Below are 72,089 nucleotides of genomic sequence, written 5' to 3'. Positions count from 1 at the left end.
TTAATTTGGGCTTGAGTATATTACTTAACTTCTGCATATATTGAATTAAACACTGACAGGAATGTTAGGATTTTGATTAATTTTCAGCTTACAGCACATAAAAAGAAGAAACCTTTTTAATAGAAATGCACAAGAAGAATGATTATTATTTTCAAATACATGAGTAACACAGAGGTGACTGCTATGTAGCTATGTCAACAATCAGTCCTGAGTTGTAGGTTTGCAAAGTTTTGGAGTTGTTGTTGAGATGCAGCCAACATTTTGCTCTCTCTGATTCATTGTTTTATTTGAACATTTCAGTTTAAACTTACCTGTATTTGTAAAATAATGACTTCTTAATAATACTGAGATATTAATTTATTACTAAATTAGCTGAACTATATGAAATGCACAATATGTGCTGCTGCCAAAATCAGTCTAAAGACGTCAGTGCAGCCGAAGTCTTGAAGAAATCATTGACGCACATGCCAGACAAATGAAAGCGTTTTCATCCGGAAGTTACAGAATTCGATCCAGACAACTGAGATCCAACAAAGTGAGTTATCTCTGTGATCTCTTTCTTGTCATTGTCCTCAGGCAACCAGGTGAGCCAGCAGTTGAAAATGGTTTGATCCCCTACTTAGGTTGTGCTCTCCAGTTCGGGGCCAACCCACTTAAATTCCTCCGCAGCCGCCAGAAGAAGTACGGCCACATTTTCACCTGCAAAATTGCAGGCAGGTACATCCACTTCCTGTGCGACCCCTTCTCTTACCATTCAGTCATCAGGCAGGGAAGACACCTTGATTGGAGGAAGTTCCATTTTGCTACATCTGTCAAGGTAATTTTATGACGTGATTTGATCTTTTATTATAAAAGATATATTATATGAATACATCATATAGTCTGTTAGGACACTTTTCTTGATCCACTTTCTCATTGTATTGGTCGATCTTTCGATAGTCCTGAAGCTCTTCTTTCTTTACAAGGCGTTTGGTCATGACAGCTTTGATCCTCGCCATGGCCACACCACAGAGAACCTCCATCAGACGTTTCTGAAAACACTACAGGGGGAGGCTCTTCCCTCCCTCATTGAGACAATGATGGGGCACCTTCAGGATGTCATGCTGAAATCAGATACACTCAGCCCAAGCAAGGACCACTGGCAGGTGGACGGCATATTTGCCTTTTGCTATAAGGTCAGTAACTTGAATTTAGAGTGAAAGCATTGGCCCATGGAAGATACATTTCTCTTGAATAGTCATGATGTAGTAACTGCAAAGGTTCTACACCTATATTCTCTACTCAGGGTGGGACACAATTCATGCCACATATGTGAGTAAAAAACCCTTGAAATAGTCATTTATAAGTTTGTGCTCTGCTGTTCTTCAGGTGATGTTTGAATCTGGTTACCTAACTCTGTTTGGTAAAGAGCTTGGTGAAGACAAGTGTCAGGCTCGGCAGGCAGCCCAGAAAGCTTTGGTGCTCAATGCTTTGGAGAACTTCAAAGAATTTGACAAAATCTTCCCGGCACTTGTGGCCGGGCTGCCTATTCACGTGTTCAAAAGTGCCTACAGTGCCCGAGAGGTTAGTAGGCTGTCAGAGTCAAAGGCCTCTGAGCCATTTGTAAGATTTTCATCCTCTAATATGTATGAATGTTCTTTTTTTTACACTCTTATGTAGAACCTAGCTAAGACCATGCATGCTGAACACCTGTCCAAGAGAGAGAATGTGTCCGATTTAATCTCCATGAGGATGATCTTGAATGACTCCTTATCTACCTTCAATGACATCAGCAAAGCCAGGACCCATGTTGCTCTGCTCTGGGCCTCACAGGCTAACACCTTGCCTGCTACCTTCTGGAGTCTCTTTTATATGATCAGGTAAGCTGGTAATGGGCTGTCTCATGAAAAGCCATAAGGAATAGTAAATCAAATTGTGTGTCTAATCAGTCTCGTGAGTTTTACTCTGTGTACGAACATCACACGATCCATCCATCTTCATCCGCTTTATCCGAGGCCGGGTCGCGGGGGCAGCAGCCTAAGCAAAGCATCACACGATAACAAAAATAATTAGAAAAATACAGCAATAAATGGTACAGTAGTAGGACATTACCAGAAAGTTGATGCTGTTCATCTGGACATTGTTTTGCTGTGAAATTTCAATCAGTAATGGGGGCATTCAAAAGGTTATGTGTACGAAAAACCAGTGCATACAAATCAGTATCATAAATACACTATAACATAGAGGGACTCCATCTCTACAGACACAGCAGCCAGGGAAGCAGAAAAACATCATATCAAAAAAGCCCTGACATGTATCAGTGGTCCCCTACATGTCACTGCTTCAATAATGAGGATGTATGCTGGTCTGAGCGTCAGTCAAGGACGTCATTCATGTGAAAAGAAAATGAGGAGGGGGCCTAATGGCACATCATTCCCCATCCTGCAACGCTCTGATTGTAGCCACTCCTCAGCTCTCTGTTAATAGTGCTCACCATGACTATCTGCACAGTATAGATTATGGATGGTTCTTGTAGAGAACCAGTTCCCAGTAGTCCAGTTCCTTGGAACTGTTCTACCTGCCCGTAGATCCTGCTTATTGGTTCTTGCAATCACGCTACAATTAGCTGATTTCAATTCATGTGTCAGAGGAGGAAAATAGCAGCACAGTCTGTCCTGATTCTCATCCCAACCGGTCGCAGCAGATGGCCCCGCCCCTCCCTGAGCCTGGTTCTGCTGGAGGTTTCTTCCTGTTAAAAGGGAGTTTTTCCTTCCCACTGTCGCCAAAGTGCTTGCTCAGAGAGGGTCATGACTGTTGGTTTTTTCTCTGGATGTATTATTGTAGGGTCGACCTTACAATATAAAGCACCTTATTGTTGTGATTTAACACAGTACAAATAAAATTTATTTGAACTGAAATTAGGATGGGGATTTAACTTGGTTTGTAGGACCAACAGGTTCACATTGTTAAATGGTAATTATGAGACAGAGTAACATGAAAGTACTTTCTCCTGTGAGTAATTAAGTAAAATACTGCATTACTTTTAAGAAATGCATTCAGTGTAAGATGTGTAATTATTACATTTATTACTTTTTTATTACTTTTATTTTTTTTTTCAACACCCGAACATTTGACCACACAGCATGTAATTAATTTGTACAAATGCAATGTTCTTGATATGCTTCTTAGCGATGGTGGTGACTCTCAAAGGGGAGCCAATGAAAACCCAATAAGGATGATAAGAGAATCGATAAGGAACTGAATTGATAAGTGTTATTGACATTGAATCACTAAGTTCTTATCATGAAATTGACCTTTGACATTGTTAGTCAATGGGGAAACCTGCAGTCAGCTGAGACTGAAGACTTTTGAATGGCGAGATGAAATGTTTCCCACCAGATTTAGCTTTAACAGAATTAGCTTTCCTTACATTGATGACTGAGCATGCATCAAGACTTCGCAGTATTCTTGATACCTTATCACAAAGTCTTGTTGACCAATCACTGTGCAGTTTATATCCGAGAGCACAGCTCTTTTTTTTTTACAGATCCTAAGTAGGGTACCTATGGTTAAGTTATGTCATATGTCACATTACATGCAATAAAAAACTAATTGTCCAGCACTGCATGGAGGTAAGTTGTTTCCGGCTATCTAAGGAAATACTTATTATAAAAAGTAATGCTGATGTACATTGTAGTGTTACATTGATCGCTAACATGAACATGAATTTTTACCCTCTACACTCACAGGTACTATCATGGGCCATGCCTTTGCACAGGCTACATATTTTTGTTTGTTTTGGGCCAAAGACTCGATTAGATTGGAAATCTACATGTGCTGGACAATATGTGATGTGATACATCCCACATGACTAAATATTAAAAATTGAGCAGCTTTTCAAATATTTTTTTTCCATAAACACCTTTCTCAAACACAACAAATGTATTAATTTAAAATGCAGTACGCAGCCCAATACCAATAACTTCTGCTGAAGAAAACTAATTGTTATTACAATAAAAATAATATAGGACATAAGATAACAACAATAAGATAACTCTTTATTGTCATTGCACAGTCATACATAGTACAGTAGTACAATGAAATTGGAAAAACTGTCCTACGTCTTTCACTAAGCACAGAATAGTGAAAGAAATACACACAGTAAGAGGTTGTACCTCTGCGCAGGAGTCCAGATGCTATGAAAGCCGCTCACAAGGAAGTGCAGAAACTCCTGGGAGACTCTGGTAAGACAGTTGACCCCAGCGACCCCTCACTGAACCTCACCAGGGACCAGCTGGACAACATGCCTGTTTTGGGTGAGATTACTTATTTTACCCAGTCATTAGATCACTAGAAGAAAAAGTGACATACCTAATATTGCTAAATTAAAAGACTAGCGTTCAGAATTTTAGCATGAACATATTCGCTTTATGTCTGTCTCCTTGATGTCTACAGACAGCATCATTAAAGAAGCCATGCGTCTTTCCAGTGCTTCTATGAATGTGCGTGTTGCCAAGGAAGACTTCCTCCTTCACCTTGATAACCAAGAAGCTTACCACATAAGGAAAGATGATGTCATAGCCTTGTATCCGCCTTTGCTGCACTATGATCCTGAAATCTATGAGGATCCCTATGTAAGAGCCGGATGGGTTATAAATAAGAAAAGTCTCTTCACCAAGAAATTACTGCATTTTTTATTGTTCTTCATTTCTTTCTCCTCTTCACTCTGCAGGAGTATAAGTTTGACCGTTTTCTGGACAACAAGGGTCAGGAGAAAACCACTTTCTACCGCAGTGGGCGGCGGCTGCGTTACTTCTACATGCCCTTCGGCTCTGGGGTCACTAAATGCCCGGGCAGATTTTTCGCTGTGTATGAGATCAAACAGTTCTTGACTCTTGTTCTGTCTTACTTTGACATGGAACTTTTAGACCCTGGTATCAAAGCCCCGCCTCTTGACCAGTCCCGTGCTGGCCTGGGTATCCTTCAGCCTACGTATGATATAGACTTCAGGTACAAACTAAAATCCAGTCAATAGGTTCTGTTGTGTTTAGACAGAGAGATTAAAGCTCATATTGTAAATAGTGTATATATTATACAGTTTTAATGAAGATCCATAACTACATATGAATGTTTTTTCTGCTTTGCGTTGCTTCTGAAGAACATATGTTGCACACATGGGTGGAGCCCTTACAAAAAGGCTTCAGAGAATCTAGTTTATAGTTTGTTAAAAATGATAAGTAGTTCCAGTGGACAGACTGGAGACATATTTGAGAGACAAATACATTTGTAGTACTGACCATGGGCGGTTCATGTTTGATCCAGGTATGCATTTGATCCTGTTAACTGTTTGCCAAAGCAAATTTCTGAGCTTTTCTAAAATCCAAGCAGTCAGTTATAAAAGGAATTCACTATGCCATGACACTGACTTGTGATTATATACATGTCTAAAGTATAGGGAGCATTAACATCATACACAGGACCTCAGTGTCTGTCAATAAGACAGTTCAGAAACCTTGTGCACACTGCTCAGATTCATTCTTTCTTTTCTTCTCAGATAAACGTAAACTCCTTCCAGGTAACCATTGTTATGACATATATATCATTTTTTTGTTAATATAAAAATGAAAGTTAGGTTATCAGTTTAAAAATTAGAGGCTTTTGGAAAGACAAAACAAAAAAACCAAAACAAATGAAACTTTGATTAAATAAAATTCTTTACTTATCACTGCAGTGTGTTACCATTAGCATTCATCAATGAAATCTTTTCCCTGCTGTATTTATATTCTAGTATATGTAAATTGTACATTGTGAGTTGAAGTTGCTGCGGGCAGCCTTTTTATCAGTGAACAAATTGCTGCAATCAGACTCATTTACTGTCCATCAGCCTTGGAATTTGCTCTCGCTGGCACTCTCATGCTGTCAGCCAGCGCTGACCTTTATGCTAGCATGCATCTACCTTTTTAGTATCATTATTACAAGCCATGCGGTTTAATAATGATAATTTTAATTGGTGCAGTGAACATCGGTAGACCTAGAATGTAGGGATGTGGTGTAAAGACCCATTGATACTTTGGTTAGTTAACTCAGAAAGATCAGTTTGCAGCTGCTTCTAAATATCAAATTTAGAAGCAGCTGCAAATACTTTTACGTGACATGAATTATAAGCTCCGTAGTTCATAACTGAGGATATATTCAGGATGTGAAGGAATGCTCATTTGCACAATGAAGGTGTCTGTGATTGCTCATTCAAAAACCATGTTTGGTTTGTAAACAGCACGCTTGGCTGTTTTATATTGTGAATAAAACACACTGTGAGCCACAGTCTAAGTGCTCGGGGAAAGAGGGTGAATCAGTATTTATGTCCATGCTGTATTTAAATGCATTTACCTCCAAACATGGGAGTAAATTGGAACAGATTACATTCCCTTTAAATTCTGAAGGTTTTTCATTGAACTGAGGGACAGTCCACATGTGTCTTTGTTAACTGACCTTCTGTGCAAACAGATAATAAATCAATAACATTGCACTCATCTGTGTGTGTTTGTTTTGATGTACCTTCTAGTTAAAGTCAATACAAATAAAAAAGAAAGACTTTTTCTTCCAATAAATTATATAAACAGGGTTATTTAACAGCTTTCCCACAGACACAAGATGTTGACACAAACCATATATCAGTAAATATTTATGTATATGGGTGAAAATCAGACTTTGCAGTTGTTAAATACAAAACAGTCAAAAAGCATCACAAAATGAAAGGAGGAAACAATGGAGATAATGGGATGTTATAAAGTGTTGAGTTTGAAGTCAGGCACACACCACTTTACTGTGTATTTGTGTTGTGATGAAGACTAACATTAAGCATTAGTGATCATAGTGCCATGAGGTGAAATTCCTTTCACTGTCATGTTGCTCAGGGACCACAACTGTTTCATGGCATCAACACACTGACAAGTGTTTGTATGTGAAATACAAAACTACATCATGAGGCTTTCCTGACCTCACTGCTGTCGTCTTTTTATCTTCTCATATGTTTTGGTGCTAAAGATGAGGTTTGTGGATTTTCCCATAATAAGGTCAATAATCATGCGTGGTATAATGAGCACATAGTGCACAACTGAGCTAACAAGAGATTAGCTGTCTGATTCTTCTTGTGTCACACTTTAACATACTTTTGCAAACGCAGACATCCCTCAGGGGCTTTTCCCCTCAATACGTTAAAGACTGTAAATATAATACTTGTATTGCATTTATACTGATACTAGAAAGAGTGCTGGCTTGTATGTTTGCCATTTGTATGAATTTTGCCTGATTAAGTCTGGAGACTGAAACTTAATGAATATATTTCCTTCATGTAAATGATAATGTCACAACATTTACCAGTGTGAGGCTATGAGAGCTTAACTGAAGCCAGTTTAAGTAACCTTTAATAACCCAGTACTCTGCAGTAACCTCTGGAGTCCAGGCAGAAGTAGGCGAGTACACAGCTGAAAGCAGAGTCATCCACTAATCTGAACCTGAAGTAAGACAGAGGTGGTGTGTTGTTGAGAATAACACAACAACTGAAACATCAAGCCCAGCTGCTTCTCACGTGTGTGAGTTATCTGTTAAAGTGTGGAGACAATAACATAATTATTCTCTGTTTGTCTGAAACCTGTTCCTGTTACACACACAATGGTGTTCTTGTGTAGCTTATCTGCGTAAGCAATTTAATTAAAAACTTGTACATAATGTCCTGTTTCATAATGTTGTTTCCCCCTTCGTGAATCACTACCTTATCGTGGTGGAAGGGACACACCTCTGGAAGGATCCAAGGGCCCCTGTCAGGGGATTTTGCCCCCTGCTAGGGTCTCCCATGGCAAATTGGTCCTGGGTGAGGAACCAGACAAAGAGCAATTCAAAGGACCCCCATGAGCAGAAGATCGAGGGAACAGTTCCTTCTGCCGGGGATAGCTTCCCTGAAGTGTGGCTGGCCTCTGCTTAGAGATAGGGTGAGGAGGCCTGGGAACACCTTGGTGTTCCCCCGGAAAGGCTGGAGGAGGTGGCCGAGGAGAGGGAAGTCTGGGCTTCTCACCTTCTGCATGTGTTTCATCCAAAGGACATTCTCGATTAATTCACCCGCCACTTCATCTGTCCATTTCCTGCTCATTGCGTCAGATGTTTAGTTACTCCTCAGCCTCCTTTATCAATAATGGTACTTGTGATAAATGTAGCCCATTTGCAGCTTGGCTTCGCACTCTTGAAAACCTGCAGCTAGCTACATCCCCGTAGGCAGTCCAGACGAAGGTAGAGTTGTCCCCATTAGCTCTCCACAGCAGATTGTCCCGAGCAGCTGGGGAAAGAGGGCGGCTGGGTGACGGTGAGGAGGAAGCATAGTCCTAAACAGAAGCCCTAGATACACCACCAACCTGTTCATGTGTCTAACCGTTTTTCCCCACTCGGCGACACACCCGCCGGGGGTCAAACTCTGGTAATTGGTGATTCTGTTCTCAGACATGTGAAGCTAGAGACACCGGCAACCATAGTCAATTGTCTTCCAGGGGCCAGAGCAGGCGACATTGAGGGAAATGTAAAACTGCTGGCTGAGGGTTACTATAATTCACTGTAATGTACACTAATGACACCCAGTTACGCCAATCAGAGGTCACTAAAATCAATATCGAATCAGTGTGCAACTTTGCCAAAACAATGTGGGACTCTGTAGCTTTCTCTGGTCCCCTCCCCAATCAGACCAGCAGTGACATGTTTAGCCGCATGTTCTCCTTAAACTGCTGGTTGTCTGAGTGGTGTCCCAGAAACGATGTGGGCTCCCCCTGCTTCCCTTAGGCAGTGTCATCAGAAGACATAGCATACATTTTCACTGCTATGTTGATGACACCCAGCTCTATCTGTCCACGAAGCCAGATAACACACACCAATTAGTTAAACTGCAGGAATGTCTTAAAGACATAAAGACCTGGATGGCCGCTAACTTTCTGCTTCTTAATTTCCAGTTTGGATTCAGGAGCCAGACACTCATATCTGTTATTAATCTCTGTCTCTCTTCCACAGCATGTCTTTATCCTGTCTTCCTTCTCTCAGTCCAACCAATCACAGCAGATGGCCCCGCCCCTCCCTGAGCCTGGTTCTGCTGGAGGGTTCTTCCTGTTAAAAGGGAGTTTTTCCTTCCCACTGTCGCCAAAGTGCTGCTCATAGGGGGTCATATGATTGTTGGGTTTTTCTCTGTATGTATCACTGTAGGGTCTACCTTACAATACTGGTGTTTTGATTTGGTGCTGTATAAATAACATTGAATTGAATTTGTGAACTCACCACTCGTACTAAAAAGCATATTCTACAAATCTCATTCATACTTTATTGCACTTTCTTGTAGGTGAAAAATGATTGTAATGCCAGTCCCTTTGAATGGAATGTGCTCTTTTAAGAGCCATACTTTCACGTGTTTTTTAATAATAGTCTTTAGAGACCATTCTCCAGATTGTCTAATTATCTATCTAAATATCTAAAAAGTGAGGAGGAAGGGAGCCAGGTGCTGTTGCAGGAGAAGACATGTACTATCATAATGACCCTAAATATGTTTCTGTCTCAGATATATAGTCATGCAATGGGGAATTTTACAGATTGGAAGAAATTAGTAACTTTCTTAATGAAAGATTTGGAAAATCTGTAAAGTGAGTGAGTATTTTCCAGTTTTAGCAAAACAAGTCAAAAGTATGCCGACTTCATGTATAACATGACATGCAGAGTTCTGTGGATATGGATCTGGCTGAAAAAACACACAACAAGTCTCAGACACTTATAGTTAAACAAGGAAAAGGTTAAAGAAATTAAAGACTGCATAATAACATTATAATTACACTCGTGCACTAGTGCATGCTGCACTTGGTGATCTTTCTTCTTTACTTTCTTTGTGGTTTGGTGGAAGAGCTGATTTTTTTGTCACATCTGACTGATTTTTCTGCTGTTTAAACCAGCGAGATTTTGTTTCTTCCAGAGCTTAATGTTGACATTATTTCTACCACAGAAATAGTGACAGGAAAGGTCAATGGTGAAGAAGGATGTAAATGGTTTTATAACAGCCTCAATGACTCTTTTAACCACTATCATATCAATATCATTACAATCCAAAGATTTGTGATTTTTACATTTTTTGACAATTTCAAGAACTTCATTTTCATCAACGGCTGTGAGAAACATAGAATATGGATTTCTGTCAATCAGTGTATCGGGTTTTTCCTGTGCTTTCCCAGGATCAGTGATTGTTCTTGCTAAATTTGGTCCAGCAGTTACAAAGAATTCATTGAGACTATTTGCCACAACATCCATATTGTATTCTTCATGGTCATTACAAATGAAATACTTGGGATAGTTCTTTCGTCCAGTCCCACATTTTATAACACTGTTCAGGATTTCCCATAATCTTTTATTATTATTTCTATTTATGTCTAATTGCTTCTTATAGTATTCCTTTTTACTAAATCTAAGTATATTAGTTAACCTATTTTTATATCTTTTGTATCTGATTTCAGCATCTTTAGTTCTCGTTCTTAAGAACTCTCTGTATAGAGCATTTTTCTTTATACATGCATTTTGCAGACCTTTTGTTATCCATGGACAGTCCATATATTTATGTTTCCTACTATATTGCTTTATTGGACAGTTGGTATTGTACAGTAATGTAAATATTCTAAGGAATTTATTATAAGCACTATTAACGTCCTGTTCCTGATATACTTCACCCCAGTTCTCTTTCAATAAATCTTTTTTAAATGCATTCATTCTTTCTTCTGTTCTTACTCGTCTGTACTCTTTTTTACTGTCCATTTTATTGATCTTGTAATTCCTATCATAGATTGTAAAAATTGGAAGATGGTCACTTATGTCGTTAATCAGGAGTCCACTTACAGTCTTATTTTCAATGTCATTTGTAAAAATGTTGTCTATGAGAGTTGCACAATGTGATGTAATCCTGGTAGGTCTAGTAATTTTAGGGAATAGGTTCATACAGTGCATTGTGTTTATAAATTCCTCAGTGGTTTTATGTTTATTTGGGTTTAGCAAATCAATATTGAAGTCTCCACAAATGAAAACTTTTTTGCGAGCTATTTCAATAAATGTTTCTTCTATCCAGTCTTTAAATGTCTCAATACTACTACCTGGAGCTCTGTATATACAGCTAATGATTACATTTTTACTTTTTTCTTTACAAATTTCAACTGTAATACATTCTAGTACATTATCAATCACCATCGTCATCTTTTCCACCACATTAAATTTCAAGGATTTGTCCACATACAAGGCCACTCCTTCTCCTCCTTTGTTTCGCCTAGTTATAAATGTGAATTCATAACCCTCCAGTTCAAAGTCTGTTCCTTTTTCCATATTGATCCAAGTTTCTGTGTGTTTTTAAGGTATTGATGTGTGTGGATGGCTGGGAATGTGTGTGGTGTAAATGGCATCACACTGATCTAAGAAAGGCTGAGGCCTGATCACCCTCATGCTCTTTCTGAACCTATCTGGTAGGTGGCTTATACAGCTGATACTAGAGCTTATAGCTCGGAGGTTTAAACCCGTGCCCAGGAGCCATAAATTCTGTAGATTTGTCCCTGTATTCCAATTAGATTGTTCACCTGACTGTTCTGGATTTTGGTGAAATCTAGGAGGGGTGGATGTAACGGGTGTATTAAAAAAGAATTTATATTTCACCAAAGATCCATCCTGCAGTGTTATCTCGCTTTGTCAGTATTGGTTATGTATATGTGTTTATTTATATATGTTTATTTTCTGTATTTATATTTTGGGAGCTTTTATTTTGTTTGTGTGACCTTTGACTTCCCACGAAGTCACTTCCTGTAGCTGCGCGCTATTTTCCTCAGTCGCCTAGAGGCCCCGCTGAGGAGAGGTGTTCATGCAGAAGTCCAGTAAAGTGAAGTTGCTGTACTGTTTTGTTTTTATTTTAAACAGTTCTGGGAGAATAAATCCACCCGGCTGGCAAAGTGAGAGCTGACTCCTCTGGTCATTCGCACAACACAACGCAGAGAACTAACGGCAATAAGAGTTTAAGGCCAGACCGGCTACACTAAGACATGGAAACATCAACAGAGGAACCAAAGTTAAACAGGAAACATAAAACAGAGAAGCGGGCTTGACAGGAAACAGCTGACAGGGGAGACAGAGACAGAAACCAAAAGACTAAGAACTCCAAATAACACTGAAACAAAAAAACTAGAGATTCAAATTAAGACAAAAAAGACTATTAATAATAAACAACACAAAACACTTGGTCACAGACCCAGGACCGTGTCAATCTTAGGCTGGAGACGGGCTTTTTAAAAACTGTCTTAAGTGAAGTGACACAGAGACGTAGAGGTGAGGGATCTCTGTTTGTCGGAACTGACTTTAATTGCACTGAAAATCCCTCTTTGGACAGAAATAATCCAGGACCACATGTTTCCTTCCTTCCTTCAGAAATAGTTTAAGCACCCTTACAGAAACTTTCACAGTAGAAATGCACAGTATACATGGAGTCATATCAAAAAGTCAGTGATTGATCCCTGGAAAGGCTTGAAAGGTTTTACAGTTTTAAACACTATGTTAAGGTTTTTAAGTTGGAGACGTGTGAATTATCCCTGCAGAGATTACGTCTCCATTGCTCTAGAGTCCAGTGACAGCACGCTCTAAATAACTGAATCCAACACTTTGCAGTGATCTAAGGTTTAGATGGGGCTACCTGGCCATGACAACTCATTTCTGTGTACTGGACAGATGAATGAAGGGAAACGTGAATGAAAGTCACTGGGTTACAGAGCACGACTACAGACCAATCTGCAGCCCAATGACTCTGCAGGAAGTTGGTGACGTATCCGTTGATCCCGCTCTGTGATTTTACATGGCCTACCACTTTGTGGCTAAGTTGCTTTGGTCCTAATCACTTCCACATTTGTGGGACAGGTGGCATCTTATCATGATACTGCACTGAAAATCTCAGAGTTCCTGTGAGACCCACTCTTTTATATTCTTGTAAATTTTCACTTTATAGTGTATTTCCACTAGGGTGGAGACTTCTGTGGTTTGTGGTCACAGCACCTAGTCCTCCTGGGGGACCACTTTGGACTTTACCTTTCACAGTTGATCTGGTTCCTTCAGCCCATGCTACTGTTCTGTTGTTTAGTGTTACTTTCTGATCCACTGGTATTGCCACATCTATCTGCTGTCTTCTGTTCCCTCTCAGCCACTGCTACGTTGGGTTGGTTGTCCAGCAGCTGCTTTTCTGTCTTGAATGCAGATTGTAACTCAAATAGATTGCCTATTGTGAGGCGCTAAAACAGAAAAGCATTGTACATTGGCTAAGCTAGTGAGCCTCTATGTTTCTATAATGTGTTGTTCTTTTAGAGTGTGCTGTGTTTGAGCCACCAATAATAAGCCAGCCAGTCTGACCAGTGTATATCCTGTTTTTATCCAGCTACAATGCAAAATTGTGGAATCATTTTGCATTGTGTGCATTGTGTAATTTTGCATTGTTGAGTTTTTGGACCAGTTACAAAAAGTATAACAAGCTCAGTTCTTCTCTCTTGTCTTGATACTTTTTCTTATAATGAGCTGTGGAGGCGAAGGAGGTGCATTCCAGAACAGATTCATTTAAAATGTGAAACGACACCATTAAACAAGCATTTGCTCCCACTAATTCGATGTATCCAGAACTTTACTGTGTATTTGTGTTGTGATGAAGACTAACATTAAGCATTAGTGATCATAGTGCCATGAGGTGAAATTCCTTTCACTGTCATGTTGCTCAGGGACCACAACTGTTTCATGGCATCAACACACTGACAAGTGTTTGTATGTGAAATACAAAACTACATCATGAGGCTTTCCTGACCTCACTGGTGTACTTTTTTAAATCTTCTCATATGTTTTGGTGCTAAAGATGAGGTTTGTGGATTTTCCCAAAATAACATCAATAATCATGCGTGGTATAATGAGCACATAGTGCACAATCGTGTTGGTGAGGTGAGAAGTATTTATATATGAGTATGAATATTTTTCCTTCATGTAAATGATAATGTCACAACATTTACCAGTGTGAGGCTATGAGAGCTTAACTGAAGCCAGTTTAAGTAACCTTTAATAACCCAGTACTCTGCAGTAACCTCTGGAGTCCAGGCAGAAGTAGGCGAGTACACAGCTGAAAGCAGAGTCATCCACTAATCTGAATCTGAAGTAAGACAGAGGTGGTGTGTTGTTGGGTTTTTTTTTGCCTGTCCCGTTTGTTTCTTTAACCATCAGAATTATTGTCTGAAAGATGCCCAACGGATTTACCTTACCAAGTGGATCATCACTGCCTTGCTGTATTGGTCCGTTTGGTTGAACTTTGTTATTATTATATTTTTATTTTATTTTATTTTCAGTTATTACAGATGGGACAGACATGACTGGGGGATAGGAAAGGGAGAAAGAAAAGAAAGAAAGAGAGGGAAAGAAAAACAGAGGGACAGTGAGAGAGGGAGCTTCTAAAAAAGAAGAAAAAAATCTCCTGGATCACCTGTTGAGAGAAGGAAAAAAAAGAGTAAACAAGCATAAAAGAGCAACATAATAAACACAACACCATCACATTAATCTAACTAAGTGTAAATAACAGTAAATACTAAATATTGAATATTATTGTGCAGCACGCAGGACCAACAGCGCACAGTGTGCTTTGAGGTAGCAGCCAAGAAAGGTGTAGTCTGTGCCTGTGAACACCCGTGTGTACACCCGGACCAGCGCGCTTGTATTCAAAAGGGTTCCCCATGTAATGGTCAGTTAGAGGGTGTAGAGAGCCATAGGAGGACCACCGGAGGGGCATCTGTGCCACCCTCCTGGGAAGACGAGGGGTCACCCATCAGCCACAGAGCAGAAGCCAGAGGGGGCTCTGCCGGCAGCCAGCTGTGAAAGAGTGGACGGAGTCCCAGGCCCCAAGGCCTGGGCCCCCGACCCCCACCACCCAGAAGGGCCCCGACCGAGCCAAAGATGCCAGGCCCTGCTAAGCAGCCACCAGGAGTGAGTCGGTACATACCTGAGCGCCCAGCCCTGTACACTGACAACCACCAACCCACCGACGTCTGAGGGCATCAGCCAACAGCAGGGAGTGTGGTGGGTGGAGATAGGCCTCCACACCTGGGGGGGCTGAGATGTTCCCAGAGAGGTGGAGTCTAAGACCCGACCTGACATATAGACACAGACGAACAGGCGCACGCAGACACGAACGTGCATTCCCAACCAGCACACATATACAAACACTCACCCAACATGGAGACACACACAAACAGACACTGTACACACACTCACACTGCCCAAACATCCTCTATACCCCAGGTCCAGGTACCCTCGCCCCCAGAGGGGGAATCCGCCCCCAGAACCAGGAGATGTTACCCTTCCCCCGGGGTGGAGACAGGCAGACCCTGGTCCCGCAGTAGCAGGGAGGCCCAGCATCCCAGACCGGACGGCCAACTCCTCCTCCGCGCCCTCCGCCCCAATGGCGAACAGAGAACGGGGGTTTGTGACCACCCCATACCTCCCTCTGCCCGCTAATATGTGGTGTTGCTGCATGTTGTTCTAAAGTGCACTTAAAACACAGGAGGGCATGGTGCTGCTGCCAGAGAACAGCAGGTGTCAGCACGGCCCCTCCCGAGAACCTCAATGTCCACATGCATTTAAAATTGAGAGGTGGGCACCGGCCACAGAGGTGAGGTTGGATACACAGACCGTCCTGTGGGCGCCGTGTAACGTGCCCACCCCCAAGGCCCTACATGTATGTGTTATGAGAGTGTGAGTAATGTGATACTTGAATTGCATTTATACTGATACTAGAAAGAGTGCTGGCTTGTATGTTTGCCATTGTATGAATTTTGCCTGATTAAGTCTGGAGACTGAAACTTAATGAATATTTTTCCTTCATGTAAATGATAATGTCACAACATTTACCAGTGTGAGGCTAGGAGAGCTTAACTGAAGCCAGTTTAAGTAACCTTTAATAACCCAGTACTCTGCAGTAACCTCTGGAGTCCAGGCAGAAGTAGGCGAGTACACAGCTGAAAGCAGAGTCATCCACTAATCTGAACCTGAAGTAAGACAGAGGTGGTGTGTTGTTGAGAATAACACAACAACTGAAACGTCAAGCCCAGCTGCTTCTCACGTGTGTGAGTTATCTGTTAAAGTGTGGAGAATACAACATAATTATTGTCTGGTGAACTCATGAAGTTGCTTAAGAGCAACTTCTATAAATCTCGTGCTTTACTTTACCTTAAACTTTCACTGTTGGTCTAAAGTTAGGGTCATTTTTATTTTGTTTCCAGTGTAGCAGTAATGGAGAAACTTCAGTATACCTCAAGAAAGTAATTGTAATCCAGTCCCTTTGAATGTGCTCTTTTAAAGAGCTGTACATTGATGTGTTTTTAAAATAGTCTCTTGCAGCCGTTCTTCAGACAGTCTAAGTATCTGACATTTGCTTCTTTTTCACCCATTTTCAGCCCAGTCCTTGTACCTTGTAAAATCTAACTACAACTACAGTGCAGTCAGAGGTTTGCCTGTCCCATTTGGTTCTTTAGCCATCAGATCTGTTGTCTGAAGACCAACAAGGAGACCCAATGGATTTACTTTGCCAAATGGATCATCACAGCTTTGCCGTATTGGTCCATTTAATAATAATGGATTGGATTTATATAGCGCTTTTCAAGGCACCCAAAGCGCTTTACAATGCCACTATTCATTCACTCTCACATTCACACACTGGTGGAGGCAGCTACAGTTGTAGCCACAGCTGCCCTGGGGCAGACTGACAGAAGCCAGGCTGCCATATTGCGCCATCGGCCCCTCTGGCCAACACCAGTAGGCGGTAGGTGAAGTGTCTTGCCCAAGGACACAACGACCAGGACAGAGAGTACGGGGATCGAACCGGCGACCTTCCGGTTACAGATGCGCTTCCCAACCCCCCTGAGCCATGGTCGCCTTTGTTGTTATTTTTATTTTATTTTATTTTCAGTTGTTACAGACGGGACAGACATGACTGAGGGATAGGAAAGGGAGAAAGAAAGATGAAGGGAAAGAAAAACAGAAGGGGAGAGGGACAGTGAGAAAGGAAACTTAAAAAGAGAGAGAGGAAGAAAAATCTCCTGGATCAGCTGTTGAGAGAAAAAAGAGAAAACAAGCAAAAAACAGAGCAACATACTAAACACAACAGCATCACATTAATCTAGCTAAGTGTAAACAGCAGTAAATACTGAATGTTGTTGTGCAGCAAGCAGGACCGACAGCGCACAATGTGCTTGGAAATAGCAGCCAAGAAAGGTGTAGTTTATGTCTATGGACAGTGAACACCTGTGTGCACACCTGTGTGGATCAGCGCGCTTGTATTCAAAAGGTTTCCCCATGTAACGATCTGTTAGAGGATGTAGAGAGGCATAGCCCCGCCCCCCAGGGCATGAAGCAGGCATGGAGGAGATCCAGGCCCCAGACATCCAGAGGCCCCAGAGTGCGAGAGCCCAAGGAGGACCACCGGAGGGGAAAAAAGAAGAATTAAAGGAATTGGTTACCTTGGTTTGAATTTATTTTGGATTTTCTCAGAACCACATACATGCAGACTCAGATATATCCATCCCAACTAATTTGTGGATACATATCTCTTAGCAACTTGCACCTCGACTAACTGCTTTTGGCAGCCATCAACTACCTGGCTGGATATTTAACAACTCTTCTTGGTAAAATTGGTATAATTCATTTAACCTCCTAGGACCTGGCGTCCACATATGTGGACATCACATTTTGGGTTATTTAGACCAAAATACTAAATTTTGCTCAACAAGGGCCTGATATCCACTTACGAGGACATTATCCTGCTACTGTTCTATTGAAATTTTAAACGAATATACTCATATGTGGCTCTCATTTTTCTTAGAAACAAAAATCAGGTAAAAAAAAATAATCTGGTAATTCTTCGTTTTTACATTCATCAGGTCCCAATCAGCCCAAATATCAAAGAGAAATTTAAAAATGCATGCCGTGGAAGAGTTCGAGTCTTAGGAGGTTAAATTGGTTGATTTACAAATTAAGGTTGGGGACTGAAGCCTGTTTACCTGCTTTATCTATTCCAAACCCAGTCGTCAGTGTGATTCCTGTTGGAACACCCAGGTATGTCCAGGTTTTATCAAAAGAATAAATTACCTGAAAATAATCAAATAACACTGAAACTCAAAAAAAATAAACAATGTCAAATCATCAAAAAGTAAATTGTAATGAGGAACCCAATGAAACTAAACTAAAAACAAAACCCTAACAATGAAAGCTAATTGTGAAATAAAAACGAATTAGACAATACAAATCTATCATAACTATGATATCATAACTCAGTGCTAGCAATATAATTATGTAAAAGCTAGGAACTTAGGAAAAATACCATGAAACATATTCATACCTGAGTCATACTCGTGCTTCACTCTCCTTAGTATATAAGCATAATTTCCCCCAGGGATCAATAAAGTATTCTGATTCTGATTCTGATGCTCCCCACGCTGCCATAGACCTACTAATACTGAGATCCATGATACTTTCAATGACCACATTAATGTCACAATGCAGCTTCATACCAGCTTACTCTCACCTCCATGTTTATTCCTTGGTCAGGTCCGTGCTGGAACCACTCAGCTGTGCAGAATGATGCTGGCCACCCCCACTGCACCAGTGTTTCAGCTCTGATGGTCTTGTTGCATCTCATCTCATCGAATCCTTTTTATTATCTGAACTTCTGTTCAGGCAGCTCCAGGTTGAGGTTGAGAGTCCTTGGGCTTAGTGACAGTTAACTATTTCAATAAACAAATAACACAAATATTTTTTACTTTTTCAAATGATTAATAGCTCGAACTTATGAGTATTAATTAGTGCACCTTATTACACAGGTTCGAAGGAATCTAATCTTACAACAAAATGCCAGATGCACAAAGATGCCCCTGAGACAATCCAGCAAATAACAGCAGGGTGCAAGATGCTAGCAGGCAGGACATGGAACACCATAACCAAGTAGCCAACACAGTATACAGAAACATCTGTGCTGAGTATGGCCTTGAAGTCCTGAGGTCAAACAGGACACGTGGGACTTCTAGATCCAGAAAGACAAACTAGTGATGGCTGGCCAACCAGACATAGTAGTGATGCACAAGCAGAGGAAGATGGCTCTTGTGATAACAAATAAATGGACTGATTCTTATATAGCGCTTCTCTACTCTCCCAGAGTAAAGCGCTGTATACAACTTGCCTCCTTCACCCACTCATACAAGCACTTCCTTCTATACTTAAGTCTTAAATCTAAGTATTCACACACATCACAGAGCATGCCAAGATACTTGGCATGCAGACTGGGGAAGCCAAGGATTGAACCCCCAACCTTCCTTCAGTCAGAGACTGATCTGCTCTACCACCAGAGCCACAGCCACTCCAAGCTTACAGCACCTGGTATTCCGAGGAGGTCTCCCATCCCATCTATCTAAGTACTAACCAAGCCCCAACCCTGCTTAGCTTCTGCGATCAGACGAGCTCGGGCGTGCTAAGGGTGGTGTGGCCGTAAGCCAAGCCAAGTGACAGCAACATCAGGAAAAAGGGCTGAAAGGGGAGCTTGTATTCATTGTGGTAGTGAGCGAGCAAAAAAGTGGATTTGTTGCTGACTACCAACTTCTCGGCTTTACATGCATTATCTCCTCCTGCCGGCACTACAACTTCTGCATGCAGAATTTCTGCAATTTCTGCAGGCGTGTTCATTTCACGCTTTGGAGAGGCAACGCGTGAAATGAACACACTGAACTGGCATGTCTATTACACACTGTGCCGTGATATCAGGTTGTATTAGTACAATTATGTCACCTACATGTGACTCACACATGCTGGAATGTGCATTACTTCAGCAAAGGCATTTAGATAATTGCTATCTTGGAAAAGGATGAAGTGTGAGATTACAAACAAGTTCTGGTTCATGACTGTGACAGTCTTACTGAGGTGGGAGGAGTTCATGTGCAAAACAACAACAGGCTGACATCTTCAGTATTGTCTCCTGGACGTGTATGTTAGATAGATGGACGTGCAGTTCTCAGACACGTAACACTTTGAATAAGTCAAACCCTCTGGGATCGAGAAGTTCCAGTAAGCTTTCATTAGAGGATCACATTTTAAGTGACTGCACATTTAAGATTTTAGCATAATGAGTCATAAGATCTGAGAAGATTCCAAGATTTCGCATTAAAATTCATAGTAAATACAAAATACCAAGGTGGGATTTTGTAGTCTATCATACTGACACAAGAATCAGATAAAGTGAATATAATATCAGATATTTAGATTGAACTGAATAAAGACAAAAACACAGCTTTTTTGATATTTGCATAGGCAGTAAAACCAGATTATGACAGAAAATGTAGCAAACTGAAAGCTAAATGTGAGCCTTGTCGGTGTGGTGCCTTTCAGGACACATGGATTTGTGATGAGTGCCGTCTGGTTCAGTCCTAACTGAAAATCAGTTTTTTACTTTTCTCAATCACACATTGGATACTGCTGCTTCCAATGCACTTCTATTACAGGATTTCAACTGTGAGGAAAAATGGAAGATGTGTGTATAAAAAAGTAAAACAAAAATCAAAACCAAACACAGAATTGTTTCTTGAATTGAACTTAGAATAACAGTGCCTCTGACCTTACTATTTCAGCCACTATTGAGCTTTTCATACTGTATTTTTGATCCAGGAACTTGGTGATGTCTGAGTATATGGAGACAATGATTATTATTTTCTCACTGATCTATTTAAAACTAGGATGGGATAAGAAAGAGAGAGAAGAAAAAGATGAATCATGAAGCAGAAGAAGGAATAAGAAAATCATAGATAGGAGGAAGTAATGAGAAACAGAGGTCAGCTGAGGCACAAGGACAATCAAAGACCATATTAAAAAAATAAAATAAAAATCAGTTCCACTTAAAACCAATGGCCTTTTCCTCCCTCTAATAACCTGAATGGATCAACCACCCCTTCCTGCCTCACATTCTCTGCACACATAAACGTTTAAGAACCATGTTAGAGCGCTTTCACCCCAGAAGTAGCTCTAACGTAGTGGTACGCAAGAGGCTGGTGGTGGGGGGACTCGCCGAATTCAAAAGGTCTAAATTTGCACTAATACAGTTAAATACATGTGTATATAGCACCCTCTGGTGTTCAGTAAAAAATATTGCAGTAAACTGACAGCCACCTGACTGTTGAAGTGGCCTCCAGCATTCACTGAGAGGCTCTTGCTGCAAAGAGAATAACTGTCAGTCTGAAACATGTTTTGGACACCACAGTAAAAATGGTCAACTTTGTGAACTCCTGCTTATTTGCTGCGTTGTGCAGTGAGATGGACAGCGAGCATGAGACTTTATTACTCCACACAGGGCATCAGAAAGGTTATATGAGTTTATGTGCTTTTAACTGGGTTTTAATTTAATCAAACCATAGGGTTTTTTAATTAAACTATTTTTATCACTTAGGTGTGTCTCAACATTCAGTTATGCAGACATATGTGTTCTTAAAAGCAATTCTTTGTTTTGTGGGTGGAGTGGAAGCTGTTTTGGTTCACAGTGCACCTTAACAAAGAGGGGATGCTTTTTATTTACATCTAGTCAAAAGTGTTGGTAATAGTGTTTTAGTCACACTAATTTTGTGATTCTGACAATATCTCAGCTTGCAGTGATGCAAGCATTTTATTTTAAAAACGGCACAAATGGGAATTTCTTCTGAATGGGTAATGTCAGCATGTTCACAAGCGTTTCATTTCATCAAACCACTAGTTTTAATTTAACTAGTTTTTACGCATCTACTGGGGTTTCTTTCCAGGGTTGATGCGATCGTTTTATTTAAAAATCGGGATTTCGGAATGTTGAACTAAGAGGGAGACAAAGCCAGCTAGTTTTTAACACAGTAAATGGTCACAAATAACATTCAGTCCTTTAGAAAATAAATGCTATTGGGCTACTTCTAAAACACGTTGCACACGATGTCACCTTTCCCCCCAAAGCAACCAGTATCGCTCTTTTCAAACTAATCGTGTTTTAATCACACTCATTTTGTGATTCGGATGTCACAGCGATGCAAGCATTTTATTTATTTAAAAACGGATCAAACGGGCATTTCTTCTGTAAGGGGTTTCATGGTTTCAGAGTAGTTTTTAACACAACAGATGGTCGCAAATAACATTCAGCTCTTTAGAAAATAAACGCTGCAGTGATACTTCCAAAACCTGTAGCCCAGACCTGCTCCGTATTTTCAACAGCTGGCTAATTGTTTGAATTTGTTCAGGATTACAAAAGCCCACCACGGGAATCATTTAATTGTTGGGATTCCTTAGGAAAAGCCGACAGGTGTACCAGTCGAGCAAGGCCGGGACCCAACCTATTGTTTAAAGTGGCCGGTATCGGCTCTTTTTGTAATTCCTCGACAAGGTAAAAGCCCCGCAGATGTACCAGTCGAGCAAGGTCTCGCCTACTTTCTGAAGTAGCCAGCAACAGCGGTCCCTTAGGCCTATCTTGGCCAGTTACACCGGATCTCAGCAACTGCGTGCCCCACCCTCATTGTTTTAAACTTGCACAGCAAGGTGATGCCCTGCAGGTGTATGCCCCCCCCCAGACTTATAGGCACCCCATCTATTGTTTTGGAAGCACCCGGTCCTATATGAAGCGTTCCTGAGAGCGTGAGACCCTTGCCATTTCGCGTCAGGACCAGCGCCGGTGCAGACCATTTTCTACAGAGCGTTCATGACCAGCCAGCGCTGCTTATGCATAAGAGAAAAGCGACAATGCAATGAGGTTCTCTGCTCCAAGACATCCGCGGTCCTTTCACACGGTAAGCATGTGTGTTATAGCCAGCACTTCATAAATGTCTGTCTGGCAGCGCAGATTATTCAAACTGTTTTTAAAACGTGACTCATTTGTTGTCCAAAAAACATTTCATTTGCTAAGTTACTGATTTAAAAATATATTTTTTTGAATTTTTTGCTGGATTTTGGTACCAAAATCGACTTGATGAAGATCTCCTTTGAAAAATACATACTCACAAGACAAAGTAAAAGCAGAGCCCTCACAGCTGGTAGTACAAAACACAGTGAAAACTTGTGTATTAGATACCCTCACTCCATTTCACTCAACAATTCAGGGATTGTTACAGTAAAATAAAATAAAAAAATAAAAAAGCAGAGAAATTTTCATCTGAAAATGTCAGTAAAGGGTGACATGCACTTCTGGCCCCTGTGTTGAATGATCCCATATTGGGTTTGTGAATTTGACACCTTAAGGTTTTGAAGTTGGGGATACATGCTCCTGGTGAGCACAAGATGTCTGATAACAGCTTGACATCTCGGTTATAAATGGAATTCAAAATGTTTTTGGAAGTATGACTAATGTATAATCTGACTTCTAAGGTACGCACGCCAAGGCCTAGAAGACAAGGGGACAGTTTACTTTGTGCTATAAAAACACAAACCTTAATCTTTGATCTTCCAATTTTATCTTTCTGTTCTGGTTTTAGAGTCTCTGTTTATTGAGTCGTACTTCGGGAATCACCCTGTTGTGAGACAAGGGTATGCTGGGAGAGAATATGGCATTATACAAGCAGAGTGTTTTGGCTGTATCTGTAGATCTAGGAAATACACCTGTTATTGGTTATGAAAAAGAGTTAGCTGTGGTGCAGGTTTAATTTATAATTGTTGCATGAACTGTTAAAGAATTACAGACAGCTTTATGCCGATAGTGCAGGCATTTTTTTTACTTAAGTAGAAGTATGGCTGCTAGTGTCAGAAATACTCGAGTAAAAGTTTGATAATGTATGGGCTCAGAAATGTGCTCAAAGTAAGAAAGTCAAAGTAGTAACCTAGCTGAATATTGCCCTGTAATAAAATAATATTAGTAGGTGAGACTACAAACTTAGTCTGGTGGTGAACAGGCACAAGAGGGTCAGAGGCACATTTGGCAGCCAGGGTTAGAGTTCAGACACCCTGAGCCTGGTGGTTGGGCTAGCAACATGGTCTGGTAAAAGAGTCTAACATCCATGCATTACATGGTGTTGCGGCTGATAAAAAACAAACAAACAAAAAGCCCATAAACTAACCCCCTTGTTTAGAGGTGATTGTCAGTTTGCTGGGTTTTTTAGAGACGCTGACCCCTGAGGCGACTTTTGTCTTGATTTGGCGCTATATAAATAAAATTGAATTGAATTGAATTCTGGTAAGTATATATTGTTCGAGTCGCCCCTTGCTCTCTGTCGTGTGGTCCCTCACACCTTCATGCTGTGTGTCTTGTATGGATCACTGCAGCCCTCCATCCATCATTACATCAAAACTCTTCCACATCCTGCAGGTTTTCTAAACAATGTTTCTTTGCTTTTCAATAACAGTCTTGTAAAAGCAACATTGTATTCAAAGCCATCCAATTCTGTGTACGCAGTAAAAGTGATGAAGTTCTATTCAATTCAATTTTATTTATATAGCGCCAAATCACAACAAAAGTCGCCTCAAGGCGCTTCATAGATACAGAGAAAAACCCAACAATCATATGACCCCCTATGAGCAAGCACTTTGGCAACAGTGGGAAGGAAAAACTCCCTTTTAACAGGAAGAAACCTCCGGCAGAACAGGCTCAGGGAGGGGCGGGGCCATCTGCTGTGATTGGTTGGGGTGAGAGAAGGAAGACAGGATAAAGACATGCTGTGGAAGAGAGACAGAGGTTAATAACAGATATGATTCAATGCAGAGAGGTCTGTTAACACATAGTGAGTGAGAAAGGTGACTGGAAAGGAAAAACTCAATGCATCATGGGAATCCCCGGCAGCCTACGTCTATTGCAGCATAACTAAGGGAGGATTCAGGGTCACCTGGTCCAGCCCTAACTATATGCTTTAGCAAAAAGGAAAGTTTGAAGTCTGATCTTGAAAGTAGAGATAGTGTCTGTCTCCTGAATCCAAACTGGAAGCTGGTTCCACAGAAGAGGGGCCTGAAAGCTGAAGGCTCTGCCTCCCATTCTACTTTTAAATACTCTAGGAACAACAAGTAGGCCTGCAGAGCGAGAGCGAAGTGCTCTAATAGGGTGATATGGTACTACAAGGTCATTAAGATAAGATGGGGCCTGATTATTTAAGACCTTGTATGTGAGGAGCAGGATTTTGAATTCTGGATTTAACAGGAAGCCAATGAAGGGAAGCCAAAACAGGAGAAATATGCTCTCTCTTTCTAGTCCCTGTCAGGACTCTTGCTGCAGCATTTTGGATTAGCTGAAGGCTTTTCAGGGAGTTTTTTGGACTTCCTGATAATAATGAATTACAGTAGTCCAGCCTGGAAGTAATAAATGCATGAACTAGTTTTTCAGCGTCACTCTGAGACAGGATATTTCTAATTTTAGAGATGTTGCACAAATGGAAGAACGCAGTCTTACATATTTGTTTAATATGTGCGTTGAAGGACATGTCCTGGTCAAAAATGACTCCAAGGTTCCTCACAGCGTTACTGGAGACCAAGGTAATGCCATCCAGAGTAAGAGTCTGCTTAGATACCATATTTCTAAGCTTTTCAGGGCCGAGTACAATAACCTCAGTTTTATCTGAATTAAGAAGCAGAAAGTTAGCGGCCATCCAGGTCTTTATGTCTTTAAGACATTCCTGCAGTTTTACTCATTGGTGTGTGTTATCTGGCTTCATGGACAGATAGAGCTGGGTGTCATCTGCATAGCAGTGTAAATGTATGCTATGTCTTCTAATGATGCTGCCTAAGGGAAGCATGTATAATGTAAACAGAATTGGTCCTAGCACTGAACCCTGTGGAACTCCATAATTAACCTCAGTGTGTGAAGAGGACTCTCCATTTACATGCACAAACTGGAGTCTATTAGATAGATATGATACAAACCACTGCAGCACAGTACCTGTAATACCTACAGCATGTTCTAATCGCTCTAATAGGATATTATGGTCGACAGTATCGAACGCTGCACTGAGGTCTAGCAGGACAAGCACAGAGATGAGTCCACTGTCAGAGGCCATAAGAAGATCATTTGTAACCTTCACAGGCGAACTCTCCTTTCCACTACCCTGACATAGACTTTCCCAGGGAGGCTGAGAAGTGTGATCTCCCTGTAGTTGGAACACACCCTTCCGTCCCCCATCTTAAAGATGGGAACCACCACCCCGGTCTGCCAGTCAAGGGGTACTCCCCCTGATCTCCACGCATCATTGTAGAGGCGTGTCAACCAGGACAGCCCTACAACTCCATGAATTAATACCTTATCATGGTGGAGGATTTGTGTTTCCCAGGGATCCAAGTGGCTATGTTGTCCGGGGGCCCTTGCCCCCTGGTAGGGTCTCCCATGGCAAATTGGTCCTGGGTGAGGGACCAGATAAAGAGCGATTCAGAAGACCCTTATGACGATGATTTATCATTTCTGCATTTTTCATGTGTTAAAACAGAGTTAAATAAGCTTTTCATTATTTCTCTTAGGTTTTGTATCATCAGCGCAAGTAGTTTGGTTTCTGGCTTACAGCAGTCACTTTGGAACAGATTATTCTGCCCGTGACATATTTCAAAGTGTGTTTATAAAGCTGACCCATAATCAGCTTTTATTCTGTAGCACAATAGTGAGGTGAAGCACCATTCCTGCCTGCTTCTTGTTTCCTTGTTAGTTGGAGTGTGTGTGTCCAAATCAGAGCTTTCATTCTATACTCATTCAAAAACAACATGCTGCTTTTGTGAAAATCTTCCTTCTCTCCCTCCCACACCTGTCCTGATGTACGACAAGTGGGGTCCCGCCTCCTTCCAGGAAGCAGCTCACCTGCGTGTCTGTGTTTAGTGTCCAGGTGTGGAGTGGAGCTTGTTGTTGGTGTGTGTTTGAAGAAACTGTAAGTTTGCTTTGTTTCCTCCTTTAACAGTTTGTCTTTAGGAACTTTACTGTTTTACTGTTTGTTCAGCTCATGTTTGATGTCTTCACAGAACAAACTGTGTGTGTTTTTATTTCCGGTCTCTCCATTAAAGTCAGTGTGTAATGTTTCCCTGGCTAACATCACCTTGTGTACAGCTTAGTTCCAGCACAAGCAGCACAAATCTGCCGCTCCGTAGTTCACGGTAACGGACTCACAGCTGAAACTGGGAAATAGATACTGTATATGTTTGTAGATGAGCACAGTCCAGGAATACAGTTCTAGGTTGACTGTTTTTTTTATGTTAACTGGTTTAGATTTGTTTTCATATTCCAGTCTGAATGTTCCAGATGTTGGGTTCGCATTTTATTTATTTTCTGCGATTATATCACATGACTGAGTGTTTAAAGAACTTGCAGAATGCTCACAGTGACACAAAGGCAAATCTAATCTTTAATCAGTTTAGGCAGCTGGCCGCTGCCACACAGTTCATTGAAACCATCGACTCTCTGAGGCTATCATATAAATTTTACTAATTAAAATGGGTGTGTTTCCTTACACTCATGTACACGCTGCCATTATCTTCAGGGCAGTATTAGCCTTCTGAAGCTTTGGCACGCAAATCCTTATTCTATAGTTTGTCTGTAGTAATAGAAAACGGTTGTAGCGGTCATTAATAATTTTAATAAATCAATGATTTTATTTGTTTATTTATTGAAGTTGACTTTACTGCAGTTTGAATTTGGTGCTGAAATAAATACAGTGAAAAAATCTGTAGCTGGAGTTTGTACCATTAACCAATTTACTACACGGGTGCTGCAGATAGAGCGACTCCCAGATAACCCATGAATTGCTTGCAATCTTTAATCTATTCATATTTCTTGCCACCAATTTGAGTCCCAGTGTTAATTTCAATCATAGGGACCTCATCCTCAATTAGATTAGAGAATATTTACTGCAGATTGAATAAGAATAGATCTTGGGCTGAGACTGCATGAGAATGACAACAAAAATGAGAAAGGCATATAAAGGACAGGTAGCATACGAGGTGTCCCATATTGTCCTTAACTCAGTTAAATTATCTCTAATTAAAACATGTTGAGGGGTTAAGTTTCAAAGAAGCTACTGGGTTAGGTTTAGAAAGACAATCATGGTTTGGACTAAAATACAGTGGTTAACCTGTGTTTTCATGGTTACAGTAGGCAAGCTCTGTTTTGTCAACACCCTCCTGTCAAAAGTAATTTCTTAAAAATCCAGGCTCACCGGCATAAAAATGGACCATGAGCACAAAACATAGATTCCATTTATGTGACGGTTTTACAAAATACTATTAGACTGGGCCTTGAGTGAGGTAGCATCAGTGCATCTCATCTTTCTGTGGGTCAATAAATCAAAGACCTCCTGGAGCTTGTCTCTCGTTGGGAAATCTTTCTACTGTCTTTGTTCTATAAGAGGTGGAGCCCTGACTCATTCAAGGTAACGGCTGTCTTTTTTCTAAATATCAAGTACAGCAAGTTTGGACTTGGATGTTTGCTGTTATGTGTGAGTTCACTCAGGACTTCTAAGAAGAGGATTATGTAAATACGTCAGCTCTGTCACAGCAATAAGTGTTTTACACTGACGCTACAACAAGGTTTCATGTCCTCACACGTCAGTCAACTTTACTCTGACAGTTCGGTCAAACACAGTACTTTTGGAGTGAAAATCTGAAGGTGTAGCCTACATACACATACACACACACATGCACACATGCACACACACACACACACACACACACACACACACACACACACGCACAGCTGCATTTTGATAAAGGAAAAGTTCATTCATGTGATTGAATTTTAGGTTTGGCAGCGTTTTCAGTAGATAAAGGCGAATGGCTAAACCCTTAATGACTGGTCGGAGCGAAAACGCTTTGTTTTGCGTAACTACTTTTAAACCCCGGTGTTCCAGATTAACTGGCGTCGCAGATCAACATGTGTTGGTCGAACAGATGTGTGTTAAATTTGCTTTTCAGGAGCCTCTACTGACAAAACAGCAAATAAACACCAAATATTTCATCTGTGACATTTGTGAGGTTACCTCAAACACACTAAGTCAGTCTTATTGCTGTTCAACAACAAAATGTAAAAAAATGTCGCGAGTTTACCTGGTGATATCCTCATGTATGAGAAGAAGGTGAAAACAGCAAACAAATAAACGTCACCACACCGATGCTGTTCACAAGACAGCAAGAGTAAACAATCGGGAAAATCTTGTTGTCGTTGTCATTCTTTTGGTTTGTGTGCACTCGAATAGAGTGGAGTCAATTACCGCCACCTGTGTCCAACTGCCATAGTCTACAGCCAAATTAACTTGTGACACACATCTGCACCTGGCTCAATCGCTATGTTTGAATTCGTTTCATGCACAATACATTTGGAACTTTCTATTTTGTCTGCTTTTGCGTCTTGCAAATAAAACATTAAAATAAATGAAATGGTATTATGTATTTATTTTTTGCCTAAATCAGTAAGAAATGCCAAATTATATACACAAAGTTATAGAAATCACCATTCCTGTTGTTCCTGATGATTTCAATATTTCGTCCCATAACAAAGACATATGTCTGAGCAAATATATGACACATCCATATTTAATTAGTGTTGTATCATCACATCCTGTAAGCATAGTCTGTCTGTGTCTTTTCTGCGGAAATTAACATTTTCAGCGAATATAGATAATTCATCAACATGGCTGGAGAGTTGGTTTTTATATACAGTCTGTATAAGTGTGGTTAATATAATAAACATTTGTAAGGAGATGGCAGATACTGTGAATTTACAGCAGTTACACAGTGATTAGTAATAAACAGAGCCAGTGAGAGTGAGTGGATTTAAGAAAGTGAGTTAGTCAGGTGTGTCAGTTGATTTGTCATCTGTTTGTGAGTGTGGGGGAGAGTTAGAATTTCTTGGTTTTAAAGCTAAGCTAGGAATATTCATGATTTATTTCCAAAACTTGCTTATAATCAGAAATTGGTAGCAGATCTACTGACTATCACATAGCAGCTGGAGCAGTCTCACATGGAGGTCAGTCCACTACTGCCACCTGTGGCCAAGTGCCATAGCCTACTACTAGGTTAACTTGTGACACACATCTGCAGTAGAGGCTGAGTGGCTGCTCTTACACTGGTGCATTCAAATTAACCCCCAAACATACTGAAAAAAGCAATGCCAGCAATGTGGATTGTCGTGAGTAAAGCCAGTCAATAAGCAAAGACAACAGGGATCATTTGTTTCTGTTTATTATACAGCCAGATTAACTTGTGACACACATCTGCAGCTGGCTCTATCACCTATTTTGAATTTGTTTCGTGCTTGAGGTAACCTCACAAATGTCACAGATAAAATATTTGGTGTTTATTTGCTGTTTTGTCGGTAGCGGCTCCTCTAAAGCAAGTCTGCCACACATCTGCATGACCAACACCAGTTGAACTGCGACGCCAGTTAATCTGGAACACCGGTAGAATTGTAACCACCAAAGTAAAAATAAATATAGTGAAATAGGACATCCTTGGCGAATACCACGTTTCAGATCAAATCTCGGGGCGGAGCCGTTAATCATTTTAATAGAACTATTGTCATTTGTGTATAAGGTTTTGACAGCTTCACAGAAAAACTCTCCAAAGCCAAATCTTTCAATTTATTTTCCACAGAGTGGAAAATAAATTGATGTTCAATTGTATCAAAAGCCTTATAAAAATCCAGGAAGAGAATGAAGCTATTGTCACATACCAAATCAGAGTAATCAAGTAGATCCAAAACCAGCATAATGTTGAGGGCCCGAGTCGCCCATCCAGCCTCAAGTGTTGACAGCTGGAGGGCCTGAATCGCCCGTCCAGCCTCAAGTGTCGTCAGCTGGAGGGCCCGAGTCGCCCGTCCAGCCTCAAGTGTCGTCAGCTGGAGGGCCCGAGTCGCCCGTCCAGCCTCAAGTGTTGACAGCTGGAGGACCGGAGTCGCCCATCCAGCCTCAAGGGTCGTCAGCTGGAGGGCCTGAATCGCCCGTCCAGCCTCAAGTGTTGACAGCTGGAGGACCGGAGTCGCCCATCCAGCCTCAAGTGTCGTCAACTGGAGGGCCCGAATCGCCCATCCAGCCTCATGCCTCGTCAGCTGGTGGGTCCGAGGAGCCCACACAGCACCACGCCTCATCAGCTGAGGGGACCATACCAGCACATTCTCATGTCTTGTGACAGTCCGGGGAAGTCTGTTCAGCCGTCACCCGCTGAATCATCCCCTGCAACTTCTACTCCGTCACCTGCAGCATCCACATCTCTGCCTGCAGCATCCACATCTCCGCCTGCAGCATCTCCTCCTGCAGCATCTCCTCCTGCAGCATCTCCTCCTGCAGCATCTCCGCCTGCAGCATCACCTCCAGCTGCATCACCGCCTGCAGCATCACCACTGTCGGGTTCCGCAGCCGTCCCACTGCCATCAGGTTCCGCAGCTGTGTCTTCATCCACGCCTGGTCCAGCCTCTGGGTCTGCGCCCACGCCGCCGCTTGGTCCAGCCTCTGTGTCTTCGCCCACGCCGTTGCCTGGTCCAGCTTCAGCTTTGCCGCCGCCCAGTCCAGCCTCCGCATCCGCTTCAGTGTTGCCTGGTCCAGCCTCCGCATCCGCTTCAGCGCCGTCTGGCCCTGCCTCGTCTGGTCCTGCCTCGTCAGTTTCCGCCTCATCTGCTTCTGCCTTGTCTGGTCCCGCCTCGTCTGGTCCTGGTCCTAAACAATAGATAATCTGTATACAAAAAAAATCAGGGTTTTCTCCTCAACAGAGAACGTCCCCCGATTGAACAACAGCGCCGTAAAATAAGAAGAATGGCGCCTAATTACAGACTTAATAATACTGACTTAGTAATATGTCACGTGAAGATTCATCAGCCAGATTAAGTGTTTATGTCATGAACCGTAGTTCAGCACACAAGCTGGACCCAGAAGCAGAGACAACACGCCAAGGTGCACACAAAATAAACTTTATATTAACTAAGGGTGTCCCGGAAGGGTCAAAGGAAAACACGCCAGGTAACTAGAAAACCAAGGGACCGGGAAATAACTCAGGAATGCCGTAATCGGGACTGTGGGAGGCTGCAACAGAAAGAGGAAGAGGGTTACTGGGGAATGGAGAAATAACAGCATACGTGGGTAGAGAATTAATCTTATGGTCTAGGTGGGGCCGTGGGAACTGGAGGGGGGTGAGGGTCCGCAGGGGAACTCCAGGTGAATAGAGGAGACGAGTACCGGTAGTGATCCAAAACTCCAGGCGGGCAGGAAGACAGGCAGGAGAGGGCTTAAAACACGCCGAGCTGTTACCTAAGCGCACAAGGAAGCAATTTCGCAACCACCTTCACGTGGGTGCATGTTACCGCTGAGAGGCGACTAATGGACTGGTGTGGAGCAGCTGGTTGAGCTGGATTAAATAGTCCATTTGAAGATCGCCTGGGATGGGATGCAGGTGTGGAGTTGACAGCCACACCCGTGGGCGTGGGCATCCCATCAGCTCCTCGGACCATGACAGTTTACTGACAATTGACATTGATAGCAGACATCATCATCACTATTCCAACAATCCTCTCCACACAGACAAGCATAAACACACTCGAGTATCACTCGTTTATGCGAGTGTGGGGTGGCTGTAGCTCAGGTGGCAGAGCAGATCAGCCACTAACCAGAAAGGTCGGTGGTTCGATCCCAGGCTGCATGCCAAATATCCTTGGGCAAGATACTAACCCCATGTTGCTCTCCGATGCACTCATCGGAGTGTGGATGTATATGAATGTTAGATGCTTAGGAGTGCTTGTGTGATTGGGTGAATGAATTAGTTGTATAAAGCGCTTTGAGTGCTCAGAGAGAGTAGAAAAGCGCTATATTAGAACCAGTCCATTTACCATTTAAATCAAATTTAACACACATTTGCAATGACGCTAGTTCAGTTTACAATAGGGTTCATTCGCTAGGTCAGCAGGTGGCGGTATCCTCGTACACTGGGGAGTAAACTGCCATTAAACGAAACAGAAGAAGAAGAGAATATCTGCACATGCGCGGTACGGATTGGAGAGTCCTGATCCGTAACAATCTTTTTATTTTTCATTTTTTTGTCTACATTATATTGAAATGTTTCATTATTGCAAAAATTTTAAGAGATACTTATTATTCTTAACATCTTAGATACTCTGACCCATAACTTTCTTAAAATGCTTCGACTGGAAGTAGACACCTTTCGCACATGCGTGGTACTGATCAGGTTTCCGGTACGGATCAGGTAGTGACAGGCCACGCTTTGCTGATACGATTAGCCGTTCATAACACTTCCCACGTTGCAACATACGTCAGCGTGTCTGCCATTACTTGCCCAGAACCGGAAGTGACATCATTTCGTGGAAATTGTAGCTTTTTTTCCTATAGCGCGTTTACAGATTTACAGATATCCTGGTGTTTTTTGCTTTTTGGTTTTTTTTTTAATTTTTGACTTCATGTCTATCTGTATAGTTTCTGGGATCCTTAGAACTCAAACTACACTCTTGGAAATAGTTTGTTTTGAGGTTTTTTTGTTTTTTTCAAATTTGCATTTTAATATTTATTTTCGTTTTTCCTGCAGCACATAAAAATTGGTGTATCTCAAAAATAAAACTATGAAGACACTCAAAATAAATTTCACATGGTTGGAAGTTATGTTATGCAACTTTTTTGCATTTACACTGTTGAGGGACATCCTTCTAAAATTTCTTTAACCCTCTGGGGTCCTGGATATAATTGGCCGTTTTTGACTACTTTTGATTTTACCTCTAAAAAGATAAACCTAAAAACTGTTTATCTTGCCTTGTTTGGTATCATTATTTTCAGCACAACCTGAAATATCTGAAATTTGAGGTATTTTTTCATTTTGACATACTATATTAGCACAATTGATCTAAATTCAGAGAACAAATTCAAAATCAGAGTAGAAAAAAGATATATTTGTTACTGTAAAACCCACAAACATGTTTAACAAATCATTTTCATAACTTGAAATGCAAATAGAAATTGTACATTTCTAAAAACAAATATGCACAAGTTTTGTAAACAACAAAATTATATGGTACTATTTACCTAAAACATGCAGCCAAGGCCTCAGGCGTTTTTTATATAACCATTTAATACTATTTACAGAACAATTAGGTGTTCTGCATCAAATAAGAAGGCACACAAATTATTTGTGCCAGTCCAAAAAAATAGTTTGTATTTAGTATAAGACAGAGGAGAACACCACAGGTCTAAACCCTGCAGGTCTGACAGCAGGAGGTGTATGAGTCCTGTTTTCCATGTGGAGACAGCGTTTACACTGGAATTTGGTTTTGGTGGCTTTTTTGGAGCCAATGTGACATTCAGCAGTATAACTGACACACAATACAAAACAATAACTACACAGCACACTAACTGTAGCCTCCAAACACACTAAACGTCCCTAATGTCTCACATATGAAAATTCTCTCTCTCTCTCTTTCCTTCGCTCGCCCGCTTTGCGTCGCGGGTGTCACTGTTGCCATATCTTTTTTTTTTTTGATTGGCTGACATGGTACACTTTAACGCCAATAAGGAAGGGGTGTTTTTTCTTTTTTCACTTGCAAGTGAAGAGTGGTATATAGTTTGAAGTCCACACTTTCGACCCAATTTGAAATGGAGACTCTGAGTCGCTGCATCTTGTAGCTGTGTTGTCTTGATTTGGTCGTGTGATTTCGACGTGCCGTCGCGTCCGTCGAGCCCAGAGGTTTAACTAGAAATATGTTTAAAACGAAATATGTTTATATAAGCGTGTTCCTTTTTGGACATTGAAAGACCTTGATTGATGAATGAGGGGAACCCTCGGTCAGGTAGCGACGAGGCTTGACTCTGAACTGAAGTACTGACAGTGACGCCTGCCGGGATTTTGAGACTCGAGTTAATGGCTCGTAAATGCTTACGTGTGCTTATCTTAGAGTAGACGATTGAGAAGGGGTGCCTGCCTGGTTAATTTACTTTGGGTAGGGTAGCAATAACTACTGTGCAGATTTCTGAAATGAAGAGAGGCAACGCTGAGCAGTTTTGGAAGGGTTGCTTGACTTGAAAGACTGATTAGAGGAGACCTGTCCTCAATGATGGTAACCCCCCAAAACTGGCAGAGCCCAGTAGAGTACTGCAGTCGGGACAAATAACCTCATAGGAGATGACAATGCCTTATAGGCAGTAGTCATCTTGTTGGAGCCCTGTCTCGAATGACTGTGTCAAGGAGAGAAGGTTTAGTGATGTTGGCGAAAGTGAGGGAGAAATTATGTGCACAGCGGAGTTCAGAAGTTTTAAAAGGAGTGATGGAGGACAGTATTTGGCCCTGGAAGGACAGTATGGCACTAACTGGTTCCTCTATTGGCAAAGGAAGGTTGGAGAAAAGATAACCTTGGAGAAGAGATAACCAAGAGTTTGGATGTGTCCAACCCGGTGCAAAAGTCTTTTATCTCCAAACTCCAAACTGAATGACCGAGGCCTGCTGGTGGAATTGAATACGGGACTTTCTTGCTGTGAGTTTGTGTAGTGATTACAGTCACAACAAGGTAGTTTCTCAAAGCTCCATACCCTGAGCGGACAAGGCAAAAGAAAACGGGAGAAGAATAAACACATACATGGATATACTCTCTCGCTCAGATACAAAATTGATTTTTAAATTGTTCTTTTGTTGTTGTGTTTTCTCTTCCAATTTTAGAAATGTGTTAAAAGTGTAAAAAAAAAAACCCCTACAAATTCAGGAAGAGTGTATGGTCCAGTCAGTCATACATCTACATCTTTAAAAAAGACTAAACTGTAAACATTACCTTCTTACTTTGTGAAACAGTGAAAGTGAGCAACTGAGAATTAATCTACAGCAGTATCAAAAGCTATTACAACTTACTGTAGGCTTGAAAAGGAACTCCTGGGGCCTGTTCTTCACACTGCTAAACTGCTATATTCCAACAGGACTGATCTAGAGGGGAGCTGATGCAACAAACGTGGTAGGCAAGTACCAGGCCTGCAAGGCCAGATTTTAACAGAGTAGGCAGCGTGGACATCCAGAGAGCGTAGAGGCAGTTAGAACTGGGATATTCTCTCATTCATCAGCTCCATCCGAGCTCTAAAACACCTACACTCAGAGGATTAGATACTGGACTTTTTAAACACAAAGCTAATTTAGACTTCCTGTATTTGTCACAGTCACTGAGCGGACTCAAGAGCAGGACTCCATTTAAAAAGAGATTGAACAGTTTATTTACCAAAAAACCAAGTGCTATATAAAAATGTGCAAGGGAAGACAACAGCTATAAGGAAACCTGGGGCAGGAAGGGAAAACCACACTCTTGTTTGGTCACACACAGAAAACGTCCTCTCGCCACTCGAGAAAACACTCACGAACACACTCCAGGGGAAAAGGCAGGTTCTATTGACATGGAGAACATGGTTAGTAGCCAGGAAAATCACAAGAGACAAGGAATTAACTAGAGAGAGCTGGCATTGCAAAGACGAGTGTCGTACAATGATCCAGCGATGAGAAACACTGAACAGCCATCTTAAATAGTCACTGGTGAGTCAGGATGATGCACAACAGATTGATTGCAGTTGTGTTGGCCAGAGGCGGGAACCCGCAAAGAATTCTGCCACGGCAGATGAGGGTCAAGAGAGAAAGAGACAACAATAGAGCAGCGAACAGGAGACAAGACGGGGAGACATTGGGACAACAACAATATTGGGATGCAGGTTCAATAGATTAACAATGTGCACATGAATGATTTGTGTTTCCTCTGCAGGTGAAGGTAGAAAGTGTGTGTGAGCTGATGTGAATTCAGCAGCATGGATCAGTGTAAGGAAAGAGAGGAGGGAGTCCCTCGCTCTAAAACCACTCTGTGTGGGGAACATGAGAGCCAGACCAAAGCTCAGAGGTGAGATGACCATTTCTAACTGTCCATGACTCTTCTCCATGTCACAGCTCAGCACTCCCATCACTGCTCCATCATTATTCACAGGAACTAACCTGCACCTCCACCCAGCTCTGTGTCCTTACAGAGTGACTGGTCTGAAGACCGGCCCATTGATTTTAAAGTTCATCAGGCGTCTGCTGTGGAGAGGTGAGTTGTTAGGAACATGAACTCTTTGAGAGTTGATTTAACTGCTTGGTGTTGTTGTTGCTGCAATGCAAACATGTCATTACCTCAATCACATTTAAATTGTCTCTTAATAACAAGGCTTAGGTTTCTAAATGACTAGAATCCACTTCAGCAAACAGGAAGTGATCAGTGACAACAAGTGACAACATTTTCAGAATAGGGCTGTCCCACCACCTGCCAACAACAGAAAACATCCCCATGTTTAATGCACAAAATAAAGACATCAAAAACACACTCTGCATTGAAGTATTTTATTCTAATGTGAACTAATGCAGTGCGTAGTACACTGAAAATGTCTCATTTGGTCCCCTCAAAAGAGGAATTCTGTATAACAAAAATACAACTTAGAAGATATCTGAGATGCCTTTGATGATCTTTAGTAAGAAAACACTATGACAAATATTAGGGTACTCAACTGGAGTGAGGCAAATGGAAAACTGCACATGCAGAAATAAATGTTCACTTGTCGGCAACTATTATAATGGAGGCTGAAGCCTGAACCTAAAGTGAGTGCAGTTCAGCAACCAGATCTGTGAGCTGAACTAAGTGGCAGCAACATAAGCCTGTTTTATATTTTTTCACATTTTTAAGCTATTGTTTAGGAATCATATCTCAAAATGGTGCAATATGAGATTGGTGTGACTGGGTAGGTGCGAGAATGCATCTGGAAAAATAAATGAAATTGGCTAATACAGGGGTGGGGAACTTCCGGTGTCCTCCCGGCTTTAGATGTGTCTTTCATCCAACAAAGGTTATTCAAATGGCTACACTACCTCCTCAACATGTCCTGAAATTTTCCAGAGGCCTGGTAATGAACTAATCATTTGATTCCGGTCTGTTGACCCAGGGTGATATCTAAAACCTGCAGAACACCAGAGTTCCCCACCCCTGGCCTAATATATCTGAGATACCATTTAAAGCTTTACAAACTTGATTGGGATTGCATTTTCTGAGAACTAACACAGAGAAGAAAACTTACTCATCTGTGCTCTGTCCTTGAACTAATTAGATTAGATTAGATAAAACTTTATTAATCCCTCGGGTGTGTTCCTCTGGGAAATTCGGTAATTCTCCTTGATTATGCCACAGAGTGGACCAGGAGAGCTCAGAGGTTCCCAGTGGTCAGTCTGCCCAGGAGCATCAAACACATCTGGACTCCATATTTATGGTCTGTACAAGTACAACAACTACTTTTACATCTATTCTGTTCACAGTCATCTCCATGCTGCTCTTTGTAGACCAGTGGATGGTCAGTGTGTCCAACATGGATCTGATGTTTGGCTCCATGATTTCAGTCTGATTGGCTCATTCATAAATATTCTGTTCCAGCTGCTGGAGGACAACATCATCACTTTTGTGAGGAACGAGCTGAAGAAGATCCAGAAGGTTCTGAGTCCAGATTACCCAGAATGCTTAGAGAGTCAGAGGAGCAGCAGCAGAGAGGCATTTATGAAGATCACAGTGGACTTTCTAAAAAGAATGAAGCAGGATGAGTTAGCTGACCGTCTGCAGAGCAGTAAGAGGATTTAACCTTCTGTGTCATGGTACTTTGTCTATGTCTATGTTTCTGGACTTTACTGGGTTGCTGGGTTATTGGAATATCCTATACCACTAGTTTCATGGTTGTGTTTACCTTATGTATAAAGTTTGCTATGGTTAGTTGTTAGTTAGTTAGTTCTGCTCTTGGTTATCTTAGCATTTTCCTCCCTAGGGATCTATTCTTCTCTTGGGTTTAGTCAGCATTTTCTTCACATTTGGTTTTCCCTTTCTGTCTTACCAGATAGTCTTCTTCTCATGTCTGTTTTTTCCCCTCTCAGTCCCTGTGGAAAGCCTGGTGTGTAAGTCTTTCTCCATAATTCCTGTTTTATTTTGATAGTCTCTTCCTGTTTCCCATCCCCTAGTTTTCCTATGTGTGGGTTTAAGTCCTCAGTCTCCCTTTTCTTGTTGTCCAGTTGGCGGTTTTCCCACATTCTGTTCATCCCTTGCTTCTAGTTTTCTAGCTTTAGCTGTCTATTCTAATTTACAAGGCATAAAGTCAAACATGACTTTTAAAAACACAAGTGTAGGCTTATAAGGCCACGAAGGTAAAAGCTACATTTTCCGCGAAAATTATGTCACTTCCGGTTCCGGGCACGTAATGTCAGACATACGATAGGGCTTTGGAGTTGACGTCACGCCACAATGCATTGTGGGAGCGCCGCGCCATCTTCCTGGGCCACTAATCAAAACAAACACACTATCTTGGAAGGACGATTGCTAGAAACATTCTTAAAGCAGTTTAAAAGAAAAAGGACGGTACAGAGACAGATTGCATCTGGATGCAAAGAGGCAGTACTTGCATAAAATTCCCTACATTGGAAATGTGGACCCGTGGAGTAGAAACCCTGAAGACCTACCGCTATTGACGTAGCCTGATATATTATCGTACCTTGTCTGTGGAGTCAGCGCGTACAAGGGGAACCAGTTTCGCAATTAGAAATTTCTGGAGGGACACATCCAATTCACCAAAGATTGAGTAGGTGTAGTGGGCCGCCCACTACACCTGTATGGCTGGAGTCACGGAGACCTGCACCCCTGTCGCTGCTCTTCTGTTTAATGTAGAACCAACAGTGTTGATCTGTGGCACAAGGACTGTTACAGATGAACCTGCATACTGGGTTTTGCTGGGGAATATGACCAAGATGCAGCCAGAGGTTGGCCCTAAGATGGACTTCTCCTCTTCAGCTGCCCAAAAAAAGGCTCTTGATCAAAACATAAACAGACCATCCGTAGTGACAGGTAAAAGGAGCCGTCCTCAAAAAAAGAAAAATCCCACCTGCTACGGTGGAGGAGTTGTCACCACTATTGAATACTTTGCTGGAACACAGTAAAGCTGTGGGTTGTGGGAATGACCCATAATGTTTTATCTACTGTCTAGACTTATGCCTGAAGTGCACTGCCATGTAAATAATTTACATTTACTGAATATGTACTGACTGAGTACCACTGTTCAAAAGTTGACTAAAGAAACAAACTAATTTTTGCCTTTTTAAAAAAAAATTAAAACCACTTTATAGAACATCATATCAGTTACAATGTAGAATCCATGCCATTTATAGTTTACAAATGACAAAATGTTCACATAAAATCATGACAGCGTTTACATGATAGCACCCACTGCTAACACTACTTAATTTACTGTACTTCTGAAACATTACTGCTATTTATACAGTACAAGACTTAAGAATATTTAACAGGAACAAGTTTCATTTTTCCCTGGTTTTACTACCATACTGTTCACCATCTTATCCAGAAGGGTCACCTCTTCACCCTCACATGGAAGAAGTAATCTGATTGGCATGGTGGTATGTTTGAAGCAGGTCTCTTGTGTAGCGCTGGAACTCAGTCACGATGTGTTTCATCCATTTCATAGGCTGGTTTGCCTGCAATAATGCCAAATAATTAGCAACTCTATAAATAGAGAGTAATTCTGCAAAATCACTCAGTAGGATGTTTGTTGTAATTTGCTATGACCTCAGAGTGCATCGAAAATAAAACTAATAAGCTATAAATAGTGATATGAACATATTTAGAACTTACCGGAATGAAAATGTCTTGAGCACCAACAGATATTTGGAGATGGAAGAGAACTGGATATCAGCTCGTCTCACAGCAGCTATCCAGGCTTGACGTCTTCACTTGGTAACATCTGATACATGAGCTCCCTCATGTTGCTTCCAGGTTGGGAAAGCATAAAAAGATATACCATTCTCAAGCTTATTCCCTTGCCGGTCGTGCGATCGAACATTACAGCCGACCACACAGCAAGTGCGAACCATGGCTGATGTGTGTGCTTTCGCTCCTCTTTTGCTTGAACTTTGTTTGGCCCAGAAAGATGGCACCTCAACCAAAAATCCTGGCCACGCCCCCTTTCGTTACATCACTCTCCAAAGCCCTTTAGTTCACACTGATGTCTATTCCAATGTAGGAAGTGCTATGATCGGATCGGCAAAGCGTGTTTCTGGAATATTGTGTTTTTGTTGCTGCCAGTGATTTTTACGCAAGTTTTGCAAAGCTATATATGGAAAGAAACAGTGACCTAGGACAAGCTGATGGCATAAGATGCAAGTACAACTCCTCCGGTTTCACATGCAAGAAAAAATTATTGCGCTAGCTTATGTGGTTCTACAGGCATTTAAAAATAGTTACGCAAAATGGAGCGTTCCCGCTCCGACTGGTTTTAAAGGATTAAATGTATTCAAACAGTGGTTTCTTTAGAAAATTAAACATGTAATTTGTGATTATTAAAACATAATTAGTTTCTATATATTGCTTTCCATCAAGAACACTTTGCTGCAGTTTGTCAGCATGAACTTAAATCTGCACTGAAGAAGAAGTTCCAGTGTGTGTTTGAGGGGATCGCTAAAGCAGGAAACCCAACCCTTCTGAATCAGATCTACACAGAGCTCTACATCACAGAGGGAGGGACTGCAGAGGTCAATGATGAACATGAGGTCAGACAGATTGAAACAGCATCCAGGAAACCAGACAGACCAGAAACAACCATCAGACAAGAAGACATCTTTAAAGCCTCACCTGGAAGAGATGAACCAATCAGAACAGTGCTGACAAAGGGAGTGGCTGGCATTGGGAAAACAGTCTTAACACAGAAATACAGCCTGGACTGGGCTGAAGACAAAGCCAACCAGGACATCCAGTTCATATTTCCATTCACTTTCAGAGAGCTGAATGTGCTGAAAGAGGAAAAGTTCAGCTTGGTGGGACTTGTTCATCACTTCTTTACTGAAACCAAGGAAGCAGGAATCTGCAGCTTTGAAGACTTCCAGGTTGTGTTCATCTTTGATGGTCTGGATGAGTGTCGTCTTCCTCTGGACTTCCACAAAACAACAATCCTAACTGATCCTAGAAAGTCCACCTCAGTGGATGAGTTGCTGATAAACCTCATCAGGGGGAAACTGCTTCCCTCTGCTCACCTCTGGATAACCACACGACCAGCAGCAGCCAATCAGATCCCTCCTGATTGTGTTGACATGGTGACAGAGGTCAGAGGGTTCGCTGACCCACAGAAGGAGGAGTACTTAAGGAAGAGATTCAGAGATGAGGAGCAGGCCAGCAGGATCATCTCCCACATCAAGACATCAGGAAGCCTCCACATCATGTGCCACATCCCAGTCTTCTGCTGGATCACTGCTACAGTTCTGGAGGATGTGCTGAAAACCAGAGAGGGAGGACAGCTGCCCAAGACCCTGACTGAGATGTATACCCACTTCCTGGTGGTTCAGGTCAAAATGAAGATGGTCAAGTATGATGGAGGAGCTGAGACAGATCCACACTGGAGTCCCAAGAACAGGAAGATGATTAAGTATCTAGGAAAACTGGCTTTTGATCAGCTGCAGAAAGGAAACCTGATCTTCTATGAATCAGACCTGACAGAGTGTGGCATCGATATCAGAGCAGCCTCAGTGTACTCAGGAGTGTTCACACAGATCTTTAAAGAGGAGAGAGGACTGTACCAGGACAAGGTGTTCTGCTTCATCCATCTGAGTGTTCAAGAGTTTCTGGCTGCTCTTCATGTCCATCGGACCTTCATCATGTCTGGACTCAATCTGCTGGAAGAACAACAAACAACCCTCAAATTCTCTAAATTATTTGACAAACCAAAACTTCAATCTCTCCACCGGAGTGCTGTGAACAAGGCCTTACAGAGTCCAAATGGACACCTGGACTTGTTCCTCCGCTTCCTCCTGGGTCTTTCACTGCAGGCCAGTCAGACTCTCCTGCGAGGCTTCTTCACACAGACAGGAAGTAGCTCACAGACCAATCAGGAAACAGTCCAGTACATTAAAAAAAAGCTCAGTGAGGATATGTCTGCAGAGAGAAGCATCAATCTGTTCCACTGTCTGAATGAACTGAATGATTGTTCTCTAGTGGAGGAGATCCAACAGTCTCTGAGATCAAGAAGTCTCTCTACAGATAAACTGTCTCCTGCTCAGTGGTCAGCTCTGGTCTTCATCTTACTGTCATCAGAAAAAGATCTGGATGTATTTGACCTGAAGAAATACTCTGCTTCAGAGGAGGCTCTTCTGAGGCTGCTGCCAGTGATCAAAGCCTCCAAAAAAGCTCTGTAAGTAAACATGTGACTATACTTTTAGTTTTTAAATATCTATTCTAGTTAAAAAAACTGTCCTGTGGATTTTAAAGGGAAAAAAAAGAAGAAACTAAAAGCACTATCCCTTGAAATTTTAACGTATTTTAGATAGTATTTACAGTCAAATACAAGATGTTTTTAATGCTTCATAGCAGTAACACTGAACTGCTGCTAATCTATCTATTGTGATTGTGCGGCCCTATGAAATATCTAATAAAAATCCATTCCATTCTCCCAAACGTCTAGGACATGGTGATAAATGTAGGTGATTTTCTTTTTTCAGACTTAATGGCTGTTTCCTCTCAAAGAGAAGTTATGAAGCTCTGTCCTCAGTTCTCAGGTGTCAGTCCTCTAGGCTGAGAGAGCTTGACCTGAGTAACAACAACCTTCAGGATTCCGGTGTGAAACTTCTGTTTGCTGCATTACAAAGTCCACATTGTAAACTGGAAAGTCTGAGGTCGGCTAAATGTATAACTTTCGTTTTTTTTACCCAGTCTAATCTGCCATTTTTCCTTGGTTAGGTTTAGGGATTAAATATCTGATCTAAATTATCATATTAAAATTTGGGACACATCGTCAGTAGAGGACCTTGGATTCATCGGCGTTTCGGCCATTATCACTAGACACGCTCATCCAAGGAGGCCCTGCCAGGGTTGATCAGGCCCTTGAGTGTGCCACTGGTTTATGTTAAAATTGTTATTTCTCTTCTTCTTTCTGCTGTTTAGTTTTCTACAGTTTATTCTATCTATTCAATGCACCTGAGAAATACTTACCTCTAAAGGTGAGCGTCATCCTTTTGTTCTTGTGCCTCACTATTTTTTATTATTTCCAAATCTCAGTCAATTGCTATATCTATTTGATTTTCATAAAGTTCAATGACAGTAATTACAGCCTGTTATATATGTGTGTATATATATGTGTACACACACACACACACACACACACACATATATATATATATACACATATACAAAAAACACCCAGCACGCCCCTGCGGGCGGTTTATCCTTCAAGCTCGGGTCCTCTACCAGAGGCCTGGGAGCTTGAGGGTCCTGCGCAGTATCTTAGCTGTTCCCAGGACTGCGCTCTTCTGGACAGAGATCTCCGATGTTATTCCCGGGATCTGCTGGAGCCACTCGCCTAGCTTGGGAGTCACCGCACCTAGTGCTCCGATTACCACGGGGACCACTGTTACCTTCACCCTCCACATCCTCTCGAGCTCTTCTCTGAGCCCTTGGTATTTCTCCAGCTTCTCGTGTTCCTTCTTCCTGATATTGCTGTCATTCGGAACCGCTACATCGATCACTACAGCCGTCTTCTTCTGTATGTCTACCACCACTATGTCCGGTTGGTTAGCCACCACCATTTTGTCCGTCTGTATCTGGAAGTCCCACAGGATCTTAGCTCGGTCATTCTCCACCACCCTTGGGGGCATCTCCCATTTTGACCTCGGGACTTCCAGATTATACTCGGCACAGATGTTCCTGTACACTATGCCGGCCACTTGGTTATGGCGTTCCATGTATGCCTTGCCTGCTAGCATCTTGCACCCTGCTGTTATGTGCTGGATTGTCTCTGGGGCATCTTTACACAGCCTGCACCTGGGGTCTTGCCTGGTGTGATAGACCCCAGCCTCTATGGATCTTGTGCTCAGAGCTTGTTCTTGTGCTGCCATGATTAGTGCCTCTGTGCTGTCTTTCAGTCCAGCTTTGTCCAGCCACTGGTAGGATTTCTGGATATCAGCCACCTCCTCTATCTGCCGGTGGTACATACCGTGCAGGGGCCTGTCCTTCCATGATGGTTCCTCGTCTCCCTCCTCTTTCTTGGGTTTCTGCTGCCTGAGGTATTCACTGAGCACTTGGTCAGTTGGGGCCATCTTCCCAATGTATTCTTGGATGTTCGTTGTCTCATCCTGGACTGTGGTGCTGACACTCACCAGTCCCCGGCCCCCTTCCTTCCGCTTAGCGTACAGCCTCAGGGTGCTGGACTTGGGGTGAAACCCTCCATGCATGGTAAGGAGCTTTCTTGTCTTTATGTCAGTGGCTTCTATCTCCTCCTTCGGCCAGCCTATTATCCCAGCAGGGTACCTGATCATGGGCAGGGCGTACGTGTTGATGGCCCGGATATGTGTGTATATATATGTGTACACACACACACACACATATATATATATATATATATATATATATATATATATATATATATATATATAGTATGTTGGATGTGCCACGCAATGCTCAATTACATTGGTGGGAACTAGTGTGTTAGCGCAGTTAGCTCGTTAACGTGTTGGCCGTCCAGCCCCATGCACGGGGTGATCCGCGGTAGCTCGTTAATGGAGATTTGCCGTGTTGTGGCTTTAACGTCATTTCAACGAGATTAACACTGACAGCACTAGTGGGAACACAACGAATATGACTGCACATTTACTCCGACAGCATCCTAGTGCAAAGACAAGTGGAAGTAGACAAAAACCAGCAGGCATGCTATAAACTTTACCCGAGTCATTTAGACAGCCGTTAGCACATGATTCTCCTTATGGGGACCTGATATGTTTAATATGCTGCTGAGAATATAGCCCAGAAGAAGCGTATAGTATAGCTTTTATTTTGGAAAGAGCCATTTCTCTGTAATAAACTCTCTTTTCCAAAGATGAGTGATTTCTCGATCAGATAGATTTATTTTTTTATTACTTTGTTGTTTCAGCAACATTAAATTTAAAAACTGTACTTTTGAGTTAAAATATATATTTATAATTTTAATAAATGACAAATTAAAAAGGCATGAACATTTTTTTGTATCGAAAAAATCGAGCCAAACCATGAATTTTGTGTATCGTTGCACCCCTAGTATATATGTATATGTATGTATGTGTATATATGTATGTATATATGTATATGCATGTATGTATGTATATATATATATATGTAGATAGATAGATATCTATATTTATAGACAAGCTCGGGTCCTCTACCAGAGGTCTGGGAGCTTGTGGGTCCTGTGCATTTTCTTAGCTGTTCCTAGAACTGCGCTCTATGGATGTGTGTGTGTGTGTGTGTGTGTGTGTGTGTGTGTGTGTGTATAGCCAAATCTAGAACCTCCTCATTGCACCATGAAAGTATTTTGAATCCATGATGTTTGATTTTATTCTTGTGTTCTTTATGTCTAGTTTGAGTAGCTGTTTCCTCTCAGAAAAAAGCTGTGAAGCACTGTCCTCAGTTCTCACCTGCCAAACCTCGAATCTGAGGGAGCTGGACCTGAGTAACAACGACCTACAAAATTCAGGAGTGAGGCTTCTGTCTGCTGCACTGCAGAGTCCACATTGTGCACTGGAAACACTAAGGTCCCATCCAACAATGTTATATTGTTCTTTAAATGACATGATTAACCAGTCTAAAGTAGCTAATAAATTTGAACTTAACATGTTTCTTGTTGTATCTCAGTATTTTTTAATTTCTTCTAAATCACGGGGAATTCCCACATTTCTGATGTGTTTAAAACAAGGCAAAATTTATTCCAGCCAGTCCCCAAACTGTTTTTGTGTTCTTTATTTTCCAGATTGAGTGTCTGTAACCTTTCAGAGAGAAATTGTGAAGCTTTGTCCTTAGTTCTGAGCTCTCAGTCCTCTAGTCTGAAAGAGTTGGACCTGAGTGACAACAACCTAGAAGATTCAGGAGTGAAGCTTCTGTGTGCTGGAGTTGAGAGTCCACACTGTACACTGGAAAGTCTCAGGTCAGGATTCAACTCTCCATAATGTATAATCAAGCTTACAATTTCTAATAAATGTTTATAAAATTGTCAGGTGCATTTTATTTGCCTTTGGTTTGATTAGTAGACCCTGAATCATTGTCTGAAATATTTCCAAAACATCAGCAGGAATTTTGGACTCTTTTCTCATCGTCTCATGTCTTTTATTGTGTATAAGGAAGATTCAATTCAATTCAATCTTATTTATATAGCACCAAATCACAAAAACAGTCGCCTCAAGGCGCTTTATATTGTACAGTGCAATAAGATAAATGTAATACTGGCATCCCCGTTGTGATCAACACCAATAAAATCTAAAACATTCTGATTCTGACTGATGCTGAAAAAACTATGTACATACTGACTAAAAAGGTTTCAGTTGATCTAAAATGCTCCAGCGAGTAGTGACTGTGAATAGAAAGTTAAAAACTGTTATTTCCAAATTGGCTTCTCTTCCTATGTCCCCCATTGAGTCTAGAATTAAAGTGTAAATTCTTGTTCTCAAATACAGTTTTGCCATTTGCAATATTATATGTTTGAGACATCATAGTACCCATATCTAAACAAAGCCAATTACTCTCAGTCTGCAAAGTTGAACTTTTTTAAAATGTTACAACAAACCCTCCCCACTATAATCTATGAATCTCTGAGTTTCTGTATTGAAATATCATTAAAATCACAGTAAAAACTGTTAACCCAGCAGCAGTGCAAAATTCAAAGTTGGAAAAAATCAAGAGGTGCATGGCCAAAGCAACACCAAAGTGAACCAGGGCCCTGTTTGCACTGAGGAGACAGAGACAATCTTTGCTTTTAAGATTACACCTCAAACGTTTTTTGTTTTGTTTTTTAAATTGAATCATATAGTTACAGTTGAATCAACAGTCCCTGAGCCTAGTTCTGTTGGACATCTCTTCCTGTTAAAAGGCAGTTTTTTCTGCCCAATATACCCAAGTAGAACTCCAATAAAATGTCTGTTTTTTCAGGCATTCTCTGTAATGTTGTAGGGTTTACTGCTACATAAATATTTATAGATTGATTGTTTTGTATCTCTGCAGTCTGTCATGCTGTCTGATCACAGAGGAAGGCTGTACATCTCTGGCTTCAGTTCTGAGCTCTAATCCCTCCCATTTGAGAGAGCTGGACCTGAGCTACAATCATCCAGGAGCCTCAGGAATGAAGCTGCTGTTGGCTGGACTAAAGGATCCCCGCTGGAAACTGGACACACTAAGGTATGAAAAGAATGTCTGAAGAAGAGGAAGAGCTGGAAATATCTTCTGTGTTGTTCAATCACTTGCTATTTGATTGATGCAAATGTGACAATGACACATGCCAGAATATTTTCAGAAACACAAATATTAATCAAACGGGATTATAAAGAAATACTAATCAGTGTGGTGTACAAAAAGGACTAATCCAGGACCAATATTCATAACTGGATTTTGCTCACCATTTATTAACCTGTTTGGATAGATGTCTGTATGTTTAATGGCATAGTCTTTTTAAAGAATAATCCCCTCCCTCACTTTTGACTGGATTCAAATTAGATTAATTTCTGTTTAGGGACAGTGCAAGGACTAAGCCTAAATTGATCAAAATGTTAAAAACAAATTATTGGTAAAGTTGTATTTAAGTGGACTGTGTGACAACCTAACAACCACAGGGAAATTATGTTGTGTTGTGAATTTATTATATAAAAAAAAAAAATCATGTTCCAGCTGTGGCATCCCACTAGATAATAGTGAAGACAGTGTACCCAGCCACAAGATCACTTGGGGTAAATGGCCCTTATTCACCATGTAACCAAGGGTCCTTGCATCTTGGCAACTAAGTTTAATCTAGATGAAGGGTGTTTGTCTCCTAGTGAAAACTGTTTAAGCATAGCCCCTCTTTTTTTATAAGTGGTGCTGATTTTGCCCTGGAGCATATTCTCTCGTCACAACTAGCCCTATGTGTGTAGTTTTGCTCTAAGAAAATATTTCATTTTTTACTCGGTTTGGACCTTCTTCACTTTTCATTAATTAGGTCCAACACCCACAGGATTTGCTGCCAAACAGCAGGTCAAAAGGAGAAATTCCTGCAGAGGTGTGGTGCACTTCCTAAACTGCAAACAAAAAAGTCAATTGCATTTCTTGTGAATTAATTTATGAATTATGACCTTTGAAGTCTTTTTGAGATGCTCCACCAACCTTTCACTCTGAGGCTGGTAGATGCTGGTCTAAATAAATCTAATGCCAAGTAATTTGTACTGTTCTTTCAGTGTGCAAGACATGAACGAGATGGCCAGTATCTCTTTAGGGATGCTAACTTGGGAGATTACCTGAAACAGTGCCAGCGTCACAGTCTTTGTAAAACTACTGTGCTGCAGCACTGACTCAAGACATCATGTTGATTAATCTTTTAGGACTAATACAAAGATAACCCTGTCTAGAGAAATGGCAGTCTGTCCTGTGCACATCTGATTCGCCTCAGTCATAAAGCAGGATGGGGCCAGACAATAAAGTCTTTAGAGAGGGTCATCTGTGCTGTGTTTCCTCCATCCGGGACCTGTAACAGTCTGGAATGAGGAAATGGGACAAACACATCTCTACAGAATTTCACTTTGATGAACACTATGAATGTTCATGTGTATGAGAGCCATGTAATGTACATGTGTGCATGCTGAAAGAGACTGTGCTGGTCTGACCCCCCTCCTCCTTTCAGGGTGGAGCCTGCTGGAGTCCGATGGTTGAGACCAGGTCTGAGGAAGTGTAAGTGTGTTTTTAATGGGATTCATGAAAACAAAGCAGCACACATTCAACCATCTTCATCATGTCAGGAGTCATCATCAAAGGGTCAATCAATGAACAGATGATGGATCAATAACTGCAGCTGGATTGTGTTTGTTCTCTCCATCAGATTCCTGTCAACTCACAATCGACACAAACACAGTGAACACAAACCTCCAACTGTCTGACAACAACAGGAAGGTGAAACGTGTGGAGGAGGTTCAGTCATATCCTGATCATCCAGACAGATTTGATTACTGGACTCAACTACTGTGTAGAAATGATGTGACTGGTCACTGTTACTGGGAGGTCGAGTGGAGCGGAGATGTTGAGATATCAGTGAGTTACAGAAGCATCAGAAGAAAAGGAGGAGGTGATGGCTGTCTGTTTGGATTTAATGATCAGTCCTGGAGTCTATATTGCACTGATGATGGTCCTCAATTTGTCAGACACAATAACACAGGAACATCCATCTCCTCCTCCTCCTCCTCCTCCTCTGTCTCTAACAGAGTAGCAGTGTATGTGGACTGTCCTGCTGGCACTCTGTCCTTCTACAGAGTTTCCTCTGACACTCTGATCCACCTCCACACCTTCAACACCACATTCACTCAAACTCTTTATCCTGGATTTAGGTTCTTGTTTCCAGGTTCCTCAGTGTGTCTGTGCTGAGTTGAGTGTAAAGAGTGTCCTCCTGTTAGAGAAACATGTCATCACGAATGACATCATTAATGACATTAATACATTTGACATATGTTTCACGTATTATAGACCAACAAGGTATTTTTAGCAATTTAAATACAAGTAATCAGTTTTGGGCAAAAACCAGAAATCGGTTTTTGGCAGACGATCATTTTTTGGCACAACACCGGTCATTATTACACATGTAATTTATTATATAAAATATATAAACTAAATGCCATTGAAACTTATAGAATCTAATCTTTTGTTTTCTTTTTGTACATAGCACTTTATCAAACTGTTGTCTGCTACAGAGTTACAAGTATTATACTAGTAGTAATATAGCATCCACCATGTCCTGCTTGCATATTTCTGAAAACATCTTAGTGGTGTGGCAGCCATGGAGTGAGCCAGCCCTGCAAACCTTGTGGATGGACGATGCAGTGGACAGTGGGAGGAAGCATGCTAAAGTTCTTTGCAGACAACCCTGTGAGATTCTACAATCACCGACCAGAAAAGACAAACCGCAGGTCTCAGTTGCAGCACCCCATCTATTTCTGATCTTGCTCCAGCAGATTCAGCAACACTGCCAGAGACTTCCTGTAATCTATTACAGTTGTTACAGAAATGATCCAGGAACAGGTCACTCAGGTTAATCCTGTGTAAACAATGGTAAATATTGTTTTTTCATCTTTACATACTGTGTATTTGAAATATTCTGGTTTAATTGTTGTTATTTATTTTATTGCTATCAAATAAATATCCATGTAATATTGTTCATAGTTAGCGTTATGTTCATCATGTTAAAAATGCCTGTAAATCAAATTGAGTTCAGTATCAATTATTGTTTGTGTTAATCAATTTATTAATAACATAAAACCTTTAAACTAATGCAACACATATAACAATGTAACAAATATATTCAAATACAATACAATACAATACAACTTTATTTGTATAGCACGTTTAAAAGACCGGCGGTACACCAAAGTGCTTTACAATAAAAACAGGAAAATTAATACATTAAATAAAAGACAATTAACAAAGTACCACATATGTCATCAGGTAAAGGACACTAATTATACGGCAATAGAAGGAAATATAAGAACAAAGTACTAAGAACAGATATAGCTGAAAGATAAAGTACATAACTAGGAAATTGAACCAAATATAAAATAGGGACACTAACTAGATGGAAAGGCTATGTTGAATAAATGCGTTTTTAAACGGGATTTAAGAGATAAAACGGAGTCTGACGCACAGGTAGTGATAGGAAGGTTGTTCCACAGATTCGGTGCAACCAGGGCAAAAGCACGGTCACCCCTAGATTTACGTCTAGATCTAGGCTGAGCCAGGAGTAATTGGGCTGAAGAACTGAGGGCTCGCCCAGGGACATATAGACTAAGAAGACTGACAAGATAACGAGGGGCTAAATTATTTATAATTTTAAAGGTGAGCAACAATATTTTAAATTCAATATGATATTTTATGGGTAACCAATACAAATCAGCAAGAACAGGGGTGACAGAGGCATGCTTTCTAGTACCAGTCAGGAGGCGAGCTGCAGCATTCTGGACAAGCTGAAGTCTGTGAAGGAGAGCAGAGTGAAGACCAAATTAGAGAGAATTACAGTAACCCAATCTAAAAGTTATAAAAGCATGAATGAGTTTACAAGATCTTTATGAGGGACATAGTGCTTAGCCTTAGCAATAAGGCGCAGTTGATTTGATTACTGAAGACACTTGTTTGTTAAATTTGAAAGAGCTATCCAGCAGGACACCTAGGTCACTAACTGAGTCAGAGAAAGAAGTGGCAAAGGAACCAAAGGTATCAGTTAATAGGCCCCTAGGGATATGGTTGCCAAACACTACAATCTCCGTTTTCTTTTCATTCAGGATAAGGGAATTGCCTGAAAGCCATTCTCTAACTTCTCTCGTGCACTCAAGGAAGCAGTGCAACGAAGGAGCAATGTCGTGATAATGATGTATATGTATGATGTAATGTATACTTTATTGAGGGGCCGATGGCGCAATATGGCAGCCTCGCCTCTGTCAGTCTGCCCCAGGGCAGCTGTGGCTACAACTGTAGCTTGCCTTCACCAGTCTATGAATGTGAGAGTGAATGAATAGTGGAATTGTAAAGCGCTTTGAGGGTCCCGAAAAGCGCTATATAAATGCAATCCATTATTATTATTATTATTGATCCCCGTGGGGAAATTCTTCTCTGCATTTAACCCATTTACTCAGTGAAGCAGTGGGCAGCCACCAGCGCGGTGCCCGGGGAGCAGTGTGTGGGGACGGTACCTTGCTCACGGGTACCTCAGGTTAGCCGTTCAGGGGATTCGAACCCCCGACCTTCCGATCATGGGTCGTCATCATCTAATTGAAAATATGGCCTTTGAAGTGGGTTGGCCCACTAACCCACTGAACAAGGTTAAAAGAGTCAGTTAAGGTAAGAAAGTCTGTGGCTAAAAGGTCATCCTTACAGCAAATATGAATGTTAAAATCACCAGTAATAAGAACACAGTCCTATTCAACAAAAATAGATCCTAACAGATCAGTAAAATCATGAATAAAGAATTTATTATACTTCGGCGGTCGATAAACCATGGCACACAAGGTTTTAGAAGAATTGACCAGTTCCACTAATTGAACTTCAAAGCTACCATAGGTAGGAGAAGGCTGCTGCCAAGCTTTATGTATATTTTTAAAAAATGAGGCTAAGCCACCACCTCCACCCGTAGCCCGTGAGCTAAAGAAGGAACAGTCAGGAGGAAGAAGTTCCGAGAAGGAGAAGGAGTCATCAGGGCAAATCCATGTCTTTGTCAGGAACAAGATGTCAAGCCCCGAAGAGAGGAAAAAGTAATTTAAAATAAAAGTCTTGTTCACCTGTGACCTTACATTTGGTAGAGCCATCCGTGTCATAGTTGTGTCTCTGCTCGTAGCACGGTGCAGATGACTTAGATTGTTGCGGCACACACCACCTCTGGAAGACGATATCCAGGTCCGAATAGGTAGGCATGCCTCTGGGAGGGTGGGGTAGTCTAAATTATTAAACTACCCCATTTTGGAACTAATCTTTCAAGAAGTGAAAACAGTCTGTCCATCCTCTCCCTGTTCTCCTGCGCTCTCCTCTCCTCAGCCTCTCTTTTCTGCCTCATGTACTCTTTGATGAGGTCTGGCAGTTCATTATTCCTGTCTCTTCTTCTGTTCCTCCCTGTCGTTGGTGGCTGTTTCACTTCCTCATCATTTTCATTTTGGTCACCCACTGCTGCGCTTGGCCCTGGAGTGTCCTCATGGAGAGAGAAAATTAGGACAGGAGGCCTAATGGAAGGCCTTCCTCCCGTGTTGCAATTGTGAGTGTTATTTTGAAAGAAATATTTACACGTTACCATAGCAACCGGGGTGCATTAAGAGGCAGAGAGGAGGATGTTACTCTGATGGCTTATTTTCAGGAGGACGCTTCTAATCAAGTTACACAATTACACAGTGAATTCGCGTTTATTAATATAATTTCAAAATACCAGTTTTTGTCTTGGTCAGATCATTTTATTTTGTTGTATTTTTCAGCGACACCTTAAATAATTTAGATTCTGATCAAGAATCCAATTCAAACTATAATGTAGAACAACATCGTTACAATTTCCAGCCTTCCAGGAAATGAATAATACTGTTAACAATACTTAAAAAAATAAACAGTCTGTTGACATAATTCCACAGATCTGTGAAGCGCTTTCCACCTGACAGCACTGCTACTAGCATCCAGGTCATAAGCGGTCACTGAGCCAATGATGGTTCCTGGGGGAGTGTCCTCGTACACGTCCAAAGAATAGTAAGGCGTGGTGAAGACAGGAGGCTCGTCCACATCCAGTACGTTAATTTCGACTGTCACAGAGTCCTTGAAGGGCCCCGGATGGAGGAAACGGGGATCTAGCTCTGCATTAAATGCTTCCACCTTGAAAGTATAGGACGCTTGGGTTTCATAGTCAAGAGTCTGGAAAACATGGGAAGAAATCCACTGAGATGAAGCAAAAAATTCAGAGCAATCCTTATATTACCTCATGTCTGCAGTGAGAGGACGCCCACAGGCCGTCTACAGTGATTTTAACTAAAATACTTTCTGAAGTATAATTTTAGGACCATCTGGGAACTTTTTAAAAAGATAACTACGGAAATTTTTGTTTTTGCGGTCCAAACAAAAATATCAATCCAGCGCAAAGAAGACTATTACAAAGCAATGCTTCTGTCCTGACATTTGTATGGAATCATTCTGGAGACGATGTCTTATCCGTGTTATTGGTTTTGAACATACCACAGCAAAATTAAATAAAGCTCGACCCACGACTGTTGACGCTTGGAAAACCTTCTCATCCAGAGTTATCTCCTGGAAGAGGCAATAATTGGTTTTAACTTTGTGTTGTTGTGTCTTTTCTTTGCTGTCCCTATGCCTACGTTTTAAATCAATAAAATGTTGATCACAAAAAAAATATCAATCCAGTGTGAAAGTTAAATAAAAATGACATTTTATTCATGTATGTGACTGTGATTGTTCAAAAGGTATTCTGCATGCTTTATTTCACAGTAATTGTGTTGTAAAATGAAACTATATGCCATTAAGAAAATGTTTTTACTTCCCTTTTGCAAAGTGAAGTTTTTTATTACGTGTGCTCAAATATGGGAGCACTGAACTTCATTTTGATGGCATCAAAGACGAGTGAAAATCTCTGGCATTTATCTTTAAAATTTAAATTTAACAGTCCAATCAAATTCCTGTATTTTAAACCACAGTATATGTAGAATTAGTCAGTCGGCTGACATGTTTATCATCTCATTGTACAGGACAGAAAAATGCCCCCCCCCCCCATCAAGAGACTTATTGGGCTGGACCAGGTGACCCTGAATCTTCCCTTAGTGATGCTGCAACAGCTGTAGGCTGCTGGGGGATTCCCATGATGCATTGAGTGTTTCTTCTTCACTCACTATGTGTTAACAGACCTCTCTGCATTGAATCATATCTGTTATTAACCTCTGTCTCTCTTCCACAGCATGTCTTTATCCTGTCTTCCTTCTCTCACCCCAACCAATCACAGCAGATGGCCCCGCCCCTCCCTGAGCCTGGTTCTGCCGGAGGTTTCTTCCTGTTAAAAGGGAGTTTTTCCTTCCCACTGTCGCCAAAGTGCTTGTTCATAAGGGGTCACATGATTGTTGAGTTTTTCTCTGGATGTATTATTGTAGGGTCGACCTTACAGTATAAAGCTCCTTGAGGCGACTGATGTTGCGATTTGATGCTGTATAAATGTCTTTTTCTCTTTAAGACTCTCCTGTAGTTTAATTTAACTGGTACATGTTATTTTAGAATTTAGAACCACTAATTAGCCAAAACCCACTAACTGCATATCTTTGGATTGTGGAAGGAAGCCAAAGTACTGGGAGAGAGCCCAAACAACCGCAGGCATCACATTCAGGCTCCGCACAGAAAGACCTTGGCCAGGTAGTAGAGCAGATCAGCTACTGATTGGAAGGTTGGAGGTTCGATCCTTGGCTTCCCCAGTCTGCATGCCAAATATCCTTACTAACCCCAAGTTGCTCTCCGATGCATCCATCAGAGTGTGAATGTTGGTTAGTTTACACTTGAGTTTAGAAGTGGGTGTAAATGAGGCTATACAGCGCTTTGAGTACTCCGGGAGAATAGAAAAGTGCTATATAAAAATCAATTCATTTACCAAACGTGGTTCATAGTTCTAAATGCTTTAAATTGTCAGTGAGAATAGAGAAACGCTTTTGGCTGACACGAGTATTTGACCAGTCCACACACACCGTTGGCTGCTGCGGCTGCCTGCGTTTACCTGGGAGTACAAAAGGCTGAGGATTCTTCACTCATGTTCGACTCTCTTGAACAGACGTAGGCTGTCCCTCCTGCCTCTGCCTTTGTGCCGCTGCCTTTTGAGCCTCTGTTTTTTGAGTTGTGGCCTTTGAGATGACTCGTGTTCTATTAGTGTTCTTGTGTTATTTGAAAATTTGAGAGTTGTTTTTTTGTTTGAATTGCCTCAGTGCCTAGTGAGTCGTTTCACTATGTGTTTTCAGTTGTGGTAATAAACCTTGTGTTTTTTTAATCTGCCCCCCGTCTCTGGGCTCATTTATGTTACCTCCCCTTGAAAAAGAGCCGAACACAAGCGCTCTGACATTTCCTGTGAGAGATAAAGAAATGGAGGCGTAGACGAAGTCAAAGAAACCAAATTAGAAATGATGCATCTGAGAGGGTAGTTGTTTTTTATGAACACCTGCCTTGACTGGTTGTGGAATAAATACAATGAACACAATGTGAAAGGTTTACAGATAGCTTTTAGGACTTAGGATTATTTAAAAGGGAATCAAAATGGTTCCATCCATAAATGCATGAACAATTTTTTTCAATATCACTCTTAGACACCATGTTTTTAATTTTAGCAATATTATGCAGATCAAAAATGCAGTCTTAGACACAAAACAACTTCAAGGTTTCTAATGGTACTATAGATCCAGGTAATGACAACTATGATAAATTGACTGGTTCTTATATACACTAGCACTTCTCTGCTCTACTTAACCACTTTACACACAAGTGTATGTAACCCAGTAGCTTTTGTTGTTATTCTTTCTTGCTTTCTCTTTATTTGTATAAATGTATTTCCACTCTCTTATTTTGAAAAGACAAATTTATTTTGAAAGAAGTGTGATCCTCTATCAAACTTTATTTTTCTTTTTACGGATCACATTGGGTAATGGCCATTTCATTTGTTGGAAGCGGTTTCAGTCCCGCCTTCCAAGCACCGGACCACCATTACACACGAGCTTGGTTTTTCGCACGTGGAAGGTAGACGAGACAGGCTTCGGATGGTCTGTGCGGAATTTTCTGTCATTTTGGCTAGGTGTTCTGTTCGTGTGATAAAGCAACTAAGATTTTGGATTCTCTCCGGATAGAGGTAGCGAGCCTGTGCCCAGACTAAACTAATCTCTCCCTCAAGAGAGGCATAAAAGTGGTAACACACAAACCACAAAACCAAGGAAAAAAGAACTAGACTAGTAAGAAACCCTGACTAGGCTAATAAGGAATCCAGACCTGACAAATGACCAGAAATTGAAATATTGAGCTCAGTAGGTTATTTTTGTTATGCCGGCTTATCATTACTATTACTGCTGTTATTGTGGAATTTGTGTCTGATTTACTGGGGCGATCGTGGCTCAAGAGTTGGGAGTTCGTCTTGTAATCGGAAGGTTGCTGGTTCGAGCCCCGGCTTGGACAGTCTCGGTCGTTGTGTCCTTGGGCAAGACACTTCACCCGTTGCCTACTGGTGGTGGTCAGAGGGCCCGGTGGCGCCAGTGTCCAGCAGCCTCGCCTCTGTCAGTGCGCCCCAGGGTGGCTGTGGCTACAATGTAGCTGCCATCACCAGTGTGTGAATGGGTGGATGACTGGATGTGTAAAGCGCTTTGGGGTCCTTAGGGACTAGTAAAGTGCTATATAAATACAGGCCATTTACCATTTAATTTTCAATTCTGTACAAAATAATAACCATTGTTGCTCATTTCCTGTCTCCAGCCATTTCACTCCACGGTCACCTCATTTCCTATTGTAATCCTGCTAAACCTAGTCTGTAGTTTTGGCTGTTCTAAACTATTTAAAGTGAGTCAGGGGTTACATATAATTGCTTTCTATCTAATGTTTTCAATCAATTTCATGTACACATCCATGTCTTTATCTCTCACAGGAAAGTCAGAGAGTTTGTCCTGCACTCATCACTGTGTAGTCCTGGTCAAATACTCGTGTCAGCCAAATGTGTCTTTTATTCAACAAAATAACAAAATTGTCACCAGAGCACAAAGTATGAAGGAATGAATACAGTACAAAGTACAATAGTCCCTTACATGGTATTACCCCAGTGACAGCAATTACAATGGACCAGACAGTCAGTTAGTGTTTCTCTGTTCTCACTGACAATTTAACACATTTAGAACTATGAACCACATTTAACAATGTGGCTGTGAAGCAGTCTCAGGCTACGTTCACACTGCAGGCGAAAGCGCATCAAATCCGACTTTTTTGACCCTATGCGACCCATCTATCCGATCATGGCACAAATCCAATATTTTCAAATCTGACCTGGGTCACTTTCGTATGTGGTACTGAATCTGACACATATCCGAGGTTGTAGAAAGCGACTGCTGTTTGATGGTCACGTCGCATTAAATCCGTCTTTTACGTCACTGACACTAGACAGACAACAATTATCAGAAGACAAACGAGAAAGCATGGCGGCCATTGTTAAAGCAAAGGCTCTTTTTTTTCTCAGTGTCTTTTCTTTAATTAATTTTTCAAAATTCTGTCGGTTACGACTGTGCAGAAATTGATCGACTGCTTCAACAACACCTACTAGCTCTGTAGCCGCCATTTTTACTTCTGTAAACAGAGCGTGTTGTGTGTGACGTCTTCTTTTGCGCACGTGTGACGCTTTGAGGGCCGTGAACCGTTCACACTGGAGCGCGTTTGCTGTCACATTTTATTCGTAGTGTGAAAAACAGACAAAAATTTTTTGGATTTGATCAAAAAATCAGAATTGAGCATTAAGACCTGCAGTGTGAACGTGGCCTAATTCATATGATTTAAAGAACTTTGCATCAGCATAAAACAATCTTTCCATCATCAGCTTGAAGACATAAAATAAAGTGCTGTGTGAATGGATCAATGCTTTGCAGCAGGAAGCACTTAGAAAGCAACTAACGTGCACTAAAGGGTGAATTGACCTTTTTCAGAACAATTATCCCTTCTTGACTTTGACCATTACAGATGATGTCAAACATGTTGCCCTCATCTCCTGGAACAATGGCATACTCCACCCGTGCGTTGCTGCCTACATCCAAATCCTGGGCTTGAATTCGTCCCACAGCTGCACCCAATGATGCTGACTCTGGTACATGAAGATTAAAAATACCTTAAAGAGTAAGAAAGATCAGTAAAAAGGGACAACCAATTAAACACATAAAGAGAGTAAAAACAAACCAACAAACGAAAAACAGCACTTTTCGTTATGTATTTAAAAAGTTAAAAAAAAAAAAAATTCCTTTCTAGGAAAATGCTTCCTAGAAAGTAGGTAGTGGTTATTATCCAATTCAAGCTACACTTATACTTTTCCAGCCAAAGGTTAATTATCATTTCTTTAGAATGATCATTATTTTAACTTCTAATTAGAGTTGATTGGGATAAAGTGATCGATAGAGGAAATTCTACTTCAGTGGTTAAACAAAGTGGAGGAAAGGCGTTACACTCAGTAACTATCCAGCAGGTAAATAAAAGAAAATAAGATTTAATGTATAGACTATGGAGCAGTTATCCTGCACAGGTCAAATTATTATGGTGAAGTATTCACAGGGTGATCTACTAGCAGTGTGGTGTAATTTAGACGCAAAGACCCAGCAAGTTCACGTCAGTAATGTACAGTGTTCTGCCAGGAGGAGCCCAAACTAACATCTCAAAACAATGAGCAGACCAGGTAAGGTCGCTGAGGGAGCGAGTAATAACCTATTAACAAAAAAAGGTTTAATTCAATTTGATTCAATTTTTTTATACAGCACCAAACCACAACGACAGTCATCTCAAGGCACTTTATATTGTAAGATCGACCCTACAATAATATAACACAGAAAACCTCAACAGTCATATGACGCTATGAGCAACTATGACAAGTAATCATGGACTCATATTAATTTAGTGAATAAAGAAATGCAAAACACGGAAAATAAAAAATAAAAAGATTTATATAGCAAAAGAGAAAATGAAGGCTCAGTGACGCATTATAAGAAATCGTGCTCATTCATTTATATTTAGAAATTAAAAAGCTGTTGCGTACCCTTTTTGTTTATATGCACAATTGAACACAGGGTGTGGTAAAGTGCGCTAGCAGAATGATTTGACAATTGTAACGCGGTTAAAGGACCAGGGCGCCTGACTGCAGCCTCATAGACAATGAGCTATCAGAATAAGATTCGACTATGGAGCCTGAGGGTGTGAATAAAACACAGGAAACAAAAGTAGAGCTCAAATATATATATATTATGTTTGTTATGAGAAGTGTATAGACGGATGTACAAAAGAAATAAAAACATATGCATATATATCACAAACAAAAATAATGTTGACAATACAAAACAGCTTAGTAGGTTCCAAAAGGAGGTGGGATGAGGTGTAGTCCAGTATGTGATTTAGTTTAGTTCCATGGACCTGTGATAGGTCAGGTGTCAACAATTTGTGATTCAGTCCATAGGTTCACAATTCCTACCGCAACGTAGCGGTGGTCGGGTGGCTCGCCATCTCGCGCTGATCAGGGCTGATCGCGGGAGAACAAAAAAAACCTGACCTAAACAAGGTCAAAAAACAGAAATTATCATTCACAGAAGAAAATGAAACAGCATTCTACTGCTGTGACAAAATAAATACATAAATCCATAAATAACAAAGTCAAGTAATCAATGCCACGTTTCATACAACAATCAATAACCCATCATCTCTTATAATGAAGATTCTAGAAAGACATTCTCATGGGTCCCATCAAAGTATATCAGCGTTAAAGCTAATAAATATTATCCAAAGTTAATCAAATATATTTACAAAACTCATTTAATCACAGGTATTGCGCAACAGATTCAATAATGTAAATGGAATTTAACTCAATGCAAAATCTCATAGGCCGTTTCGGCATTTCATCAGAAAAGTAACAAAAAACATCCAAAACGGACAAAACTACAAAAATCAAATCACTCGTTCAACTCTAGATACGTTAAGTCAACATTCGGCCATAATGGAATAAACAAAAACAACAATATTCAATAGATGACACTAGTAATTGCACTTACTGTCGCTAGCCTAGCATTAGCTTACCGGCATTGTAGGATGTGCGATCGCGGCTCCGCATGTACATTAATTGTGACAAAACAAAACAAACAAATAACTCACCGTTGAGTCGAGTGTGAGGTAGTGTAAAGATGAATGAATCGGCCGGGTTATTGCACGCTGTCAACTGGCCTGTAGTGCAAAATTTGTCGATATCTGACAAGTACGCCAACCACAGGGACAACAGCAGCCAGAGGAGCAGGGACATACAGCTGATTGACCCGGAACTTATACAGGATTCATTCCCGCCACAATAAAGGGACTGGCGGAAGTGGGGTCAGAAGTTACTGTGGTTACACAATAGAGGAGATGAATGTCTGAATGTTCATGCTGTAAAAATGTAAACACACCCAATCCTGAGCTCACCTGTTCAGTATATAAAGTGTAGGAGTGCTCCTGAGATTTAGTATCACAGTCCAAGGAAACTAATCTGCAGAACTGACCTGTTCATCACAATGAAGCTGACTGCTCTAATTGTCCTTTGGGCACTCTCCAGCACAGGTAACTGCTCTTTTCCTTATCATTCAGGATTTAATTTAAACATTTAAAGTCTAAATTTTACAATAAAAGAAAAAGAAAACCTTAAAGTTTATTTTATATAGATATTAAATGTCCTTTTCCAAGAACATCCAAGCAGTTTACAAGATTAGGTAACTACATGAGCATCACACCAAAAACATAACTAAGTTTTCTCTCAAAGCATTATCAGGAAACCAGATATCTGTCAGCATATATGTAGAGAAAATAGATCAATGAGCGTGATACAGCCAATTAAAAACAAAGAAACCCAAGAGGCTCTGAGAAAGATATGCCATACATTTTGTTTTAGTTTATAAATTCTGTTTCTGCATCTGTTTGGCAAACTGATGTGGAAATCTTTTACTTTCGCCAAATTATTTCACTGAGTGGATAAGTTCTACTTCATGCTGAGCAAAACTGGAAAGTGAACATTTCTTTCAGTGTGGACATCTTGATGGATGGCTTAACACTTTGTTCAGTTTGTGATGTGGATGTCACAACCTGTTATCGCGTGAACTGGTTGTGATTGGGAAAACAGGTTTAACCCAGAGATAACTGGGAGTTAAAGTCCACCTTAATATTTCATATTGGTGATCGCATCTAGTGGTCAGATTCTTTTCTCACACTTTTCTCACACTTTTCTACACATGCCATAAAAATTATAACATTTTAAATATAGTTTCACAAACTGTTAAATGTTGGAAGGTTTTTAGAGCAGGCCTCCATGGTGTAAATTATCCTTAATAGATTAACCTTAAATTAACTTTAATGTAGTGTTTCATGTCGACTTTATTAAAAATATTTATGCACACACATGTTAAAGAGATTAACTGCATTTCATCAATCTGTGTAACAGTGTAAAGAAATCGAAGAGATAAAGATTCTTTAATTATACTGGGGTATTTTAAAACCTTTCATTATAACATCAATCCTTTTATTGTTTCTCTCCTGATTGCAGCTGGAGCCCTTCAGTGTCAAACCTGCACAGATCAGACGTGTTCAAGCACACTACCAATTACATGTTCTTCAGAGACCATGTGTGTTACAGCTACTATTTTAGGTAATCTTCTCTTCATATTATGAAATTTCCCCTTGTGGGACTAAAGGTATATCAAATCAAATCAAATCAAATTTTATGTGATAAACTTCAGTAAATTTCAATGACTTTGAAATTATGTGTACTTTCCATCAACATTAACAAAATACACTTTGAATTTGCAGCTACTTCATCTGGAACTACGGCAACACAAATCTACAAGGCATGTGCATCTTCCTCCCTGTGTCCAGTTACGGGCTCTCAGACATTTTCAGTTAACATGGGTGTTCAAAGTGCTCTTGCATCTGCCACGTGCTGCAACACAGATAACTGCAACTCAGCAACTCTGGCTGGTAAGTACAAATCTATAAGTGTTTTATTAAAGACACAATAAGAAACAATATTCTGATGTTTGCTGAAATGTTCTCAGTTCTGAAATGAAATGATGCTCTTTTCTTTTACAGCTCCTGCTCCTCAGTCAAGTAATGGCCGACTATGTAACGTTTGTTCCACCCCTCTGTGCGACACTCCATTACCGTGTCAGGGATTGGAGGACCAATGCTTTCAATCAACGAGTGAGTCTTCATCATGTATACTTTAACAAAGATCATCTTTAAATTGGCTTTTATACCTAAAATAAATTCACAAACATATTATTCTTTTTTTTTTTTTTTAATTAGTCAGTGGCAACATTATGAAGCATTTCATCAGTATTTGTAAGACATTTTATTTTGTACCTTAAATCTTTGAAGATGAAGGTCAGGATTTGATAATTAGTTCATGAAATTATATATATGTATTAGTTAACAAGTATTCCCATCACCCAGTGTAGGAACACTATTCACTAAAAGGAAATCAGTGGCTTCTGAAATTGTAACTACATGTTTTCATAAACGTGAAAGTCACTATAAAAATTGACTGAAAATCAGGCTCTGTTCTTCTCTCTGATTAAAAAATGTTTACCGGTGGCATTAGAAATGTTAAACAAACAACTACACCCTTTAGTGGTGTTCTCAGGTCACTGCAGTGAGATTTTGAGTTTCAGCAAACAGAACACAAACAGATTTTAGATTACTCTTTATGTGAAAGATATTGAAGATAGGTACAAAGCATTTCCCTAACCATTTGCAAACCAATAATGATGGTCAATGCCCACAACTCTACAGTTGATCTACAGTGTAGCTTCATGATTTTCTTTTGACTGAAAAATAATTAGAAGCTCTAAATAAAATGTAACAGAATATATTTATTAATAAATTGCTGTGACAGGAGTGTTAGTGCATAAAAAAGGAAACCATTTTAATTATAATACTCTGAGTACATGTTTGGATTGTCACAGGCTACTACACAGGCATGTTTGTCTTCTTATACATTTTTTGGTTAGAGTTCACATGTCAACATGAAAGATTCTGAACATCAAATTAACTTCATGCATTATCAGTGTTGCGCACAACAGTTAAAGAGCACAAAAAAGGCTAACTGTAAAACTGCTGTCTGAGTTTCAAGTTTTATTGTCATGTAATAAGCACGCATCCCTGGGAGGCACCTGTGCTGAGTGTGAGTGTGGATTAGGTGATGCTGCTGATCCCAACCACCTGAGCTCTGTCTGACAGGAAGTCCAGGATCCAGCTGCACAGGGAGGAGCTGATGTTCAGGTCATGAAGTTTCATGATGAGTCTGGAGGGTATGATGGTGTTGAAGGCAGAGCTATAGTCTATGAACAGCATCCGCACATATGTGTTTTTCTGGTCCAAGTGCGAGAGGGCAGTGTGGAATGCAATTGCTATTGGGTCGTCTGTAGATCTGTTAGGCCTGTAGGCAAACTGGAGGGGATCGAGTGAAGCAGGGAGTAAAGGTGTGATGTGAGCTTTAACTATGCGCTCAAAACACTCACACAATGGATGTGAGTGCTACTGGGTGATAGTTATTTAGGCAGCTCACATTAGTTTTCCTTGGAACAGGGATGATGGTGGTCCTCTTAAAACCTTTTGGGACAACAGACTGGAGCAGGGAAAGGTAAATGTGTGTCTGAACTAGTAAATATGGCTTGGTGGAAAAATTAAATTGGGGGCTTTATTAAAGTAGAAGACAACAATAAATGTATCAGTTGTTTTACCATTTACCATGACTTATGACTTACCAAAAGGCACTAAACCAACATAATAATGGATATTACTGGTGTAAGATTCTTTTTTTATCATATGTTATCCTATCCCTATAATCGAACTGTGTGAATCATTATACTGCTGTAAGCCACACCCTACTCCATATTATAGAGAGTATAATTAGTATGTAGTTAATTTGCATTATACCTCTGGATTAAGAAATTGTGAAAATCATTAGATTTATTAGATATGTCTATATTATCCTATACTGTTGATTTACTGTGAATGATTTACACTGTTTCACTGCATGTCATACTGCTGAGTTAAGAAGAGAATATTGTGTGCAGAGGGCCTTTTTTTCTGATAGTGGAGGAGACAGACCACATTCCACAGAAGTTCTACCCCCACCTTTCTCTATGTCAGAAAGACAGGGAGCCAAGGTCATAACACAGGGTCACTGAGAGTTAGAGGGTATGTAAGTTTAGGCTTTTTACGACTAGGTGGGGGTCAACAGAGGCTATAAAAGCTTTGGGTAACGCTCCACCATTTTGAGATTTGCTGTGCCCCTCTGCATGCATGTCTCCCCATCCGGATGGTTTGTGCTCATAAAGTGTTGAATTGTATGGAATAAAGGATTGTTGATTGAGCATTTATACACCAAGTATTGTCCTTCCTTCAGCCCAAAGAATAAAAGAATTGGGAGGATTTAATACTGGATATCAGCAAACTCATTTTTAAGATGTCTTAACTAATGCTTTAAATATGATATGTCATGACAATAAAAATTTTTCATCTGCAGTGACCGACGGCACCAACACTTTCCCAGCTTACGGATGTGCATCTAAGAACCTGTGTGCAGCTCCCTCAAGCTTGAAATCTCTACCGTTCATGCAGAGCATTGGTACCATAACAGCAGGACCAACCTGTAATTCACCCTTGACCACTGCAGCACCAACCACAACCACAGCCAACCCAACTACAACTACAGTGGCAACAACAACAGTTGCTCCAACCACTACAACAGCTGCTCCAACCACAACAACAGTTGCTCCAACAACAACAGCTGCTCCAACCACAACAACTGTGGCACAAACCACAGCAACTGTGGCACCAACAACAACAACAGCTGCTGCAACCACAACAACTGTGGCACAAACCACAACAACTGTGGCACCACCCACAACAACAGCTGCTGCAACCACAACAACAGCTGCTCCAACCGCAACAACAGTTGCTCCAACCACTACAACTGCTGCTCCAACAACAACTGCTTCTCAAACAACAACTGCTGCTCAAACAACAACCACAGCTGCTCCAACCATAACAACAGTTGCTCCAACAACAACAGCTGCTCCAACCACAACAACTGTGGCACAAACCACAAAAATTGTGGCACCACCCACAACAACAGCTGCTGCAACCACAACAACAGCTGCTCCAACCACAACAACAGTTGCTCCAACCACTACAACTGCTGCTCCAACAACAACTGCTGCTCAAACAACAACTGCTGCTCAAACAACAACCACAGCTGCTCCAACCACAAAAACAGCTGCTCCAACAACAACACCAGCTGCTCAAACCACTACAACTGCTGCTCCAACAACAACAGTTGCTCCAACAACAACAACAGCTGCTGCAACCACAACAACAGCTGCTCCAACAACAACAACAGTTGCTCCAACCACAACAACAGCTGCTCCAACCACTACAACTGCTGCTCCAACAACAACTGCTGCTCAAACAACAACCACAGCTGCTCCGACCACAACAACAGCTGCTCCAACCACAACAACAGCTGCTCCAAAAACAACATCAGCTGCTCAAACCACTACAACTGCTGCTCCAACCACAACAAGAGTTGCTCCAACAACAACAGCTGCTCCAACCACAACAACTGTGGCACAAACCACAACAACTGTGGCACCACCCACAACAACAGCTGCTGCAACCACTACAACTGCTGCTCCAACCACAACAACAGTTGCTCCAACAACAACAGCTGCTCCAACCACAACAACTGTGGCACAAACCACAACAACTGTGGAACCACCCACAACAACAGCTGCTGCAACCACAACAACAACTGTTCAAACCACTACAACTGCTGCTCCAAAAACAACAACAGTTGCTGCAACAACAACAACAGCTGCTCCAACCACAATAACAGTTGCTCCAACAACAACAGCTGCTCCAACCACAACAACTGTGGCACAAACCACAAAAATTGTGGCACCACCCACAACAACAGCTGCTGCAACCACAACAACAGCTGCTCCAACCACAACAACAGTTGCTCCAACCACTACAACTGCTGCTCCAACAACAACTGCTGCTCTAACAACAACTGCTGCTCAAACAACAACCACAGCTGCTCCAACCACAAAAACAGCTGCTCCAACAACAACACCAGCTGCTCAAACCACTACAACTGCTGCTCCAACAACTACAGTTGCTCCAACAACAACAACAGCTGCTGCAACCACAACAACAGCTGCTCAAACAACAACAACAGTTGCTCCAACCACAACAACAGCTGCTCCAACCACTACAACTGCTGCTCCAACAACAACTGCTGCTCAAACAACAACCACAGCTGCTCCGACCACAACAACAGCTGCTCCAACCACAACAACAGCTGCTCCAAAAACAACATCAGCTGCTCAAACCACTACAACTGCTGCTCCAACCACAACAAGAGTTGCTCCAACAACAACAGCTGCTCCAACCACAACAACTGTGGCACAAACCACAACAACTGTGGCACCACCCACAACAACAGCTGCTGCAACCACTACAACTGCTGCTCCAACCACAACAACAGTTGCTCCAACAACAACAGCTGCTCCAACCACAACAACTGTGGCACAAACCACAACAACTGTGGAACCACCCACAACAACAGCTGCTCCAACAACAAAAACAGCTGTTCAAACCACTACAACTGCTGCTCCAAAAACAACAACAGTTGCTGCAACAACAACAACAGCTGCTCCAACCACAATAACAGCTGCTCCAACCACTACAAATGCCGCTCCAACCACAACAACAGCTGCTCCAACAACAACAACAACTGCTCCAACCACAACAACAGCTGCTCCAACCACAACAAATTTGGCACAAACCACAACAACTGTGGCACCAACAACAACAGTTGCTCCAACCACAACAACTGCTGCTCCGACAACAACAACAGCTGCTCTAACAACAACAACAACTGCTCCAACCACAACAACAGCTGCTCCAACCACAACAAATTTGGCACAAACCACAACAACTGTGGCACCAACAACAACAGCTGCTCCAACCACAACAACTGCTGCTCCAACAACAACAGTTGCTCCAACCACAACAACTGCTGCTCCGACAACAACAACAACTGCTTCAACCACAACAACAGTTGCTCCAACCACAACAACTGTGGAACAAACCACAACAACTGTGGCACAAACCACAACAACAGCTGCTGCAACCACAACAACAACTGCTCCAACCACAACAACAGTTGCTCCAACCACTACAACTGCTGCTCTAACAACAACTGCTGCTCAAACAACAGCCACAGCTGCTCGAACCACAACAACAGCTGCGCCAACAACAACACCTGGCCCCTGGTTTTTCGGTTTTACAAAGCGAGTTCAGCTGAAGCCTGAGTGAGTCACTATGACGACACACGCCGTGAAGCTAACCTGCTCCCTAGCAGGTTTACTACAACTAACCCTGACTGTCTCCGCCCCTTTGTCGGAAACCTGACAGTAGGAAGTGTCGGACATGGCGTGCCCCTTCCTTGAAGAGCCAGTAGATCGTGAAGCCCAAATTCTCCGCAGAGCTCTCCGCCGGGAGAGAGTGATCAGAGCGCGTTTGGACATTTTATCATTTCCTGATGAGTTTCTGTGTGAACGTTACCGTTTTTCAGCACAATCTATAATTTATTTGAATAACATCCTCAGGTCATATATTACGCATGTGACACATCACGGACATTCTCTCAGTTCTGTACATATTATTTGTATTGCACTTCGGTTTTTTGCAAACGGGAGCTTTCTGTATAATATTGGTGACGCTGAGCACGTTTCCAAGGCTACCGTCTGTCGGGCAGTCAGGAATGTTACAGTTGCACTGAAACGTCTCCTGTACTCGTGTGTGGTGTTCCCCGGTCACAGACCCACAAGATTTATCAAAGAGGGATGCCACAAAATTGCAGGTATCAAGGTGACCAAAACGTAATGTATGATGTGGTGATACTTGGACTACTACTTAAATTGCACATTTATTCTCACGGTTCCCAGGCGTGATTGGCTGTATAGATGGCACTCACATTCCAATCATTGCTCCTTCAGTAAATGAAGGAGACTATGTAAACAGGAAGTCTTTCCACAGCATTAATGTGCAGGTACATAGTTCCCTGTAGCATTTCAAACTAAAAAATTATTCCATTATAGTAATGGATGCTAATTTGTGTTCTCTGCACTGTGAAGATCATATATGATGCTGCCAACATTATGACAAATGTGGAAGCCAAGCGGCCAGGCTCTGTCCATGACTCACAAATATTCCGTGAATGTACACTGAGCACAAAATTTGGACATGGTGAGTTGAGAATACTTTAAAATATATAAAGACCAATTGCTTCAGGGACATTTGAACTGAAGTGTATCCTTCTGTCTTAGGAGAGTTCACTGGCTACTTGCTTGGTGATAGGGGGTATCCATGTTTACCCTATTTGCTTACCCCTTACCCTGACCCTGAACCGGGCCCACAGCAGCGATATAACCTGGCTCATTGCAGGACAAGAGCCAGAATTGAAATGACTATCGGAATGCTTAAGGCCCGGTTCCAGTGCCTGCAAAGACTCAGGGTCACCCCAGAAAGGGCATGTGACATTATTGTGGCATGTGTGATTCTTCACAACATTGCCACAATTAGAGGAGAACACTGTCCTTCTGAACCAAACATCAGCAGTGATCCAAACCATGAACATCCTGACCCTCCCACGGACATACAAGATGGAAGCGCAGTCAGAGACACCATATGTCACAATCATTTCCTTTGACCCATCACCTCAACATGTTGAAAGAAGAATAAACAGATTTTTTGTTCAACTGGCTTTATTGGTCACCTGTGTTTCCTGTACACAAAGTATTAAAAGATGTAAACCTCATAAAGTGTCTCTGTTGCTTCCTCCTCTGTAACAGCTGTCAATGTTTCTTCATTATTTTCCTGTAGTAAAGAAATAGACAACATTGCTGTTCTACTGTAAACTCATATAATCTGTGGAGTATTACTCACAACTGCATGTTGGTCTGGCTCAACAGGAGGCTGCACCAGATGCAGTACACCACCACCATCAACTGATAGAATATGAGGTTCATACAGGTCACTTATAACTTACAAGGGACCAAATGGCAATTAACAAACATACCAATCACCTTACACTTCATTGTCATTATGCTCTCAAAGACAACCAAGACTGAGGGAAGGCAAAATCAGTAGGAAAATAACTTCACTACAAAATAATCCATTATGGTAAAGAGTTTATCAAATGAATGAGTCGCACTGCAAAGGTGACTGTGAAGAAAGGATGTATGCACATCATGTATTATTTTGGATTTACCCCTTATGTAGGCACTTGTGTCTTGCGGGGTTATTGACTCAGAGGATGTCCCCGCAGAGATGCCTTCGGCCACAGGGCGCCCACTGTTTTGGCTGAGGGCCAACTGCTCAGCCTCTGTGAGTGGTGGTGGTGGAGGACCCCCACCTGTTTTTCGGGCCTCCGCTTTTTTTCTGTTGGCTATAACGGGCCACATTTGAGCATACAGAGTAAGCAAATATGTACTTGTAATGTGCTCAGATAATTTCAATAAGTGCTTACAGAAAGAAAATTAATGTAGCCTCTAACTGCAATTGATTTACATGGGACAAACAGACCAAGCACTATGGCTCATAATACAATTACACCTTACCTGTTTGGACTATATTTTTATATTTCATTTTTACTTGCTGCCAGGAACGTTTGGGGCCTGTTGGGTTGCACCTGCGCTCACATCACATCACAAAATAAAATGTATGAAATAAAAAATAAAATATAATAACATAACGTGTTAAATGGGTGGAAATCCCTAGATCAATGTTTAAATTAACACTCACGCATTGACTCTGTCGGCTATGTTTTGCCATGCATGCTTCCTTTCTTTCGCAGCTGAGGCTGTGTTACTTTTTTCCGCGGAATTTGCATGTTATCGGCATATGCTGCCATCAGAATTTCGGCCTCAAGCGCTGTAAAATACATTGACCGCGCCTTCTTTCCCTCCGTCTCCATGGTGACTCGCTTAATCTGTGCTCCGCTTATCAGGGCTTTATGTATCCTCGTGCGCGTGATTAACTTGGGGTTAAAGCAACTCCGCGTTGATTGAACTAATTGTTATCAGCCTTTCTGAAACCGAATATTCTGAGTTGGACAGTTCGGGGTTACTCAACCCTGCGTATCGTTTTTCACTCTGAGTTTTCTAAACCGGCTTCCTGAAACAGGGCCCAGCTGCTCAAACCACTACAACTGCTGCTCCAACCACAACAACAGTTGCTCCAACCACAACAACAGCTGCTCCAACAACAACAACTGCATCTCAAACCACAACAACAGTTGCTCCAACCACTACAACTGCTGCTCCAAAAACAACAACAGCTGCTCAAACCACAACAACTGCTGCTCCAACAACAACAACAGTTGCTCCAACCACAACAACAGCTGCTCCAACCACAACAACAGCTGCTCCAACAACAACAACAGTTGCTCCAACCACAACAACAGCTGCTCCAACCACTACAACTGCTGCTCCAACAACAACTGCTTCTCAAACAACAACCACAGCTGCTCCAACCACAACAACAGCTGCTCCAACCACAACAACAGCTGCTCCAACCACAACAACAGCTGCTCCAACAACAACATCAGCTGCTCAAACCACCACAACTGTGGCACAAACCACAACAACAGCTGCTCAAACCACAACAACAGCTGCTCCAACCACAACAACAGTTGCTCCAACCACTACAACTGCTGCTCCAACCACAACAACAGTTGCTC

At 41.4% G+C, this 72,089-nt stretch overlaps 2 protein-coding genes and 2 pseudogenes across 2 annotated transcripts in view; all 4 read left to right on the top strand.

The window, feature by feature from the left end:
- The window catches only part of cyp7a1 (cytochrome P450, family 7, subfamily A, polypeptide 1), a 6,705-nt gene extending 207 nt beyond the window's left edge, over positions 1-6,498 (top strand). The window contains exons 2-8 of the mRNA XM_086272459.1: positions 577-817; positions 966-1,175; positions 1,369-1,563; positions 1,660-1,859; positions 4,165-4,295; positions 4,435-4,613; positions 4,712-6,498. Coding sequence (XP_086128585.1) covers positions 577-817; positions 966-1,175; positions 1,369-1,563; positions 1,660-1,859; positions 4,165-4,295; positions 4,435-4,613; positions 4,712-5,014 — 1,459 coding nt within the window. The 3' untranslated portion in view covers positions 5,015-6,498. The remainder of the gene's footprint in view (positions 1-576; positions 818-965; positions 1,176-1,368; positions 1,564-1,659; positions 1,860-4,164; positions 4,296-4,434; positions 4,614-4,711) is intronic.
- Positions 6,499-36,730: 30,232 nt separating this feature from the next.
- On the top strand, positions 36,731-51,250 carry LOC147309189 (protein NLRC3-like). Its single transcript, XM_086272251.1, has 11 exons — positions 36,731-36,862; positions 36,947-37,048; positions 38,177-38,255; positions 38,417-38,603; positions 41,411-43,211; positions 43,519-43,692; positions 46,405-46,578; positions 46,794-46,967; positions 48,038-48,211; positions 49,683-49,729; positions 49,878-51,250. Exons 3-11 carry the CDS (start codon positions 38,253-38,255, stop codon positions 50,414-50,416), a joined length of 3,273 nt encoding a protein of 1,090 aa, XP_086128377.1. The 5' UTR covers positions 36,731-36,862; positions 36,947-37,048; positions 38,177-38,252; the 3' UTR covers positions 50,417-51,250.
- LOC147309190 (uncharacterized) lies at positions 39,129-41,416 on the top strand (annotated as a pseudogene).
- Positions 51,251-61,666: 10,416 nt separating the features above from the next.
- LOC147309188 (uncharacterized) overlaps positions 61,667-72,089 on the top strand; it is a 20,313-nt pseudogene continuing 9,890 nt past the window's right edge.

This window comes from Aulonocara sp. 'chitande type north' Nkhata Bay, linkage group LG18 (genome assembly GCF_057382095.1).
Source record: "Aulonocara sp. 'chitande type north' Nkhata Bay isolate Kocher_YH1m ecotype deep benthic linkage group LG18, A_spYH_male_GT1.1, whole genome shotgun sequence".
In the NCBI taxonomy this organism is placed as follows: domain Eukaryota; kingdom Metazoa; phylum Chordata; class Actinopteri; order Cichliformes; family Cichlidae; genus Aulonocara; species Aulonocara sp. 'chitande type north' Nkhata Bay.
The sequence above is the reverse complement of the archived record's forward strand: the minus strand, read 5'-3'. Positions and strand labels throughout refer to the sequence as shown.

What these genes read in the sequence shown, in the direction of transcription:
- LOC147309189 (XM_086272251.1), top strand. An exon ending in AGCTGACCGTCTGCAGAGCA is followed by an intron (nt 38,604 to 41,410) that starts GTAAGAGGATTT and finishes CTTTCCATCAAG; the next exon opens with AACACTTTGCTGCAGTTTGT. An exon ending in TGGAAACTGGACACACTAAG is followed by an intron (nt 48,212 to 49,682) that starts GTATGAAAAGAA and finishes TCCTCCTTTCAG; the next exon opens with GGTGGAGCCTGCTGGAGTCC.